Source organism: Solanum verrucosum, unplaced genomic scaffold (assembly GCF_900185275.1).
Source record: "Solanum verrucosum unplaced genomic scaffold, falcon-dt-bn FXZP01000261.1, whole genome shotgun sequence".
NCBI lineage: Eukaryota > Viridiplantae > Streptophyta > Magnoliopsida > Solanales > Solanaceae > Solanum > Solanum verrucosum.
Window position 1 is genome coordinate 779,313 of NW_026019969.1, and position 72,089 is coordinate 851,401.

A 72,089-nucleotide genomic window follows, 5' to 3' on the forward strand; every position below is an offset into this window, starting at 1 on the left:
TTTGTATTTTTTTAAATATTGCAAAGATAATTGACATAACATGTGTACATTCTAAGTGGGGACAATCTCATTATTTTAACTTATCCTATGGAATGAGTTATTCCATTACTATTCGCAATGAATTATTAGTTTTATATCTAAACTATTGATTCTCTTAAAAATATCTCTTTATTTGATAAACTGAATTTAAATACATTTTTAATCTTACAACTTGAAAAAAATACATTTCTAAATTTTTGTCAAATTTTGCATGTTTTCAACAATTCTCTCAGCTTTTTATCAAGAGTCTCATGCTCCTATAAGAGTTTGAGACACTTGCTATGTCATGTGGGATATATCTAAGGGGTCGCTCGGTGTAAAGGATAACACCAAATAATTTTGGGATTAAGTTGTAATGCCACTTAATTTGTTGTTTGCTTGGCACGCCCGTGATAATTTATTCCGGAATTAATAATTAGTATCGGGATAAATTATCTCTTCACTTGGGTGGTATAGTAATTTTGGAATAACTTATTACGGGATAAAATAAGTAAATGATAAAAGCATTCCTTTAAACTCTTTTTATACATCACTTTTCACATTCATAAAGAGTATTTTTGTAAACAAATAAATTGTTCTTAAAATTTATTATTTTGAATACAACAAATCAAACACTCAACAAAAATAATAATAATTCCATTATAACTAATCCCACTCTAACTTGAATTCAAACCAAACTATCCCTAAATTTAATTAGTCAAATAGACAGGTGATTTTAAGGTTGACTCTCTAGTATATATGGAAGGATTAATAATTCTCAAACTAATTAATACGTTTAATTAAATATAAGATAAAATAATCATACATTTTATTGTTCAATTATTATCTCTTATCTCTCGTACTAAACAACTCCCTATAAAAGTTTTACAAATAAAAAATAGTTTCATCCTTTAATAAGCCTTCGACTTGAGATTAATGAGTTTCCAAAGTAGGTATCTAATAATGAGGTGGTTAACGTTGACTACTCCGAATTGCTGTTTGATTGAAGTTTGCTGATGCAGCACGTACTGTTTTTGTCCTTTCAATTACTCCCTCCAGAATTAATTATTTTTATTATTCTATAATTACAACTTTACAAGGCACACAAATAGGCAATAATAAAAAAAAATATGTGAGGTAATACTGGCTCAATGTTTAATAATCTTTTTTAGGGATGTTTATTAATTTTCTCAATATTTAAAGTTGAGAAATAACATCTTTTAAAAAAGGATAAATCATTTTTGGGTATTTCTCTATCTATTACACCCATGTGTCTTTTTATTGATTTGATGATGCATAGAAATATAAATATTTTCGTATCAAAATATTTCTCTAACAAACACGTCAATGCACACGTGGCTAATTAAAACAGGATGGCATGGGTTTAGCCTTTAGGTATATACTTTTGTAACGTGTGATGGTCTACCTGCCATGATTATGTATATTTTGTTAAAAAAATCTATATCTTGCTTCTTTCATCGGTACCATATTAATTGAATTTGTTAGACAATGCATATATATTAAGAAAAATATTTAAATAAATAAATAAATATATAATTTTTAAAAAATATAACTTCAATAAATAAAAAGTTAAATATAAAAAAAATATCAAACATTCATTTCGAACTTTGAATAATTTAATGATTTTAAACAATGAAAAAATCTTTAAAAATTCACTTATTATAGAATATAAGGAGTATAATTCTTCACTATAAAAAAGTAAAAAAATTCTTCACAATCAACAAGGTCGTCAAAACTAATTCCTCATTTTGTTTTTTAAATCACAATTCATTTTTTATTTTTAAGATACTTTTTAAATTCTATATTAAATAAATTAAAATAAACAAACAAATTGAAGCGAACAATATTATTTTCCAATTTTTAGTCTAAACTTGATTTTCTGTTATTCACACACTGCTACAAGAATAATGATGTTTGCTTTTTACTTTTTATTTAATCAAGAGCACACCAAGTTATGTCAACTATATAATAGTAGTAGTAACTATTATAGTATATAAATAGCTTCATGTTTCTAGGTCCCATCGTTCCTCTTTTTTATTCTCAATTGCGTAAATAAGTTTTTTAAAATCAAATTTATGTTGCTCTGTGTAGCTTTTACTTTGCTATATTAAGAAGGAACCAAAATGCCAATGTATTTGGAGAGTATATAAGACATTAAAACGAAATTTCATAGAAGTTATCTTGTTGGAGACTTGGAGTCATGAGACATATAGCTGTATTTAGACAATTTCACTTGAGTATAAAAATAGTATAGAATATAATGTATTAATATTACTGACATTAGTAATCTTAATATTATTTGTGATATAAGATTATTTTTTATTCACTATTTATTTTTATTTATTAAAAATAATATGAATTACATATTATCTAAGAAAAATATTTGTTTGCAAAAATATCCTCTCCACAAATACAGAGAAACTTGAAAAAAGATTTTGAAAGGAAATTATGTCTATGATCATGCTAATGTATACATTAAAATCTGTGAGTCCACATTGGAGCTCCGACTAAATTCGAATCGCGCTCTGCAGGGCCCATTCGGGGGTGGCGCTCCCAACATAATTTTCTCCATATCCAGGGCTCAAACCTGAGACCTCTGATTAAGGGTGAAACACTTCCATCAGTACACCACAATCCATGTTGGTCTGTTGGTATTAGTTAACGAAAAAACATACCAAATAAAACAATAATATATAAAGTTAATGTATGTATTTATTTATTTTTGGATAAAATTGTAAATAGCCAGTAAATTTTAAACGATGAAAATAGATTTATTGTTGAATAAATATTTACCCTTGTTTGTCACTATTCACGGCCCACCTATGTGAACAATCCACCCAAACAAGTGAAATTACCCATTTGTCCGATTTTGTCGCGAATTTTTTGTCCTTTTTTTCAATAAAAAAAGCATTTATAGCCACATAAATCGTTAATTTGTCACTCTTTTCCCCTTCTCTCTCTCACCCTTTTCACCATCCCATTTCCCTCCCATTCTTCTTCTCTTTTTCTCTCTACTCACTACTACTCTCTCCCCGCTTCCGGCCACCGGCAATCTTTTTCCGGCAATGTCGGACCATTCTATATTTGCTCCTCTTTTACCTTCCAATCACCTCCCACACAAATCCAACGGAGACGATCAAGAACACGCGCCTGAGCGGCACGTGATTCTCACCGTCGAAGACGATGGGGTACAACATCTATTATCAAACGGCGATCATCTGGGTACCCATATTTCGGAGGTGGATGATAACCCATATGCGTTTCTTGGAGCGAATAGGTTCGACATGCCCGGATCCACCACAGTTGACCCGTTTAGGAATAATACACCTAGAGTTGAAGGGGTCTATGAATGGTTAAAGATTGTTGTGTGTTTGCCTATTACCTTGGTGAGGTTGGTACTTTTTGGGTTGGCTTTGATGATTGGTTATGTGGCTACACGGACTGCTTTGCTAGGATGGAAAGATAGAAGCAGTCCTATGCCTAAATGGAGGTCTAGATTGATGTGGGTTACCCGGATGAGTGCACGAACTATCCTTTTTTCTTTCGGGTATTTATTCAATCATTTACTTGTAAATTTGGTCAGTCAAAGAATGCTACTTTGTTTAATTTGCTTGATGAAATAAGATTCTCCAAGTAAAGGAGTAGGATTTCATGATTTGTGTTGATAAAAGTCACTCTCTTGAGCAAGACTTAATTGTGGAAAGATCAAAATATTATTTGTCTATTTTCTGGTTACTTGTGAAAAGGTTGAGAGAATAATTTATCCACTTTTTTCTCAAATAGAGCTGCTAAGTTAACTTTGTGTCTCTTTCTGTGTCATTGTGATAGCACCTGTATTGCATTGAATCTTCATTTATTACATCGATCCTTCATATGCATGAGTGCTCGACACATATGGTTGGGGATGGGTGTGATATGAGTTTGAATACTTCCTGTGGATCATCAAAAGAGTTAGATTTACTTGCATTGGATACCTACACACGCCCCTGTTGGATATGTTGCTGAGACAAGCCCAATAAAATGGAACAGTACTATGATTGTTGCAAACCAAAATTTTATCCTACTTTTGAGTCGGACAGGATAGAACTTTAACTTGCAGTAAGTATAAACCTACAAGCTACACTATTCCATTTCTAGAGATTGGGGAGGTTTCTGAAATGGCATTTCTGCTAAGTGCTTGATAATCATTTTGATTTTCCGTTTGTTTAATTTTGTTACAAGTAACATCAAGGTGATGAACCTATATGCATGGATGAATACTAAGACCCACACTCAAACCTCATACATCTGATTTCAGTCATGGAGTTCTTTTCCCTTTCTTAAATCTCAAGGCCCTGAAATCTTTTCACTTCTCATTTAAATAAGTTTTATCCTTGCAAGACATTTTTTGATCATTAAATATACCCTTATTAAACTTATTTGTATTCCTTTTTTCTAAAGATCAAGTAGCTTTTTAGTATTCCTTTCCCAAGTTTGAAGTTCTTCTTCTATTAGTCTTTTTCCCTTTGTTTCTTGTAGCAGTTTTTAGTGTAACATGGATTTATAAGATTAGTGGTTTCATCTTGTATGTAAGTGGGGTAGAATTCCATTGTGGTATTCAATGTGAATAGTAGCTTGTTAGTTGATAAGTCAGGCATTTTGTGCTGTCCAAGTCAAACAGGTAGGTGCATTTTAAAAGAGGTCATGTTAGCTTTTGTCAAAGTTAAAGGAATTTGTTTTATTAGATTCTCTCTCCGTGCATTGTGTCTGACGATAATTATTATTTTTTGTTCCTTTTCCCTTTCCTATTTACTGTTTCAGGTATCAATGGATAAGACGAAAAGGAAAACCCGCACCAAGGGAGATAGCTCCCGTTGTTGTATCTAATCATGTATCGTACATAGACCCTATCTTCTATTTCTATGAATTATTTCCAACAATTGTTGCCTCTGAGTCCCATGATTCCATGCCTTTCGTCGGAACCATTATCAGAGCTATGCAGGTAATGGGCACAACAACACTTTATCAAATTTTCTTTCTACTTGATAGCCTATTGGTGCTATTACATATAGTTTATGTTTTGTCCTTTGTACACAGTACACAGACTTTCTTCATTTGATTCTAGCTTCCAATTCTGCATCCAGTTTATTCTGCCTCAGCTTGCTTGGTATATATTTCTGTAATTAGGATACTGAACTTGTTTGGCAGGTGATATATGTAAATAGATTCTCTCCCACTTCAAGAAAGCACGCTATAAATGAAATAAAGGTAAATAGTATCTGTCTTTGGTCTCTTGCCTTTTTTTTTTGTTTATAAGATGGTCTCTTGTTTTTTTCTATCGATGCTATCGGATGATAAGACTTCTTTTTGGTTATTATGTTAGAGCATTTTTATTCTAAGGTTAGTTAAATCTACTTCTTACACGTAGTAGGCCCATGATCACTTGTTGCATCTGTATTATAGATGTTTTCAGAATGTGTTATTGAGGTTTACCTTGGAGATATGAAATGTTATGTTCCATCCCAGGTAAAGCCTGCTACTTTAGTTCCATGTCTCAGGATCTTAGGTTGAGCTCTATTCTACAAATAGATGCAGATCTATTGAAGTCTGGAGGTAGTTTTTGAGCAATTTTTTTTTGTTCAACCACTTGCCGACATGCTAAGGATTGTAGAAGATGGGCAAATTATAATATCTGATCCATAAACAACTCTTGATCTTTTTTATCAACAAGTATTTTTCCATTTCTAAAGGCTTAAACTTCCAACTGGTGTATCTGACTGCCGTCATGGTAATGTCTTATTTACAGTTATTCACTTGATATTGAGGTAAACCTTTATTTAGAATTAAACTGGTACATGAAAAGTTGCCACTAAGAAGAAATGTCAGCAAAATTTATATGGCAGAAATTTTATGAAGTCCATGTACTCTCTTATTCAGTTTAATAAAAAGGTCTGAAGAAGTAATTTTCCCTTTAGCAACCATCTATTTAGCTCTCTTCATAAGGAATACTTGGCACATATTTATATGCATAACTACAAAGTTTCACTTTGTACTTTAGCTATGAAATAGAATTAGTGAACAGCTCCATCCATAATTTGTAAATAAATAATCTTTCCTGAATGTATAAATATGAAGATGAAGTGTTCTAGGCTTCTAGCAATATATAGCTATTTGATACAGAAATATGCTTTCAAGGATCTGAAAACAGAGAAAGGCTTCTTGCGATCAATTTCCCCGAGTGCTATTATTTCCTGAAGGGACTACAACCAATGGAAGATCGATTATTTCCTTTCAACTTGGTGCATTTATCCCAGGATATCCTATCCAGCCTGTTATTGTGCGGTATCCCCACGTACATTTTGATCAGTCATGGTATACTCTTCCTTCTCATCAAGTACTTTGCTGCTGATTTGTTTTAGTTATATCACCCTCATGTGGGTTTTCATTGTCGTACAGGGGGAATGTATCCCTAGCAATGCTGATGTTTAGAATGTTCACACAGTTCCACAATTTCATGGAGGTATGTATGACTTGCAGTAAGAAAATATGTGACTAACTGTTCATTGACATGTATGCACTGCTCAATGTGGTGACTTCCTATGGTGTCACGCTCCAAATCTATGATGCTTTTCTGCTACGAGTCATATGTCCAGAACTCTGCTCCATTCACATATGAAAATCTGCTTCCTTACACGTATATGCATCTATTAGGGATCAGTTATTAAGCAGAATGACTTTATCAATGTGATGGTGTATGACTGCCAATTTTTACCTGTTCATGACCTTATAATTTTTTTTGAGTTGTTAATGAAAACCATGAATATTCTTCAGTTCCAGTGAAATTTGGGGATTAATCTGCTGACTGTTGCTGGATTTGGTACACTGGCACTTTTAAATGTGTGTTTATCTTTGTATTAATCTATGTCCAGTATAGTCTAGACAAACTTATCTTCATTATGGTTAGTCAAGACACCAGCCGGTCTTTTCCAGTTGTCTTGTAGGCCTATCTGCTCTGGTTCATCAGCTTTAAGTATTTTACAACATGTTTTTGATAGTTTTAGAGTTGTAGACCAATTTGCACTGATTCATTAGTTGTAAAGATTTAACTGGGAAGACGTTATTATGTGCTTTCAGTGTGCTTGTTTCATACTGTCTTTTTTAAACTTTGCTAAATATATTTAAAATGATAAATAAATTTAAAAAATATGACCTACTGTGAAACTTTGGAAGTCTTAACTTCTACATCTTTGGGATTTCATTGAACAATTGTCTCACTTTGTTTAGTAATGTGCAGGTTGAGTACCTTCCTGTTATTACACCTCATGAAAATCGGAAAGAAAGTGCTGTACGACTCGCTCAAAGGGTGAGTCTGGTCTGTAGAAGAATTTATTCTTCTGCTATCTGGACAAGTTTTTATTTTTCATGTGTATTGTATGTTGTTGCGTATCAAAACTTCATGGATGATCTTATATGCAGAATTCATGTTTGTTTCCAGCTTCTTTTAATTAATGTGCTTATGTTTTCCATTATAGAAATCCGACCCAGTAAATTGCTGCAAATTTCTATTCAAGCTGTTCATGTCTCTCTCACTAGTCTGGAGTAGTCTTCTGTTTCTTTTCTTCCACACTGTCTGAACAAAAAATGCAGCGGAATTGTTCTTGCAGAGTTGGGTGTGACATGCGTATGAGTATTATTTCATTTCATATTCTTCAAATGCACTAGAGTTAGTAACTGCACATACCAGTAACAGATATTACATAGTTGTAAACAAATCCATTTAGTATGTGTGAGGTCAGTGGTTATTCACTGATGTGACATTTTAGAGTCTTTTTTGCACCATTTCACCCGATTAAACTTGTCTGTTCATAAAAGTGATGTCCATTAATACTTATCCAAAAGAAAAGGTTGATGTCTGTTTGTTGTCTCACTTATCACCTCTCCTTTAGAGTACTCTTTGGATTTTTTCTTTTTAGTTGGTATAGCTGCAGATGAGGTCACTGTTAAGGGACAAGAGGGTAGAGTTAATAATTGTCGAAGCTGGGGACTTCTTTTACAGTTTTAAGGCCTGATTTATCTAAATTTTCTCCTTGCAGCTTATGTAGTGCGGTTCACATATGACTGATGAATAAGTTATGTTTGTTGTACTTGAAAGACTCTAATATTGACTTGACACACACAATAAAAGAACAGATTCTGTGTTATGCAGTTAAATGTCATTTTGGTTGATAATGTATGTGGTTAAATATTACTAGCTTGTCTAGACATCTTTTATATGTCCTATTTACGAAGGCTTGATCCTTAAATTAAAACGTATGATCAATACAGACTGGACATGCTGTTGCAAGTGCCCTTAATGTGGTACAAACATCTCATTCATATGGCGATGTATTGCTTCTTTCTAAAGCATTGGAGGCCAATCAGGTATAGGGTTCTTTTCAAGATTTTGTTAACTAAATCATATTCATATTGTTTATGTTGATGTATTGATTTTCGTCTCTTCCTTTGGGGTATCTTAGAGAAACTGATGTTGGAATCTGACTTCTTAGCACTTTTCTGGGGATCTTCCTAAAGAGCTCATGTAGCTTATTTGAGACTAATATAAACTTCTTATGCTATTAGACTGTCAGCAAATAGATGTTGATGCATTCAGTGCTGCTTAGAGTACTCCACCTATTGCCAATCTACTACATGTCTAGTCCCAAGAGCTGTATGGTTACCTCCAAGAGTGCCCTCTTGATAGTTGATACTGTAATATCTTTTATATTATCTGGGTTGTTGACAACACTATGGGATTTGTGGCCCAGAAGCATGCCAATTTTACCTCCAAGAGTGCCCTCTTTATTTTTTTTAATTTTTTTTTTGACATAGGTAACTGTTTCTATTTCTGTAACACAGTACATGGGTTGTACTGAAACCATATTTACAAAAGATCTCAAAAGGTTACTTCTTTCGCTTGCTGGTGTTCAATGTTGAATAATTCAGCACAGGTGCAACCCTTTGGAGTTTTTTCTATGTTTTAGTCAGTGAATTGCTTGCTTAGGAAACGAAGAATTCTTTCCACTTGTTTATTAAAGCTAATTTGTAGTTTGCTTGTACAAGGTATTTCAGTTGAATGTATCACTCTGGAGTAATGTCTTTTTATCCATTTCCAGGAAAATCCCTCGCTCTATTTGGTTGAGATGGCAGGGGTTGAAGCGGTGAGTTTACTTTAATTACTTCATCTCCTGAGAGAAGCAAGTTCACTTTTGTTTAGCTATTTTCTTAGAGTATGCTTATTTTGCGACATGGTGTGTTTGTAAGTTAATTGTGAGGCAAAACTGGGCATGGTGTCCATTCTACGGACTAGTACATTGACATTTCTCAAAATGCAAAATGTGTTGCTTCATTGCCTCTTAAATTTGGTGTAGTGCTCAAATGTAGCCTTTACTTTTGCCCCATAAGTTTAGAGTAGATTCAGTTGGTTCTTTTATGTAGTTGCTTTGAATACTACAAGGAAGTTGGGCACACACTAGCTCAAATTATGAATACTCCAGCATTTATTGTTTGATATACTTTTAGGTACATATAATGTTCCGATTAATATAGGTATTGGGTGACTTCTATGTAGAACAATACATATTATAGCTTCATGTTGTTGTGCATGTTATGTATACTGGGCTTTCCCCCTATTTGTTACCAATAGGAACACGTATTTACCATAATATTAGTGCTTTGGGTTTCATTATGGTGTGATATAATGTTGATTTAGGTTGATGTTGGGAGAGGATAGAGCAAGGAATGCGAGTGACATAGAAATGACCTCGTAAATGGAGTTTTAAATTATGTGTGAATAGAGTTACGAAACAGAGGACTTCGTAGTATCCCAGACATTTTCTGTTGGCAAGCTAATCTTTCCTATTGTAATTGATGATAAAAGGATTTGGTTCAAGAAATAATTGGTTATCTTTTCTAGATTCCATGCACCGGTAACTACAAAACAATAAAATTGTGTAATTATGTACTCTATCATTGAATTATATCACAAAGAAAAAGATTATTCCCATGAATGAAATGCCATTTTTCTGAATATGCAGTCCAAAACTTGCACTGAGTAACAAAACTCTTCAGTGGTTTATTAAGATATCTGAAGCAGTATTACTACCTAATTTTATGCAGATTTTTGTTTCGTTGCAAGCAAAGCTAATTTTTCAAAAATGTGGACTGAACATGATGAAGGATATATGATCCTTTTCATTTTTATTTTTTTTAGGAATTTCATTTGAGCTCTTTGGAGGCTGTAGATTTTCTGGATGTTTTCCTTTCAATGAACCCAGACTCCAGGTATGCCATTTTTCTTGTTTTAAGCATTATGTTTGTGCTCTTTAGAGGCTGTAGATTTTCTGTTTGAAATATCCCTGTTTCAATGAACCCAGACATTTGTTGTTGTCAAGCTAATCTTAGCTGGACAAATTTCTGGGGGCAAATGGCCTGGTAGCAAGGGCCTGCTTGTATTTTGTTGACTAATAACTTTAGTGTTCCCTGTTACAAACTTGGTAATATTTATATGGTACGTAATTTATAATTATTTCTGGAAAGCAAAGTACCATCAGTTTTGCTATACTTTTCCTGACCCTTTAAAACAACTACACACCAAGTATAATCACACAAGTGAGGTATGGGGATGGAAGTGTGTACGCAGACTTTACCACTTCCTTGTAAGGTAGAAGGCTGCTTCATGTTAATACTCTAAAAGCTAGATGCTTAGTCAATCTATTTAATTGGAACTTTTTGTCTCATGTAAATAGTGTTGACAATTTGTTTGGATATTGTTAGTTCTTTCATCCTAGCTTAGTACTCATGTAAGGGAACTAACTCTCTGTCTTTGTACACTTTTGCCTTGAGCATCACACTGGTGCTCTTTAATGAAATCTTTTACTTCATTTTAAAAAAGTATTTCGAAAAAGGAAAATAACGGGAGTGATGAAGCCATGACAAAATACTTATGAAAGTATGACTAAACATTTTAAAAAGAAATAGTAGCTACAAAAGAATAAGACCCTTTAAAAGAGAAATTATAACATGTCCTGATTTAGTTGTGCTCCTCATGGTCTTTGTGAGACTACACGTTTTGTTTGTCCGTGAACTGATTTAAATCAGATTAAGTCTGCATCTCTTGCTCCATTTCATTGGTTTTCTCTTGTTAGACTATGCTTAAACCTAATTCTCTCACTCACGATCTCTTTTCATTGTGTGAGTTCCTCCCATTCCTATGGTTTACGTGTGTTTCATGCGATCGTCCTTGCTCCTTCCAAGTTTAACTGGTCTCAAGAAAATTTGAAATTTGTGGTTTTCATGGTATCACAATGTATCACTATCTTTTTTTCTCGTCTGATTAGATTATTGGGATTTGTAGTTCTGCTTTGATGCAATTTTTGTAATTGTAAATTGTACTTGCAGTAATTTCTATTGTGTCTGCAGGGGACAGGTCGAGATTCATCACTTCCTCAAGGTTTTAAGACTGAAACCCTCTACTCTATCTGAAAAGGTAACAAATATTGGTTCTGATTGTCATAGTTTGGGACTTTGAGCATTTGTTTTCTTATTGCTGCTTTCATCATTCATTCTATTGCAGCTGTTTCCCTGAAATTATGGTTTATGTTTTTCACTGCTTATGTAATTCTATAATCTATACGTTTTAGGAGTTGCTTTCTTGGGCTTGTAAATGTCTGTTCTGTCATCATCTTTGGGTTTGCTGTCATTGGTTATCAGCTTTTGAGAAGACTATTCTACTTGGTGTCCTTTTTTCGGTTCAATGCCTTTCCTGATAGACCTTTAATCCTCAAACATAAGATGAGAAGGGTCAATTCTCACCATTGTTAAATTATGTGAACCGCCTCATCAAAAAGCTTAATTGTAAGAAGGGGATCACTCATTTTTTTTATTTTAGGTACGCAGCACACCTTTTCATGTGCAGGTTTAATTCTTTCTTCTTCAAAGCATGAGAACAGCTAATGGGTGGCGTGAGACTCAAGCAAGGACAAGAATCTTTGCGTACTTGAATACCATGTTGAATTGTGTGAACTGCCCATTTAAAAAATTAAGCTGCTGAAATTAAGTAGCTTGAGAGGGGCCACATTAGATTGGAAGACATTGAAAGCAAATAAGGATACCAAGTAGAGTAGTCTTTGGTCGAGTTTGAAAGCCACCCTTCATTAGATTAATGTCCACATCTTGGTCCACATAAAAGAATTAGGCCAAGCACGTGAGGGGCTGTTGTGATGACATAATTAAGTAAATGAAAGTGTAGCCTCGCTAGTAGCTTAAACTTTTAGATCATAAGGCTCACATGCTTCAACAATCATGATCAACTTGACATATCAAGCATTGCAATTCTACAAAATATACTAATATTTTCAGGATTATCCAGCTTTCAACTAAATGCCACATAAGAGTGAAGGTTATTGTTTCTGAAATTCATACCAGTTACTGTCAAATAATAGGAAGCTTAAGATATGTCAGTGAGGTCAATTTTATTAGTGAAGTACAATAATATTCTTAAAAAGAATTCTATTTTGTTGAAAGAGATTGCTGATAAGAAAGTACAATGACTTGCTTCATCTCCCTGAGCTATTCTTCTTGTATTGCAGATATTTGGCTTCATTGACGTGCAGAAAAGCGGTAAAATAACATTCAAGCAGGTGCTCTTCCTCCACGAATTGCGTCTGAAATCTAGCTGTTATCTGCTTAAGTTGTAGCTTTAGGAATTATATTCAAGCAGGTGCTATTATTGCTTCGGCTCCAGTTGTATATAGCATGAAATTAAGCTATTCATTTTCTGATAAATGTACAAAAAGGGGGTTGGATGGGGTTGGGGGATGATTTTGTGTCATGAATGGAGCTCTAGACTTGGAATTCATGATTGATATGTCTGCTGCTTTCAGTTTTTGGTTGGGTCAGCTCATATCTTGAAGCAGCCATTATTTCATCAAGCCTGTGAATCAGCCTTTACTGCATGTGATGGTGATGGGAAGAACTACATTATGGAGAAAGAGGTACTATGACTTCCATTCGGTTTGTTTGATAGCTCTTGACTTGTCTCTATAAATTTCCATATGTTTTTTCAGTTTGGGGATTCTCTTATGCTATCGATTCCTGGCTTGAGTAACAATGAGGTGAGTTGTTTTTTGGTTAGTCTTGGAAAACTCTAAAGCCACTCAAATATTGTTGTTTGGACTGGATATGTAACTGTACTATTTTTGCATGTAAACTAGGTCAATTCAAGATTTACAACTCCAATCGGTGTTATTGCTTTGTAAAATTGAGGGGTTCATTTAACCTGTAAGAAATGTTTAATGAATGAACTGAAGTGGAGATTCAATTGGCCAGACATGCAAAAATGACTTGAGTGGATTACTTTGCTTAAATGCTATAGCCAACTTCTCTAGAAATTAGGTGCTTAGATTGTAAAAAATCTATGGTTTTTCTTATTGCAATACATCTTATTTAAGCTTCTTTTATCTTGACCGTTGCAGATCCGTGGACTCTTCACCTTATTTGATATAGATCGCGATGGGAAGATGAGCAAGGACGATTTCATCGGTTGTTTAAGAAGATATCCATTGTTGATTGCCCTTTTCTCACCATGTGTATTGCAACAAATTTGCCCATAGCTGGAGAAGTGAACTAGGTTGATGGGCATAGGCACCATCAATTGGTGGAGAACCCTTTTAGGCCTTCTACCACAGATATGTCTAAGAAATTTTGTTGCTTAGATAGTGTGTTTTTATCCTTACAAACATGACTTGGGTGTTATTAATGTCCCATTTTGAATAGTAAAGTTGTTTGGCCAATAGATGTAATGTCTTGCTTCTTCTTTTATTTCTTCTATGTTTTCGTTCAATTTCTCAAGGGAGATGAAAGTAAAATCTAGGCTCGTGGCATGGCTTCTATTAAGTTGTAATGTAATGTAATGTATACTGCAAAAGCTAATGAAATTGTGTACTATACTATTTACTTTTGGGACTTTTGATTATTTATTTTTCTTCAAATAAGTGATTATGTTACTATCTGATCCGTAATTATTACTTCAACTTGAAATAAAGAATTTAAAGTTTGCAAAACTGTGATATTGAATGTTGAAGTTATTAGTCTTTGTTGAGTTCACGAGTTAAGAGTAAATTGATGAGTTGTTTTGTGTGATGTTTGGGCAGTTAAAAGGTTACAGGCTAATCTATGTGCCTAATCTGATTTCATAATAGAACATCAGTTTTCACGTTAATTATTACGTAATTACTCCTAATTTGAAATTTGAAATTTTCTTGATAAACTTCAAAGTAAATATAAATAAATAATAGGTTATGATTGCTTGGAAGTAAGTGTAGTCAGTGGGAAAACGTACGTATATTTCATTTTTAGTGATAGGAATATGGAAGCAACTATATATATATATGGGCTTATATAATATGATTATGATTATATGCATTACTTAACAATTTGAAATTTTGAATGTGCAAAATTCTCTAAATTATCTTTCGACCTATTTTTTGTTGTGTGTGTGTTTTACTTAATATCATGAAAATTGTGTAGTTTAAGAACAAATGTCATACATAATTTTGCTAAAAAGAAGGGAAAATCATAATAATAATAATAATAACATCAATAAGGGGTATTAATTTATACTATTAAGATTGACGTATGGAAAGAAAAGCATAATTTAGTCTAAAGAATTTGAATTGAGGGTGAAATTGTTTTTGATAATTTGTCTCTAATCAATTATCTTCGTGATAGATTTTCATATTGATTCTTTCAAGCAAGATTATTTAAATGAAAATCTTCACCGGCATCGATAGCGGTAGTATGATTCTATCCATTCAAGTCTTGGTCTATCAATGAGTCGTCCTATGAGTAACTCTGACAAACAAAAAAGAAAAGAGATGAAATTCAAGCTAAGCAAAGGAATAAAGTAGGGCACAGAAAAGATAAAGAGAAAGGAAAATATAACAATCATGACTTTTTTATACTACATAATTTTCCTTCTCTTTCTCAAATTTGATGCACATACATCAAGCATCTTCAAGTTTTTAATCCACTCATCGTTTTTTGGCTTATGGTCCAAAGTGAATAGAGAATAATATAGGGGGTCAATTTGTGCAGGCAAAAACTGTTGAACATTAACGAATATTTTCTCTGAAAGCAATTATATTACTTAAACACTCACCTAATTAAGTGATTAACTGGTCCCGCAGAGAGAATTTTATTTATTAAAAATACATAATAAAAGCAGTGGCCAGGGAATCATGAAGTAATTGGGCAGATGAATGCACCTCTCGAGAAATTATATAATTTAGGATTAGTGTATATTAATAAAGGATTAATTAAGAAATTAAAAGTACTAATTATTTTACATTACAAGGTCTTAAAGTTATAGTACCGACATCTGTCACCACAAGGCACCCACCATGACTATAAGGGCCTGTTTGGGAGCCCACTTATGTTTTTTTCAGAATTAGTACAGGTGTTTTATTGGTTGTGTGATTTTGGGACCACTTTTTAAAGTTTTAGTTACTTGCCACGTATAACACAAACACTATTTGCATTATTCTTTTCTTTGCTAAAACTAATCAAATTACTCTCACGCGGCTTGTAGTGTGCAATTTGAATTTAGTCGAAACTTTATTGTGGCTTCAGGATAGCGAGTGGGAAATCAAATTACTAAAAATATGTATATAAATTTTTTGGATATTATTAACAAAATTCTTTATTTCGTCTTTGAAAGTGTTCTATCTGATATTTTTATTAATAATTTCTTTTAATAATCAATGGCTGAAAATCCATGAGGTAATAGTAAGATTTATATACATTCTATGCTCTCCAGAATTTATTGAATATGTTATTATTGTTGTCAACAATTGAAAGTAGTCCATTTTCTGAAATTAAAATTTGAATACTAATTATTTCTTTTGTAAAAGATATTACCATTGGTAGTAACTTTTCTTAACACAAAGAGAATAAAAAAAATACTACTCCAATAAAGAGAGCTACAATTTTTCGTCTTTCCCCTCTTTTACGACAAGAATCTAGGGCAATAATACAAGTTGACGTTGATCAAGTTTTTGAGAAGGCTAAAATTTTTTTTTTTTATAAATATGATTATTATTATTATTTTATTATATTTAAAAAGTTAGCCTTTTTTCTTTAATTTAAAAAATACGAAATGTGTTTGGTGTTACAGATTTTTTTCTTTAAGAAAGTGTTTGACAACATATTTGGGATGTAAATTATTTAGGAAAGTCTTTCTTCCTGAAATATAAAAAACCTTTTTGTTACTATTCCTAGGAAAAAATAGATCTTTATTTACTTTTTTATTTTATTTTATTTACTATTCATAATAAAAAGGAATATTCTTGAAAAAAGAGAGTACTATTAATTAATGAGTTGAAGAAATATCTCTGAACATATTGTACGTTCTTTCTCACCTCCACAAACTATACAATAAATAAAAACGAAAATGGCACTGAGTTTTCACATCACTTAAATTAAAACACCATACAAATATTAATTGTTGGTGTGGTGTGATTAATTTGAATTGTGTTACATAAAATAATTAATTTACGTATATTAAAACAAAAATAATTTTTAGCGGCAATAAATAGACACATAAGTCGACATTAATTAGTTAAATACCATTAGATCCAATGACGCTAAAGACTTTAGGGACATATATAAAGAGTGATAATTGCCGCTAAAAATACATATTTAACGGCAATTGAGCTATTACTATTAATTAATTGTCGTTAAAGATCATTTTTGATGTAGTGATAGTTGATAGTATAGTACAATTCATATGAATATGCATGTCTTCACCTCTTTCAATAAGTTAACAAAAAAATTCAGTAAAAATTAATTTATCGTCTGTTTACATTGACCAACTTATATTTATTTATCATGGTTATGCGATATAATGAGACTAAAAAAAGGAATATTAATCATTTTAAGTGAATGAATCGTATGTATAAAAATGTCATGATTTTTTGATTTGGTGTAAATTATCATCCAATGTGGGTGCATTTTTAGCACAAGTCATTCACACAAATCTTCCTATTATTGGGTTATTTTTAATTTTTAACATTCAACATTTTAAGTAAGAAATAAGTGGACGAAAATATTTCAGACACCAAAAGAGCAATATTTTTTTGCTAGGCATAAATTTATATTTTCGTATCATAATATCTTGTAAGTTATGCATTTTTTGACACCAAAATAATTAATAATCTTTTTTCGCGAGGCATAACCATATATTTTCGTATCATAATATATCTCACAAGTTATATCGTATTTACTGGGAGCTAGGGCATAATATTTCTACACATATCAAATAAAACGAAAAACTTTAGAATCTAAGGCCAAACACCTACATACTTGTGGTCTAAATTTAGAAATATGTTTCCGCAGAAAATAGAATTAATTCCCCCAATAAACCTTTCTCTTACTATTTCTGAAATACTTTTTTAAAATAATACTAGTATTCATTACTTTTTTAGTGAGAATTTCGAGAGAAAAAAAAGAAGCAGTATTGCGTAGATGATTGATGAAGTGAAGAAATGTATACCCTAAAAAAGAAAAAAATGAAACTTATGCCATTTATATTCAGAAAAAAAATATTAGGTGTGTTTGTTAGAGATAAAAATGCTTTCCTCAAAACTAAGGAGATTTTTATTAACTTATCGGTATCGGAAAAGTAAGAAAAAAATTACGTATAATTTTGGCAAATATCATGAGGGTAGGAGTGTGGGGAATGGGGGGCTAGAGGGTGGGTAAGAGAGAATTAATACGAAATGTTATTTTATTAAATTTGTCTTCCTTACTTGTATTAGGTAAGTAATTTTTGTCATTTCTAAAGAATATTTTGTTCTTTGACAAAACTAAACATAGAAGATTTGGAAAACATTTTTTCTTAGGACATGTTTGAATATGCGATATCAAATTATGATGGGAAAAAGGATAAATATATCTCCGAATTATCGTAAATGGTATGCATATACACTCCGTTATATTTTTGGGACATTGATGTCCTTGCCGTCCAAAAACTAGAGCATATATGCCCTTCACTCTAACGGAAGACTAAATAGGGACACGTGATATAATCTTATCCGTCAATCCGGTATTTAATAAATGTCGGATGGGTGGATAATATTATGACACGTGTATGTCCGTTAGTATAAAGGATATATATGCTTTAATTTTTGGACGGTAGGGGCACCAATGTCTCAAAAGTATGACGGAGGGTATCTGCATACCATTTACGGTAGTTTGGGGGGTATATTTGTCCTTTTTCCCAAATATGATTAGTAATTATAATATGAAATTGAAGTGTTGTTGGATATACAATTTGAATTTCTTAATTTGTATTTTTTCTCATAAACATAAAAACCACACAAATTGTGAAAACCATCAAAATTTCTCAAATTCTTATACTAACTTATCAAATGAACAAACTATATAAACAAGACATCGAAATATCAGAATCTCTTCATAGTGTCGTTGAGCATGACTCTTTTTTTAGAAAGTATCAAATATGGATCAAATTATATATTTTCATATATTTTTAAAATCACAATTTAAAATTCTAAATCGTATCTTTTTAACATGATTTGAAATCATGATCTAAAATAACATATCAAAACACTAATTTAAAATCATAATTTCATATCACGTATCGAAAATATAACTTTAAAATATTTTCATTCATACGAAACACACCTAGCAGCTTTATCTCACGTCCAAAAGCCACAAATAATGGAAGAATTAAAGAGCGTTGAATTTTGACATCATTAATACAAACAAGTCAGTAGTTTTTTTATTTCTATTTTATCTATTCTATTATATAGAAAAGTGAAGTGGGAGGACGACCAAGGGTAAAAATGTAATTTAGTTCTAACAAAAATCTATTAAGAAAGATAATAAATAATTCTAGAAACATCTTTTTATATATGAAGTGAATAATGATCAAGGGTAAACATGTAATTTCACGCTAATAAAAATCTACCAAGAATGATAACAAGAAAATTAAATAGTTCTAGAAACATCTTAAGTTATTGTGATTACCATTAACTTATTTTGTTATTACTTCACTTTCTTTTCTTTTGTGAGATATTGTGATATCTATTCATTACTCTATTTTACTATTACTTTAATTTAATTCTTAATATTTTTTCTATTCATTATGCTTATCAAAAATGCCTACTTTTAATATAAAAATTATTATGAATTAATTAATTTCACCTTTATTTTGGCTCTAATTAATATACTTGAAAATAAATAAGTGTGATAAAATTAATAATATATATTAGATTGAAATTAAAGAAAAAGATGTTAAAAAGTAACTTTACAAATAAAAATGAATAGGATGATATCTTTGCATTTAAGACGACCAAGAATAAAAATGTAATTTCATTCTAACATCTATTAAGAGAGATAGCAAGAAAAATAAATAATTCTAGAAACATCTTTCTATATATGAAATGAATGATGATCAAAGGCAAAAATGTAACTTCATACAAACAAAAATCTACCAAGAATGATAATAAGAAAACTAAATAGTTCTAGAAACATTTTTTTGTTGTTGACGAGAGGGAGTTGCTCGGATGGTAAGCACCCCTCACTTCCAACCCAAAGGTTGTGAGTTCGAGTCACCAAGGGAACAAAAGAGGTGGGAGCTCCTAGGGAAGGTAAAAAAAAAAACTTATTTTGTTATTTCTTCACTTTTTTTATGAGTTATTGTGATATCTATTCATTACTCTATTTTACTGTTACTTTACTTTAATTCTTAATATATTTTTTATTCATTATACTTATTAAAAATGCCTAATTTAATATAAAAAATCATTATTTTAAAATATAATTAATTATTTTCACTTTTATTTTGGCTCTAATTAATATACCTGAAAAGAAATAAGTGTGATAAATTAATAATATATATTAGATTGAATATTAAAGAATAAATAAAATTAGTATTTGTAACGACCTGTTCCCGTCGTATTAGAAAAGTCAACGGAAAAATTTTTGGGCATGAAAACTTTTTCGTAGTAACTTGGAATTTTCCAACCTAGTCCAGATTTGGACGAAATCGGAGTCAGTAGGTCTAGGGAAATCTGGTAACAATTGGGTGATCAAATTATTCACATGAGTAGATAGCTAAGACGTTAAAGAACCCGTACGACTTTACGAAATTGAATTCGGTTGAGTAGAACTCCCAAAACAGATCTTAGCGTGAACGGATAGTTTCTGAGTGTAGTTGGTTGAAGGTGTGTTGTGAAATGGGAGGTTCGAATTCTTAAATTGTCTCACTGGTTCCGTGCAAGTCGCTAAGACGGGATAATTTTCTCCAAGGTGGGGCAGCTGCAGCGGGGTAAGTACTGTTGTGGCGGGATAGGCGTGACTTAAGTCGAAAATAAACCCAAAAACATTTTATTCTGCACTTTTTGACTTTGAGAGTTAGGAAACGACCCCAAGTGCTTTCTTGATGGTTTTTCACCATTCTTAAGGCTAAAGGTAAGGTTTTAACTCCCCGAATCCATTTTTCGATCTGTAAATCATAATCTAATGGGTACTTATCGATGGGGGAGAGTTTTGATCTGAAATTTATGGTGGAAAAAGCCCTAATCTGGGTATGGGGATCATGGGTTGATAGTGTTGACTTTATTTCGGGTAATTAAGTCTTGTTTATTGATCCTATCATTATATTGATTGTTTGTAGACCAAGAACAAGCGGAAAAGATTCGAAAAGGCAAGAATCAAGTTTCTTAGGGGATTCAAACTTGTTTGAGGTAGGTGATGGTTGCGATTTCATGTTGTGTGATGTATGTTTGTTCTTGCTTCATTATAATACATGTATGTATGCGAATGTTGCATTATTGATCACACTAATTGTAAATGAGAATAAATGAATGTCATGAATCATGACTGTATGATTATGAAAATGTACTTTATGATTGTGATTGTGACTTGTTGAATGGATCGGGTGTTGCGTTCCGACACACTAACTTGGATCGGTTGCTACGTTCCGGCATAAATATGGGATCGGTTGCCATATTTCGATATAAACATTGGATCGGATACCACGTACCGGCATGTTAACAGTTTAGGTTTGGGTTTCATGAGAGGACCATTGACTTGGCATAACTGTGTAATTGAGAATTGCGAACTTGATCGTTGTTCATAAATGATATTAATATTTTATATGTTTGGTGTATGCATGTTATTATTATGTTGTAATGGCTTATGTATGTTGCACTTAGTGGTATAACCGCGTGATTCTACCAGTACACTGTGGTTGTGTATTGATACTGCACTTACTCTTTCTTTCTTGAGTACAGAGCATCTTCAGGCGGCTATTGACAGACCACATTTAGAAGATCAGTGATTGTTCGAATTCAAGGGTGAGTCAGTTTTTCTGGATTGTCATGAGTTCTCTTTCGTTTAAAGTCCATATTTTTGGACTTAGACCTTCTAGTTAGTTATTCCTATGTTAGTTTGGGGTGGTACCCCTTCTTGTTTAGACTTCTGGATCTTGTTAGAGTTTTGGTACATTGACTTTCAGGTTCTAGGTATTACTTTCGCAATGTTAGTTTTGGTTGTTAAACTTTTGTTGGAGTTTATGGGAACTCCCTATCTTTTCCTTAACATTAAACTTGCTTCTGTAACCTTAAATGCTTTAGTATTTTGATTAAGTTGATTAGCTAATTAGTATGAATGGTTTTTCCACCGGAGGGTTAGTGTGGGTGCCATTCACGATGGTCTGGGTCGTGACAGTTTCAATATTTTAAAAAAATATATTTTAAAAGATGTTAAAAAGTAACTTTACAAATAAAATGAATAGGATGGTATATTTGCATTTAAAGTAAACTAAAAATGTTTACTAGATTATAAACGAGTAGTTCTTAATTAAATTATATAATCAAATTTTTACTTTATTTGATTTTAAACATATTATTCTAAATAGTGAACTAATGCAAGCTTGATTTAAATTTAAAGTTGTCCGGCCAAAATTTGATATCTTTTTATTATATAGAAATATGAAGTTGAGGACGATCGAGGATAATATGATCATTTCATATATATTTTATTTTAAAATTCTATAAATTCTATTTTTAAATTTGTCAAAATGTTTTTTCAGGTGACTAAATTTCCTCCGTAAGTTACATGATTATTCTAGAAACTATAAATTATAAGATTTTTCTAGAACTAACTACGACACAAATAAATAGACACTAACTCATTCTTCATTTCACCCACTCCTCAATTCTCTCCCCTCTCATGTCTTGTACCAATAAATTTTTCGTCCTTTATTTCTGATTTGCATCATAAATATTACACACTTCGGTATAGATCTCTTATTAGGAAGACCAATAATGCAGTTTTTTTCAACATTAAGAACTTCATTTTTGATCAATTCCTTACATAATGACCCTACTTTTGTAAAACAATTATAAGACAAAAGTAAAATTCGTTATTTCGAACACATCACTTATGGGACTTGTCCATATAACAAATTTTCAGCAAAATTCAATTGATCCACATTTTTCAAACACTCTAATGAACATGATAATGGTCCAGTTAACATGTTAAATCCAATATCAATCACAATTGCAATTCTCAAAAGGCCTAATTCATAAGGAATGGAACCAGTGAGTAAGCTCTTCAAGAACAAAATTTTCAACAATTTTGGAGCATGTTATGTCTTTTCCTTTGGTTCTCTTTAGACTTTTCAATTTCATGGCGTTTCTTTTCTTTTTGGATTGTAATGATAATTTTTGAAGTATCTAATTTACTTGATTTCTCTTTTTATGTATAATCCCAAAGCTTCACGTAACATATATACCATTATATAATTTATTGAGAAACATATATTTATTTATTGCTATTATTTTAACAGAATTATTTTAACATCAGTTAAAATCATTTTAAGCAAGTTATATAAATTATTATTTTAACTACCTCATGTTAAATTACTGCAATATATATTATATTAACTTTTCTTAATATTTTTAAATTCTCATTATTTGAGGTAAAACATTCATTCATCAGGTATATAAATTAATTTAGAAAAAAAAAACCTTACTATACTATGCTGTTCTCCTAATTTTAGTGAATTTAAAGACAAGATATAAAGTCATAACTTTTTTCATCCTTTTATCACTTTGTAAAGAATGTGATGATTCATTCTAATTTTCATCAAGTAGATCACTATTTTTGTTTGTTAAACACCTATAAAACAAATTTTAAGTGTATTCAAAATTAATAGGATCAACAGACTTGATTGCTTCATATAGTTTATGAAAATTGTTAATATATTGAGACTCGTAATTTTAATCTACTCTCTTGAATAATTTTCAAATAAAATAGAAAAAAATATCATTAAATTAATTATTTAATTCGAATATACATGTTTGACATGATGTTAAAACAATCATTGGAGCATGTGATATTTTTTATCTTATTATTATTTCTTATCATGTTTATTTGAAAATATCATAATAATTTTTCTTTTCAAAAACTAATTAAATTTCTATTACAAATATATATAATATTGTAATATTGAACCCCGTTAACCCGTGAACAGGCCTTTAAATTATCTAGTATTTAATAGAAGCAATGCGCTTTCGATATCTGATTGGTTCGTACTTACTCATTTTTTGGTTTTGATGTCTTCCAAACATGTGTACCACCTTTAATTTCTATTTTTATGGACTATACCTTCTTTACTCAATTTTTTACAAAAATAAAAAATAAATATTTGATACTCTTTTTTCTGTTTTTAGTTAGCTTTTTAGGATTACCAAAACTAGCTAAGGATGAGGGTTTTGTTACTACGTACCATTCCAATTATATTATTCGTTGAGGTCTTTTTTTTTTCTTCTTTTTCATAGTGGGGTTATGAAAAAGACTTCAAGAAAATGAAAGAAAAAAAAAGAAAGAAATAGAAGTGTGTGGCCTTTGGCCCTTTGTTCCTTTTGATAATATATATTTCCTCTGTTTTAATTTATATGAATTAGTTTGATTTGACATAAAAATTTTAAAATAAACTTTTGAAATTCGTGATTTAAATAAGTGATAGATGTTTATATAAATAGATATTTTAAAATTAAAATTATTAATATAAAAATATGTTATTTCTTTTGAGACTAGCTAAAACAGAAAGTAAGTCATATAAACTGGAGAGGAGTATAATAAATTGGGGTTGAAAATCAAACAACAAACTTTGTACATTACCCTTCCTTACTTACCCCTTTCATTTTTTTTTCTCTTTGCTTCTCTCTCTCTCTCTCACTCACATTTGTAAGTGTGTTGTGTCTTTCCATTTTAGCTCCAATAGTCCTTTTGCAACCAAAATCTTTTCTGAGATTTTTCTATATTTGTAAGTCCTCATTGCTACACATGTACTATCTTATTATCTACTCCATAACTTATTACCTTTTCTTGCCTCATTTCTTCTATTTGATGCTTTTCTCTTTTCCTTAAACTTGCAAAAAACATCCTTATAATCTCTTCTTGTGTGAAGTTGGTACTTAGAATTACAATAATATTACCTTCATCAGGACTTGAATTAATTAATTTCTAGGTTATTCAATCTTTCGTTGATTTGTGTTTTTTTTTTTTTAAAATAAAGGGATTGATCTAAAGAGATGGTGAGAGGGAAAACACAGATGAGGCGTATAGAGAACACGACAAGTAGACAAGTTACTTTCTCAAAGCGAAGAAATGGTTTGCTCAAAAAAGCTTTTGAGCTTTCTGTTCTATGTGATGCTGAAGTTGGATTGATTATTTTTTCTCCAAGAGGAAAACTATATGAATTTGCTAGCTCCAGGTAATTAAATACTAACATATATATATTTCTTACTTTTAATTTTATTGGTAAATTTTCTATCATTTTACATAAATCTAGCTTCATCTTAAAGATTATATTGCATTTTATGTTAAACATTATTGCATCGTTACAAATTTTCTTGCAGATCGCATCAGATCTCATATTTGTACCTGGAAAATCAAAAACTATAAAAGATCGATGTAAATATAAGTCTATATATAGATGTAGATGTAGATCCAAGCCCTTTTAATTAATTAATTAATTAATTACCCAATGGTTAAACAAATTCTAATTCTTGCTTAAAAAAGTTTCTCCAAGCTAAGTTAAGTACCTTCATGAAGAGGTTGGTACTGTAGTCTATTTAGAAACTCAACCCTAGTTAGTTAAAAGATTCCTCTTAAATTACTACATTTTACTAACAACATAGTAAGTAATCATATTGTAATTTGGTTCCTCTAACCTAAAAAAAGAATAATAGTGTTAAATCTCATAGGACCAAATTAAGTTTTCCTTGAGTAATTATATTAGACAATAGAAAGTGTACAATGATCTTGTTTGTAGTTTTAGTAGTACTAGTTATCCTCATCTCATGTTTGGTTTAAGGGTGTGTTCGGTACAAAAAAAAATATTAACTTTTTTATAATGTTCAATTGTGAAAGTTGTTTGAAAATATTTTCTCTGAAAAAAAAATGAATAAAAATAAGTTTCAGTACTAATGTCATATATATTATTGATTGTGTCTTCACTATCCTCTAATGCTCGCTCTCACCACGGCGCCGCCCATAATCTTCATTTCTAGGTAAGAAATTCACTTATTTTTCAGATTTGCTTAGAATAAATGGTCAAGAGGTATACTGTGTGAACTTAAATTAAGTGTTTTTTTTTTTTTCGTAGTATAAATGGGAGCCAGTTGTCAAGTTATAGTAGTACTAGTTGATTTCATGCTCTATATATGTTCTTGGGCTGTTCCCATTATAACGCCACCTTAAGAATCTTTTGAGCTGACAACTACCTATTTCTGTACGGACATCAATCACTATGCCTTTTGTGCTTCTATGTATGATATATCATACTATATTATATATTTCTGTCAGTAAAATCTTTATTTTCTTTCTTAATATATGGAATATCCATGTTATTACCCATAACTTTTGACTTCCTAGTAAAAGGCATGCTTCCATAACTACAAACAAAGAGATTATTAGGAGAATAATTGGTAGTTGTGCGTGTCTCCTCCCTTTTTTTTAAGTGTTGGTGTCAGTTTGCGTGCATCATGATTATTCTACCACCAAATCATTTATATTGTTTCTGATGAAATTTGAACCCTAATGCAATTACTCGTTATCGAATGCTAGTTTATATATGTTGATATTAATATGTAAGTGTTGTTCAAAATTGGCAGCGTACCGGAGGTAATTGAACGCTATAAGAGGCATACTAAAGATAAAGTTCAACCTGATGTAAATCAATCTGTGGATATTCAGGTAAATATGCAATTAGTGCATTTGCAAAAAAGTAAATAATTAAAGGCTTACATTATATATGCATATAATGCAGAATACTAAGCAAGAGACAGCAAGTTTGATGAAGAAGATAGAGCTACTTGAATCATCTAAAAGGTTCAATTATATATAGCTGTTATTTCATTTTTACTACTCCTTCCGTCCCAATTCATGTGACATTATTTAACTGGATATGGAGTTAAAAGAATAAAGGAAAGACTTTGTTATGTTTATCGAATTGCCCTTATTAAAGTGACTTTTCTTCACAATAAAGTGTTAAGTGAGACACAATACGCGTGAAATGGAGAAAGTGTCATTAAATAGTTGCTAAATGAGGAAATATGACATTTCTTTTGGCGATGGATTAAAAAAGAAAGATCGGGTGTCACATAAATTGAGACAGAGCGAATATTTTTTTCTAAGTCTCAACATTGAGAGTAAGTTTTGAAAGACCTTTTCAATCTTCTAAATGGCAATTTGCATGCAAAACACAGGAAACTCTTGGGAGAAGGTTTAGGATCATGCAGCCTTGAAGAAGTACAACAAATAGAGAAGCAATTGGAGCAGAGTGTCACTACTATCAGGGCTCGAAAGGTATAATTTTTTCACACAATTACAAGCATGCTTAATAACTTTCTATAATCTATTTTGAAATTTATGGAATTAGTAACTACTTGTAACGCATTTTTCGTTCTCTTCTTGTTTTCAGATGCAAGTCTTTAGGGAACAAATGGAAAGATTGAAAGAAAGGGTAAGACTAGTTGCATTGTCACAATTCATACATGCATAATGTCAATTATTCTATATGCTAGGTTGCTCAGACTCTTAAACATGCCAACGCGTGCATAAATGGTCAGTTAGAAAACTATACTAAGGTTGACCTTTTTTAATATATATGTGTCGTTGGTGAAAAATCCTGACTCTCACATTGCATGCGTGGGTGGGTCTATATTAATTTTAGAGGATCAATCATGAGTGTGGAAATATGTTTAGAGAATCCGAACACCATAGCCTATAAGTGGTTATGATTTTGTTGCTTGTTATGCTTGTCTCCCTAGAATTTGTTAGTAACTTAACGTTAATTATTTATTTCTTACTTTCTTGTGTAATATATTATCCAGGAGAGAGCCCTTACAGCTGAAAATATGATGCTGAGGGAACTAAAGGTACAAATATCTTTTCCTTTTTTTGAGTCATACACATAGTCTAGACTCCCAAACCAAACTTCAGATCTATACAGTTAATATTTATTTTTTTGAAATTTATGAACTTCAATTATATATGACTTAAATAAATGCGTCTAATTTGAGTATTGTTCATTGTTGTATTAGTTTGGAGGGGATGGAGAGAGAGGAAAATCAAGTGGAGAGAAAGAAAGAGAAGTAGTAATTTGTATAGAAGGTGGTAGCGATAAATCAGATGTGGAGACTGAATTGTTTATCGGACAACCTCATCATCATGACTCCAGAATAAGGCGTCCTGAGTGGTCTTGAGTGGTCCGATAAAGGACCACTCAAGACCGCAGAATTGCTCTCATGTGCCCTTATTTTGTACTTCAATTTAAAATGTGTAAATTTTGACTAATTATCAAGTATAAACTAACTAGTATTCTCATCTGCTTAATTATTTTGGAGATGTATGAGTGGGCTTAATCTCTCTCTTAATTAAGATGGAGTTTAACTTTAATCCCCTCTTCTGAGATGCAATTTGTACTTATTGAAATGATGTAGTATTACATTTACTTTCACTTTAATAAAGCTCCTTTCTTTTATGATGTTCATCAGTAAACTTTCATATTATATTTTCTTTCTCTACTTCAATAATATATAATATAATATACATTATCGAACAACTAGAAAGAAATTACATTTAACTCTAAAAGTAATAAACTAACCAACTGCACGTCTACTTTAGGCAATCAACATAATTGTTGCTATTGGTCCTGGAGAGAGAAATAAAACCTATAATCAAAATGTTATGTATGGATGTATATAACTTTTAAGGTATAGTTTTTGGTATTTGATAGTCATTGGTTTAATTCAATTCACTTCAAAGGTTCATTAAAAGAAAAATTGTTCTCAATATAAAGTTTATAACTTTTTAAACTTGGAGTTAGAATTTTTTATCATGGGCGAAGAGATTTTATCCGTCCCATAACAACCTCGAAACAATTGGCTAGATGAATTAGAGGGGATTAGACCCTTAGTTTAATCGTACTGTTGACATCTGTCTCGTAAGTAACGGACTGTTTGGGTATCCACTTATTTTTAGCATCTTTTGCTTCTTCTTCATATTCATATAAAATTTCGTACAGAGGTTTTATTTTTATTTCTGTTACATTAGAAAGCCTTTTTTTTTCTTCTTGATTTTGTACAAAGGTTTGGCGATTTAGGGACCACTTTTGAACATGGCCTTTACTTTCAAATTTTAGTTGACCACATGATAACAGTATTTTCATCAAATTTTCTTTGATTTATTATAGCATATCATAGTATTCTCAAAAATGTTTTCTGCTATAACTAGGTCTTTTTTCAATTGGAGTAATATAGAGTTAATCAATTAATTATTTAAAGCAAATCGAGTCTCAAATAAATTTATTCCAATAATATAAGATACGTCTCCACGCACAGTTATAAGAATCTAGTGAGGTTGACGCTCTGGAATAAATTTTATAAGAGGTATATAATTTGTTTTCGATTTCTCATTGGCAATGACACGTATATACTAGTACTTGACATATATTGATGTTTTCCCAACACTAAATATAAAAACTCCCATGGTCTTGTCATAAACTTAATCATTACATGTATTACATTTTTATATGAGAACGTTCAAAGTAGCTAGGAGAGTCAAATCACCTCATTATTATTAGAGTGAATGCAAACATATAGTACTAAAATTCCTATAATTTTCACTAGTAGGTCTCACACTATTTAGTATATCCCTACAATTTAAATTTAATAATTAGTTTGCTTTTCTTTGGAGTTATCGATTTAAAATTTTGTTCGCATACCTAACACGTTCTCTCTTATCTATCAGGCAGCAACATTAATTTCCTCCTTTTATACTATAATTTCTAAGAAATTGAGTTTTGTTCACATGTAACATACATAGTTCATATGTCATCCCCATTTCGATTCTTGTACTACACGAAGTTTAGTTTTATCAAAACATTTCTATTTAAATTATTCCAATTCTGATTTTGAAACACTTCTATTTAAATTAAAATAAAACTTTTAAACCCCTCTTACTATGCGAACTTTCTTTACTTAACTTTAACTTTTCTCTAATCACATTCAAATATTCCATTTCAATTTCAACCAAATACTTTTATCCAACACACAACTTAAATATTTCTCGTTTAGAGTTAACAAGATTCTGTCATAAATGTCATTGTTTCCCATGAACTTGGATATAGTAAAAGCACAATCAACCGAAAAAATTACTCTTTGTTTACTTTTACTTGTCTACTTTGAACTTTACATGTTCCTTAAGAAACAATGATTAATATGCGCATTTTCTCTTATAATCATATTAATTATTTTATTTTTAAGTCTTGACAAATGCTTTTTGAAATAAGTAACTAATCATGTTGGGGATAAACTAGAAATAATAATAATTTTGTTTTAATATATTAAAAATGACAAGTAAAAATAAAAATATATTTTAAAAACAATGAATAAGTAAAACTGAACAGACTAATGAGATATGTGATCTATCTAGAGTCAATTGGGAACCAATTCAATACTAATGAGAAACAATTTTTAATTACAAATTGGAAAAAAAATGCGCATTTAAATGTTTGTAAAGATTAACCCTAGCTACTTTCTGGATACCAAATTATAAAACTACTTAATACTTTGTTAATAGTGTTAATTAATTTGGACGGCAGGCCAAGAAATGTATTAATGAGTAATAGAAAGATGATTTTATTTTTAAATAGTAAATATAATTAGCAATTTAATATTTTTACGGTTGTAATTTAATCATCCTGTATATAGGGTCATATCTATGACGTTGAACTTAATTATCTTTTGAAAATTGTCAATTTTTGCATATGAAAATTAAAGAATTGATGGATGGAACAGTAATAAACAATTTTTATATTTTTAGGTTAAAACTTCTGTCTTATCATCAAAGTTGCAAGATAGGTAATATTTTTCTATGTTTCAATTAAATTTATCTCGTGAAATGTCAATATAGCACTCTTACATGATATTAGCATTAGTATGTCTATAAAATTATCTCGTGAAAGTTAGAGGTACACCTTTAGATCCCAAACATTTTCGGAGATTACTTTTGGGATTTTATTATAAACTTTTTCTTGGACAATGAATATCATAGGTAGTTTTTCTTTTTCTGCCTGTACTATTAATGCTTCATTAATCTGACGTATGAGATGTATGACTTCTATAGTCGAATGTCATAACATGAATCCAAATTGATTCTCAGTGGACACACCTCTCCTTGTCCTCATCCCATCTCCACCATCTTCTTTCAAATTTTGACAGTGCAACTTAACAACTTGATACCCCTATAGTTGTTGCAATTCTGAATATCACCCTTATTCTTAATTATATAACAAAATCATTGTACTTCTCATTTATTATTCGACATTTTTTATTTCCTAAAAATAACGTCGTCAAACAATCTAGTTAGTCATTTCATACCTAAAATATCCAAAAATCTATATGACTCTCCAAGTGCTCGAAATTATCCAATATATTATTCTTGTTCCTTTCTTCATTAAGAGTTTATTTTCAAGAATAATTTTAAAAGATAAAAGAAAACTCATTTGATTTCAAACTGATTAGTAGACTTAACTCCTTGATCATTTCAATTTAATTTGACAAAGGAAGAAAAATAGGAATTGAAGAAATAAAGGGTAAAATAGTCTTTCAAATTTATTAAGACGAATAGAATATAGAGGTCAATTTGTGGGTAAAAAAATATTAAACATGATAAGTTGCCAAAAAAGGTACGCATCAGGTGATGTTAGCAATCCTCCTTAAAAGGAATTAAATTAGTCAAACACTCACCTAATCTCTAATATTTGAAGATTAACATAAGTATATATATAAATTATAATTAACTGGTCCCGGAGAGAGATTTTTTTATAAAAAAATTTGAAATTATTAAAAAAATAAATGCACTGGGTAGTAGCAAACATGGTGGCTTCTCGAGATTATTTTTTAAAATTTTAATTTATGTAAAATTAAAGTTTTTTCGATTAATGTACTAATAAAGGGATATAATAGTACAGTAAATTATTAATTAATTTATAGTTTATTTAAAATAAAGTTGGTTGGCGTGCCGACACCTGTCACCACCATCCACTACGTCCTGTTTGGGTGCCCACTTACTTTTGGCATTTTTCCTAATTTTGGTACTAAGGTTTTGTTATTTTTTGGGACCACTTTTGAGCATCATTTAATTTACTCATTAATTTTAGATATCTAATCAAATACTTTTGTATTTTCCTATTTTTGTTTAATCTAATAGATAAACAATATTAAAAGCATATTTAGAGTCCGCTTAAATTGACTTATTTTTAGATGTTTTTTACTTTTAAACATCTATTTAATTTTGAAGATGTTTAAAAAGTTTTAAAATAAAACAAAAGTTAAAAGTAGGATATTTTCTATTAATACTTTTAACTCTTTATTTATAAGATCATACAAACCGTCCCTTAGTAGATTATGAGCCCAGGGGGTTATTAGTCTTTCTGGGGTTAAAACAGAAAATATATTTTTAACCGTTCTTTCGAATAATCAAGAGTATTTTCAATATTTCTCAAAGATTTTTTTCGCAAATAATATTATCCCATTAATTAAAAAAATATAGGCGCCAACAGTACATGGCAAACATGAGGACAATTATAATTAACATGTTTTGTGCTCAATTGGTTACGTCGTCTTCTTTCGCTGTTATATACCCTACTGACGTATACAAAATATACATGTGCAATTTTGTTGGTGTATTAATAATTTTTTCCAATACAAGTAGTTGCATTAATCCATAACATTTATTACTAGCGGAAGTCAGAAATATTGTTAAAGGTATTCAAAATTTAATATCAAGTATGAAAAATAATTTTTGAGCTATATATTTTGTACAATTTTTTTTATATATATAATATATAATTTTTCGACTAATAATATCTAACTGATCAACCTAAATAAAATGTGACTATGCCACTATGTACTATCACTGGCCCAACATATGCTATTTCTTATCTCGATTTACGTGACACAAGCAAAAATTGAAGAGTCAGTTAATTTATTTAATTTTTAAAGTTGTAATTACGATAATCTATAGTTTTTTTTTTTATGTAACTTTTAATAATATATGTAGTCTCTTTGTCTCAATTTATGTGGTACTGTTAGCTTTTTTATTTATTTTTTAAAATTTAAGTTGTTAATTATTATGACTCACAGTACATTGTATTTCATAAAAGGGTAAAAAATGTCCTTAAACTATGCGAAAGGAACAAAAATGCCCTCCGTTTGTAGTTTGGTCCAAAAATGTCCTTCCGTCAATATTTTGGTCCAAAAATGCTCTTATTGTTATTTAATGGGTAAAAAATGCGCATTTTTTTCAAATAAATATATATTATTATTATTACACATTCTTTTTTTAATAATATTTTGTTAAATTAGCGAATGTTTAGCTTACTTCAATTCAGAAAAAATGAAAATATTTCTTATTTTATTTTTATAAATATAAATTAATTTTTGAATATACTATGTTCTTATATATATGACATATATTAATTTTTGTTTCCTACATTTTTATTTGTTAAAGTGATTTTAAAAGAAAGAAAACAAGAACACGGTTCCTTAATAATATTTTAATTAAGAAGATGTGTTTAAAAAGAATAATAATAATATACTTATTCGAAAACAGGCATGTTAATTTGACCCATTTAGTAATTATAGAGGTATTTTTGGACCAAAATATTAATGGAAAGACATTTTGAGTCAAGCGATAAACGGATGACATTTTTGACCAGTTTCCCCTTTTTAAATAATATATGTTAGTTACTTTGTTCCAATTTATGTTGTACATATAAAAAAATTTGATTCAATCAAAATTTTATGTCTTTTAAATATTTCAAACTGTAAATTATTGTGCTTATAATACCTTTTATATAAAATTTAAATAATAAATGTTACTTTCTTTGTTCTAATTTATGTGGCATTGTTAAATTTTCAAAAATCATTTAAATTTTTGTATATCTTTTAAAAATTTAAATACATAATTATTGTGACTTATATATATATATATATATATATATATATATATATATATATATATATATATATATATAGTATCTCTATTAGAGAATACGCGTTAATTGTTATGGTTTGTGAAATATGTTATAAAACTCTTTAGAGCATACATGTTAATTGTTATGGCTTATGAAATCTGTACTTTCAAAATAATAGTTCTCTTCATCCGTTTTATTTGTGGATAAAAATTAGTTATTTCTAATTAAAAGTAGTAGTACGATTATTTATTATTATTATTATTATTTTATTTTTGTGTGTGTGTGTGGGGGGGGGGAGGGCGGGGGGGGGGGGGGTTGATAATTAAGTAGGGGTTTGGACATGAACTAAAAACTATATTTGAAATTATTGATATAATTGGATTAAAATTGATTTCAAGTGAAATTCTTTTTGGACATGCAATTTGAATTTTGAATTTTGAATTTTTCTCATAAACCTAAAAACTGCATAATTATTTCTGAAAACTATCAAATATAACTTTCTCATCTCTTATACAATCAATTTACCAAATGAACAAATCATACACGAAGTATCAAAATATTTTTAAACGCTACATTAATAATTAACACTCTATAATATTATTTGTTATAAATAAGTGATTGTTATTAATTACATGTTATTATAAACTTTCAAATGCACATAATTCTTCAAAGATACACTTGTCTAATGAATCAATAATTAGTTACTCTTTAATATAATCCTATTAGAAGGTACGGACAATCTATTCATAAGAAGCATAAGTCTTTTGTACAAAATTCAAAATTATGAATCTTTTTTTTTGCATAATTTAAAACTATGTGCCAATTTTTAAAATTAAAATTTTATATTTTAAATAAACTTGAGATTTAAAGTCAAATTTCAAGTTCGAAATTGATGTTTTGCAACATCTCGCAAATAATCCTTGTAAAGATTCCATGGAAATCACAGGAGACAATTGAGAAAATTATATTATAGAAAAAATATTGATATCATGTTTGCTTGGAACAAAATTATGAAATAATTTATTTTGCAATTAGTTTATATTTTGGTATTGTAACATTACTTCCGTTCAATATTAAAAGTGAAAAATTAATCACGAAATAACTTGTTTTTCAACGGAATTTTTTTTTTTTTTTTTTTTACCGTGGTTTCCGGGCGTCGCTTTGCGAACCCGACTAGCTGTACCCACCGGGTCCCGCTGTTTCAAGGCGGGTCCACCACGGTTAGTTCCACGGGGCCCTGGAGACGCGGCCGGTTTGTAATGCCTCCAGTGGCCCTGCTGGGGCTCGAACCGGCGACCTGAAGGACTTTGTCCCAGGCCTTAAATCCTAAGGAACATGTTTTTGAATAACATATGTAGTGGAAAAATTAACTTATAAAAATAAATTACCAACTCACTCCAATTTCAGTTATTTAACTGCCTAACTCCAGACATTTAAAAGTTGGCCTAATATGTATTATAAATTGATCAATGAAAAATCTCTAAATAATTTATGTGTCTCCTTATAGTCTTATACTAGTCTCTCGCCCCCCCCCCCCCCCCCTCCTATTTTAATAGTACCATGCTTATATTATTAAAAAAAAAAGGGGGGTGGGGGTGGGGTTGAGGTGAGATTACATATAAGTTAATTTAATTATGACTAGGTGATAATAATAAGTATATATATATATATATATATATATATATAGAGAGAGAGAGAGAGAGAGAGAGAGAGAGAGACGTTATAAATACATTTGTTACTTGTTAGGTTTGTGATTTTCACGGTACAGACGTGTATAATTGATTTATGGAACACCATGAAGTCAATCTCTGCAATATAGCGTCCTTGGGCCAACAATTAAAAAAATTGAATACTTAGATGTCGATATCAATCTATGTAGGATCCAAGACAATTAGGTAATTTTTTAAATAAAGGTTTAATAAATAGACAATTCTTTTAATTTGCTAATAAATTTGATTGAAACACTTGAACTATAACTTGTTTGAATTGAATATTTTAGCACATGTGAAAAATGTTCATACTATATTAAAACTAATTTGTATAATTAAAATAGGCGACATATAAATTTTAAATGGTTACTTATCTATCCGTAACAAACATTTAAAAATACATACAATTTTATTTTTTTAATGAAATTTCAACCAAAACTTTTTAATAAGAACACTTTATTATGTGTTCATTAAGATGCTCAAATAAAACAAGTTATAATTTGAGTATCTAAATGAAATTTCTACCTCCCTTATCACAAAAAGAATATTCAATCTATTCGAAATTATGTGACACACTTTCCTAATTCATAATGGAAAATTATTTAACTTAAAAATTTAAATTTCTATTTCACTTTTCATTAAATTATTTATAACTATATATAAATTAAAACGAATGAAGTAATAAAATACTCCCTCTCCTCCCCTCATCCAAAAAAATACAAACAGAAATAAATAAGAACAGATTCTCAAGGGTTACTGTTTTTAGAAAACAAAAACAGTGTATTCCTTAATATTCGTGGAAAAAGAAAGTTGAGAGGATGAAGAAATGTGAGCCATTTATTACATGCTTTTATCACCTCCACAACCTATAAAGAAGAAAAATAATAATAGTAGTAATTAAATAAACATATATCACATCATGAATAAAAGAGCCATGATGATAATAATATAGGATGGTACTAAAAACTCCAATGTGTTTTCGATTTCTAATTGGAACGTACACATCCCTATGGGACATTCACATCTTGACGTTATTTAACCTTGTACTAACTTTCCTATTCTTATATTGCCTTTTCCTTCTAATACTGTACAACTTCCATAATTTCTTCGTTTCAATTTATATGATGATATTTGATCAAATAAAAAATCTAAATTTTTTGATACTTGTGATCTGAAGTAAGTTACAGTCTTTTTATTTTAATTCATGTGACATTTTCTTTTTAGTTTGTGATCATGTCATCTTTTCCTAAATGGAAATAACTTAATTTTAAGATTTTTATTTTCATTTTAATAAAATAATTTATAATTGCACAAATAATTTCAAAAGTCTTTTTTTATATTTAAAACTTTATGTCAAGTCAAATGTTGTCAAATAAGTTAAAGACAAAGAAAATAAGTAATTGTGCGATTAGAAATATTTTATTAAAACTAAAATAGATATTTTAAAATTATATTATTACTAAATAAGAAATATAAAAAAATATTTAAAATAATAATAATAATAATTAAGAAAAAGAGGGTTACGAAGAAAATATTATTTTTCTTTTACAAACTTATATTTGCTTGGGGAGTTCAAGCATGGTTTAATTAACAACATTTGCAGTCATTTATAATATCCTTTCACATCTCATTTTTCTGTTTTGGTTATATTTTTAGGTTTACCAAAACTAGCAAAAGCTGATGTTTTCGTCTTCCATTTAATTAATATTATTATATTCACTATTTGTTTCCTTCCCATTGTGGGGTAAGGTGAAGGAGACCTCAAGAAAAGGAAAGAGAGTAGACTTAGAAATTTTAAAAATTTATGATCTTATATATATCAAAATATTTGTATAAGATAAAAGGCGTGTTATATAAGCCTTTTGATATGAAAATATATAATTATGTCTTTTCTATTTTAGCATAATCTAATAAAAAAATAGTGTCAAATATAATTGAAGGAAGGAAACAATTAAAAAATAAGCCAGAAACAACCTAGTATAAGTTTTAAAACTATACAATAAGGAAAAAAAGTGTAAAACTTTGATCGAAATTGTTGTAAGCGTGTAACAATTCCAAATTTTGGGCAGAACTTATTACCCTGCACTATTTAATAGTGTATTTTAAAGATATATAGGTGTCCACGTGGACATCATAAATATAACATCATTATAATTACTAACTTGTCCAGCTGGATACTTATATGTCTTTAAAATACACTATTAAATAATGCATGCAAGGGTAATAGGTCCTACCCAAAATTTAGGATTGTTACAACAATTTCGATCAAAGTTGATATATTTCGAACTTTTTTCCCATACAATAATTGTATTCTCTCAAATAGTTTAAACTTTTAAATGAGATAGTCACACACTTCAACATGGTATCAGAGCAGGCAAATGTTATGTGATTGAATTTCACCTCCACCTATATCAAAAAGAATTGTCATGTGTTTGGCATATGAAAAAGAATCAGGCCCGCACCCTAGGAGTGTGTTGAAAGACTATAAAAAGTTTTTTATATATATATATATATATATGTAGATCAAATCATAAATTTAAAAAGTAAAGTAAAAGTATAGTCCTATTTGTGTTTGTCCCTTCATTTCTTTTAGTGGATGATATGCCATTATTTTTTGGGTAGGAATTGCACCTTTTTACCCTTTCAGTTTGCTCTTCCACACACATCAGATTTGGGACTTCCCCTTTTTAGCTTCACTTCTATTCTATACTTTGCCTCATTGATATAACTTGCAAACATAAAACTTGTCAGTTTTTACCAATTTTGTAAGTTTCTATTTCTAACCCTTTCCATCAATTCTCAACACACACTCTCTTTATATTATCTTCAATCTTTTTGATTTTTGATTTTTTATTTTTAGGAGATATGGTGAGAGGGAAAACACAGATGAGGCGTATAGAGAACGCCACAAGTAGACAAGTTACTTTCTCAAAGCGAAGAAATGGTTTGCTCAAAAAAGCTTTTGAGCTTTCTGTTCTATGTGATGCTGAAGTTGGATTGATTATTTTTTCTCCAAGAGGAAAACTATATGAATTTGCTAGCTCCAGGTAATTAATTTTTATCTCATTTTAAAGATTACATTTTTATGTTAACTTAACATAATAACCCCACATCTAGCTTCTTGATTAATGAGTTTTTATGTTGGAGTTGAAAATACAACCAATTATACAATGTTGAAATGTCATTTTCTTGTATATTTGTATCAGATCTCATCTTTTGTACCTTCAAAAAAATAAATAGCACAATTGATTTTATGAGTGATCTAGGTTTACTCATCTCAAAATCTAACATTTTATATATTTTTGCTTTTTTTTATGGTTAAATGCTTAAAATGACAACTTCTCTTGTCATTTTGTAATTTATTAAGAGATCCAATTGTATCAACACCCTTTGGTGCCCTAGTTAATAAAATCTTGTTCAATGGCATAATTTTATGATCATCACATAAGATAAAAAAAAAAAGTATACTGTATTCAATTTAAGTGTAACTTTTGTTGACGTCATGTGATAACTGAAAAAGGAAATTTTAGATATGAAAACTTTCCTATTAAGTAAAATCTTGTCATAATAATAACAAGAAACCAACAAAAATAACACAAACAGTATAATCTCACAAGTAAAGTTTAAAGAAACAGGAAATAAGAAGAAACCCCAAAGAGTATAATTACCTTAGTTTGGGTTTGTAATTTCAGTAAATTTATATAAGTTTAAAATATTTGATTTAAAAGTAGGTATACTACTGTTATGATAAGTGGTGTCATTGTTTCCCATAAACTTGATTTAATAAGCATAAATCAGCTGACAAAGTTAGTACTAAGTACTAAGAGATACTTAACTGACAAAGTTAGTAAAAAGAAAGTGAGTTTGTAGATTAGTTTAGAGTTAATTTAAAGAGGTTTATGTGAACTTCAAAGCTTTGGAGCCAGTTGTCAAGCTACTATATAGTACTACTTGATTTCATGCTCACTGTTGAGAATCTTTTGTCAATAACAATTAATATTTGTACCAATTTCATTCCAAATATATATCAATGTGAATATTTATTACTCCTAGTACGTATATTTTGGGTCAAGAAATCAACTTTATCTTTATATTGTATAGTCAAGCTAAGTCCTTTCCCGTTTGGATTTCTGATCCACGTTTTATTGGACCTAGATATGAAGTGGCCGTGTTAGAGTCTCATATTAGTTGAGGTATGAATCAATGGTTTGTTTATATTGACTTAAACAATCATCACCTCATATATAATCTAGCTTTTAGAGTTACGTCCATGCGCCGCTTCTTTCTTTCTTTTTTTTCTTTTTTTTAGTTTTCCACCCGGTGTTTAAAGCCCACATTAGAGTTCCGACTAAATCCGGACCGCGCACTGCAGGGCCCATTCGGGAGTGGCGCTCCTAACATGATTTTCTCCATACCCTGGGCTCGAACCTAAGACCTCTGGTTAAAGGTGACAAATTTCCACCAGTGCACCACAACCCATGTTGATTCCATTTATGTTTACTAAGTAGTATACATTATTTTCTTCCTTCAGAAATTGTCTCATTAACTTAAAACATGGGATCAGAATGGACCATTGCCGCAACTCAATTTTTGTTCAATGCTAGCTGCTCCATGTACTTTTGAACTAATATTACTTGTTCGGTTTCAATTTGTTTGTCATACTTTCTTTTAGAAAAGAATGTGTCTTTTCTTTTTGATGACTCTTTAATTCTAATTTTTCACATGAGATGTTTAAGACTCGAGATTCAAAAGTTTTCTTTACCTTCTTAAACTTCGTACATGCCAAGTCAAAACAAGACTATCAAATTGAAACCGAGGGATCGGGTTTGTTGTGTAGAGTCTTACATAACCTCATGATATGTGAAAACATTAGTACATCAGTCCATTGTACATCACTACAAAGAAATGTGACAATCCCCTTTACATTTGAAGATGCAAATAAGTTATGAGGAAGATGTCGACCACATAATACATTTAATTAAATAGGAAATTTCATTGAGATAAAAGGAAGACATTGGAAGATTTTAGACAAAGAAACACTTAAGAAGATGAATTGCCAGAATAGTTTAGTTTGTGCCAATGTTATATTGATGCTTATTTTGTTTACCTATATTTCTATTTCTGTTATATAGAAGAGTGAAGTGGTAGGACGATCAAGGGTAAAAATGTAATTTCATTCTAACAAAAATCTATTAAGAAAGATAGTAAATAATTCTAGAAACATCTTTTTATATATTAAGTGAATTATGATCAAGGGTAAAAATGTAATTTCACGCTAACAAAAATCTACCAAGAAAATTAAATAGTTCTAAATATTACACACTTCAGTATAGATCTCTTATTAGGAAGACCAATAACACAGTTTTCTCAACATTAAGAACTTCATTTTTCATCTATTCCCTAATGACCCTACTTTTGTAAAACAATTATAGGACAAAAGTAAAATTCACTATTTGTTAGTGAACACATCACTTCTGGAACTTGTCCATATAACAAATTTTCAACAAAATTCAATTGATCCACATTTTTCAAACATTCTAATGAATATGATAATGAACCAGTTAATATGTTAAATCCAATATCAATCACAATTGCAATTCTCAAAAAGGCGTAATTCATAAGGAATGCAATCACTGAGCAAGCTCTTCAAGAACAAAATTTTCAAAAATTTCGGAGCATGTTATGTCCTTTTGTTTGGTTCTCTTTAGACTTTTCAATTTCATGGCGTTGATTTTCTTTCTGGATTGTAAAGATACATTTTGAAGTATCTAATTTACTTGATTTCTCTTTTTATGTATAATCTCAAAATTCCACGTAACATATATGTCATTATATAATTTATTGAGAAACATATATTATTTATTACTATTATTTTATCATTAGTTAACATCATTTTTAGCAAATTATATAAATTATTATTTTAACTACCTTATGTTAAATTACTGCAATATATATATTATATTAACTTTTGTTAATATTTTTAACATCTCATTATTTGAGGTAAAACATTCATTCATCAGGTATATAAATTACTTTAGAAAAAAATTCTTTCGTTACTATGCTAGATTTTTCTCCTAATTTTAATGAATATAAAGACAAGATATAAAGTCATAACTTTGTTTTATCCTTTATCACTTTGTAAATAATGAGATGATTCATTCTAATTTTCATCAAGTAGGTCGTTATTTTTGTTTGTTAAACACTTTTAAAATAAATTTATAAGTGTATTCAAAATTAATCTATAGATGAATCAGTAGACTTTATTGCTTCATATATTTTATGAAAATTGTTAATATATTGAGAATAATTTTAATCTATTCTCTTGAATAATTTTTCAAATAAAATAGAAAAAGAATATCATTAAATTAATTATTTAATTCGAATATATATGTTTGACATGATGTTATAATGATCACTGGAGCATCTGATATTTTATTATTATTTTTATCATGTTTATTTGAAAATGTCATAATAATTTTTTTTTTTTTGAAAACTAATTAAATTTCTATTATAAATATATATAATATTGTAATATTGGGCTCGTAAGTGGGCCTTTCATTATATTGGGCCCGTATCATGGGCCTAAAATTATCTAGTATATACATATATACTGCTCTTCATCGTTGAGCTATATAGTTGTTCCCTGGGTTGCTCAAGACTCTTGAGAAAATATTTTAGGGCGCGCGCGTGTTGGATCCTCCAAAAAAGTACATTGATTTTTGAAGGATCCAATACAGGTTCGACAATATTTTGAAGAGTCCGAGCAATATAAGATTATTTTGATCTATTCCTCCCCTTGCCTTAAAACGGGATATATGTGTTTTCCATCCAAATAAAAAGTTGGGAAAAGGAAAATAAAGAGGAGCCAGATTCAATTATTTACCTGACATTTGAATCAACCTTAATTTCTTAATATCATTAGGCATACCCTCACATTAAGTTTTTCTTATTTCTTTTAACCCTTCCGTAGGAGCTTTCAGAATTGGAGTTGAAAGGTGCTTACTATTTGAATAACCCCTTTCGTCACCCTCACATTAAGTAGTTCAACAATTTCATTGTTCTTTTCCTCCTTTTTTTCTTCTTCTAATATTTGGTTGGCTATTATTGGTTGTGCTTAATTAGACTTGGTAGTCTACTTGCCATGTTTTGTGCTCCAAGTTGAGTTTCATTAATTTCGGATTGTTCTAGTTATATTATCTTTTTGATAGAAAAAAGGGGTTACATCAATCCTAATAAAATGATCTGACATATTTTTCATTTAAGATCATAAATATAAGACAAATAATTTGAAATAGTGAAAATATTTTCTTATATGAATTGACTATAATATCTTTTTCTTGCTATAAATGAATTTAAACGATAATAGATTAATTAGCATTTTTACCAAATCAATCAATACTTTATCAAAAGATCGACCTAATTATATAAATATTGGGGCGGATGAAACTTAAATTTTTCTTTTTTCTAAGGTTGAGTTTTGTTCACCTCTTTTATTTTTATATTTTGCATGCTGAAGTGCTTGATTCCCATACTCCCACAACTATATATCTAGAAAGTACCTACAATTTTTAATCAAGTTTACATTACAAGGCCATCCGTGTAAATATTCTATTATATTTTTAGATAATAAAGAGATATGTACAAATAAACCTCTTTTTAAGGTGACATTTTATTATACAATAAAGATATGTACTAATAAACCTCTATATAAGAGTGACATTTTATTATATATTATCAGATAAAAAGAGATATCAACAAATAAATCTCTTTAAGAGTGACGTTTAGTATGAAGGATAAATATAATTAATTAATAGAAAATATTTTCATGAAAAGAAAATTATTTTCCTATGGTACCTAGCTATTTTCTAGTATTTTATTTAAACTAAAGAAACTAATAGAGTTGTATATTAGAAAATGCTTACACAACACTGTGTAGAGTTGTATATATATTAAAATGCTTGCACAACACTATATATAACTAAATATAACTAAAACTCTTTCTAATAATATGCAATTGTTTATCACTTCTTGATTTTCATACTCCCAATCCTAGACATCAATTTTCTTTTAGAACCAACATTAGAATACAATTAAAAATACTAATCACCTAGTGATCTTCATCATAGAAAGATTCAAAGTTATGGTCCTACTCCTATGATGATCAATTAAAGAATCTAGTCGAGAGAATTATGAAGTTTCAAGTTCTAATAAAGATAAAAATATTAAGTGATTTTCCCTCCTTTATTCAAGCTTTTATTGACAAAATATGATCAATTACCTAAAATATGTGCTGATAAGTGATACAATAACTGCCCAAACATCACTATCATAAATAAAAAATCATCTTCATTAGTGGATCGGAAGTAGTCAATGCTGCTTCACTAGTTCCCTCTTCTATGCCATAACAAACTACTTTGCCTTCAATATTTGAAACACATTTTGCACTGCACTTTTGCTACATATATTTGAGGAGAGATGTCACCTTGTCTTTCACAAATAAAAATATATCTCAATATGCTTTTAGTAAAATTAAATAAGTTCATCCACCACATATATATTATTAAGGAAGATTACAAATAGGGGGAGTTAATTAAAGCTAAAATCTACAGTAATTTGCAATACAACAATACATGATAGAATCCTTAAATGTTTAAAAACCTTAAACAGACTATCCTTTTTCATTAGTTAATTGCCTTTCACAGAATGAGGAAACTCCCTAGGATTAGTAAAAGACATAGAGATGTCTTCATTAACTCCATGCTTGGTAAGAGAAAAAACAGGTAAACAGCTTCATTTCATAAAATTAAAAGACCAAAGTTGGCCGTATATATGAAGTATATCAAAAAGTATAGAACCTACCAAAAAAAGAAGTAAAGAACCACATTAAATCTTTGTGTCTTTTCTTCTTACTCGTGGTCTTTCGAGGTTTGCTTTGCTAGCTTCCGAATGACACCTAATTAATTATTTCGGTCCTAACAGTGATATCATTAGTTCTTCAACCGCATATCTTAATTATATCAACTACTGGTTTGGAGACCGATTTCAAGATGATTGAGTCAATTATGTTTTCTTTGCACATCCATTTTGAACTTCACACTTGTTGAGACTAAATAATCAGGTATCATGCGGAATATAATAAAGCAAATCTTGAAAAATGATAAATCAGACAACAAAAGAAATACATCAAGAAAGACATGATAATTTATCGTGGTTGTGTTAATCAAACTACATCAATAGTAAAAGATAAACACATGCACTCTACTATATAAAAAAAAGTAAATATTCACAAATTCAATCTAAATAAAAAGAGGTTCACACCAGTGGTAGTGCAACACTTGTGTCTTACAAATTCTCTTCATAAACAAGAGTACTCCCAAAGCCCTTATAGCTACATTGTGGATGTTACCAAGTGAGTAGAAAGATGACTCAATTTATAGAGTCCAAAACCTTTTTTTATAGAAAAAATAAAATTGAATTTTCATTTTAGAAAAAAGAAAAATTCAATTATGATAAGTATATCAGGATAAACACCTAATAGAGGATTTATGCGGAGGAGAAAGAGATTATATAGATGAGGAAAAAGAAACATATTAGCTTATGATACCTTATCTTTTTTTAAAAATAAATAAATATTAGAGGTAGGGGAAATGGGGAGGGGACTATAATATAGGAATTGGTGAAATGGGGAGGGGACTATAGAACCAAATTATCTAGAAATATATACCTTTTTCCCCAAATATATGTGAAAGTTGCCTCTGTGCTGATTTACCAGAACAATAATTAGTCTTTGTTAAAATTCAAATTTAGTTAGATAAAATAAGTTAGAGATATTCTAGATTTTTGCTTTTCAAATATGCAGATTTTTATTTTTTTAAGTTGGCTAATTAAAAATCCTCTATGCTTAATATAAAAAGTCCAGAGACAATTTCGATCAATAATTTCAACTTTTGTGTTGCACTATCTTTTAAAAAACTAACAATATGCAATTAATATTATCACGAAGCTAAGACCATGCGGTTGTCAAAGGATGGGGCTAAGTGAAAGAGTACGAAGTCAAAAGGATCACATTTTACAGCTAAAATTCCAAAAGGGATAATGAATTTTGAGATTGACCAAAAGGAACAAAGCGCGCTACTCCCGGTGACAAACAAAATTGCATAGACGGTTCATCCAAACGGCCGTTTAAAATTTTCTTTAGGGACTGGGTCTTTGGCTTTATAAGGAAGCATTGCAATTTGCAAATGCAGAAAAAGTTAGATTAGCAAGCAAAAGTGGACATGGATCATATATATATATGGTAGTTTTGAGATTTGGATGAAAAACATCAAGGGTATTTTTGTGGTACGGAAATGATTTCCAAATTGTTGGTCAAATATTTTGAAAAGTAAGTTTCTTAAAAATGAGGAAAATGACTTCTCTTGTGGAAATAGGGAATATAAGTTTCACAAGTGGCATTCTACTTTCATTGTGTTTTCCCAACACACTTTATCTTCACCACACAACCCCGTAACCAAACCAGTGACAGAGCTAAGATTTTCACGAATTGGCTTAGCTCTCAAAACTACTGGCGAAGGAGAAAGTTGTCCGCAATGGGTTGAAAATACGAATAGGTAAATTTGTGAAAACTATGTTATACATTTGCTTGCTAGTTAGCTTTCTCTTGCATTTGCAAATTGCAGTGCTTCCTTATAGAGCCATAGACTTAGGCCCCTAAAGAAAATTTTAAATTGTTACTATCTTGTCAACTATAAAATACAAAATAAAATAAAATAAAGTTGTGTGCCATCGCACGACTAGGAAGCAAACTAAACAGAGAAATTTGAAAGAGTCTTGGAAGTGTAGCACTTTGTTCCATTTGGTTGATCTAAAATGTAATGTAATGAGCCATCCATGCAATTTGTTAGACGCTGGAAGTGTAGCGCTTTGTTCCTTTTGGTTAATCTAGAGATTCATTGTCCCTTTTGGAATCTTAGCTTCAAGATGTGGCCCTTTTGGCCCAGAAGTGAAAGGAGGTGACTGAGGAACGCGTTAAAACTTTCTTTGAAACATATACCGCGTGAAACATATATCGGAGATAACAATCAAGTTTAAGGATTTCAAATTAGAAGGAGAAAGTTTTAACTTCAACTTTGATTTTTATGAGATATTTAAAGTGATTTGCTGATGAAATTTGAAGTCATTTCATTGAAGATTTAGCTTAGTTAATTATGAACTACAAGCAACTGAAAATCGTACAAATGTTGTCCTTTATATTTTCTATTTGAAATCTCTAGAAGCGTTTGTCTTTTATATTTTCTATCATGTTCCTTATATGTGCTATCAAGTTTTTACTATAAATTATTTAAAGAGTATATATGCATGGTTCATGTTTACTATAAATTATTTAAAGAGTATATTGTTTTTTTTTACCTTGATATGAAGTATAATTTTTCTCATGTTTTCAACATATTCATCAATAGGGCATTTCTACCAAAATAAAGTATGACTAAAGAAGGCTAAGTTTTATCATTCTGCAAGTGAATAAACCAAATTCTAATTTTGCATAAAAAAAGTTGCAGAAAAAAATATATCAACTAAGTAGTAAATAAGGTCTAAACTATTGGATTTAGTTCGTTTGAAAAGCCACAAAGTAATGGCTAGCAATAAGGTATAAACTATCTTTACGCATCATATCAACAACTATGCATTATTATTATTATTATTAACAGACTTTTAACAAACAAGAAAATAAAACGAGAATATTTTAAAAAAAAGAAAAAACCCTGCAAGGCTCATTGGAATTTGAGCCTTGTAAGGTTCATTGAAATTTGAGCCTCGTTTTAGAAAACCTAATTTAAACGGTGTTAAAAATTGTTACCCTTTTGGTTTCATAATTAATTGAGTTGCCCTTTTGGAATTTTCGAAAAAAATTGTTGCCCTTTTGGTTTCGGATTCACATAAACATAGCATGCTTGCTGGCTGTTGGCACTTGCGAGAGTCAAGCCATACTTTGGAAAACCTGGCGTTTATCAAGGGGATCGGATACTCTTGCTAGGTGCTGCAGGTGATGATATAACGAGTCTAGTCCAATGACACCATATTTCTGTCAACATGATGGTTTGGCCAAAGTAAAGGAAGAAAATGAAAGTGCATAGCTTAAGAAATGATTAGATTGTATGAAGGGTATTGTTGATTCATTCTTGTGTCTAATATTGTCACTTCTTATATATATATATATGTGATATTTGTTCCAATTTTAACCAAACCTCAACTACTTGAGGAGTTCAAGAGTTGCTTGTTATGCTCTTATCAGAATAGTTGTCATTCAAAATTCCATTTTGCTATAAATGCCTTTGGTTTTACTGTTAACAAATAAGGGAAAAAAGAGTAAACAGGGAGAATTTTGCAGCACGCAGGAGATAATAGAGCGATATAAGAGGCATACTAAAGACAGAGTTCAACCTGAAAACCAAGCTGGGGGACAACATCTACAGGTAGATTCTAGTTTTATGTCTCCTCCTCCGTAGGATGTATTAGAAAGCAACTAGTAGTTTCTTGCAAAAAAAGTTAATAAAAGGCTTACACAACTATGCATGCAGCATATGCAGCATGAAGCAGCAAATTTAATGAAGAAGATAGAGTTCCTTGAAACATCGAAAAGGTTCAATTAAACCTTAGCTTACTCCAAAAGTTGTTGCATTGTCATGATTTCTCTCCTTTTTTTTAGTAAGTTTTAAAGATAACAAATGAAATTTTCTTCAGGAAATTCTTGGGAGAAGGTCTTCAGTCATGTACCCTTCAAGAAGTACAACAGATAGAAAAACAGTTGGAGAGGAGTGTCAGCACCATCCGGGCACGAAAGGTTTCTTGATCAAATTAGTCTTAGAAATGATCTGTTCTTCTGATGAAGTCTCAGGAACTCCACATTTATCTTATCTTGTTCTTTTCAGCTTCAAGTTTTTAAGGAACAAGTTGAGCGACTAAAAGAAAAGGTAAGGCTACATTGAGTGATATATATGTGTTGAGCTTTAATTTACACAAAGGTAAAAAACAACAATCTACCTATGCGCCTAATTACTTTGTTGAATGTGAATGTCTCTATCGAAGAATTTCCACTTGTTTTCTTAAAGCTTCCCTTTCTTACAAATCCAGGAGAAAATCCTTACTGCTGAAAATGCAAAACTGAGGGAGAAGGTATATTTTTCATTTCCTTAATTAGTATAGTCTTCTTTTTTCCAACTCATAGTCGGATATAAAATTAACTTATCTAGGTTTTTTTAGTTTGGTGGTCTTCAACAGAGAGAAACACCAAGTGTAGAGAAGGAAGGAGAAGCTCTTTGTACAGATGGTAGCGAAAAATCAGATGTTGAGACTGAATTGTTTATAGGACCACCGGAGTGCAGAGTAAGGCGTCTCTAAAAGAATTGATTAATGGTGAAATATCTGCAGTTAAAAGGGGTATATAATCAATTGTCATATAGTGCTAATGCTAAATAATTGTGCATTTGAGCAAGCAAACTAATTAGGCTTATGTCTCTTAGGCGCAGCTGATTCATGAACTTTTGATCACTTCTGAGATGGTTTGCACTAAGGATCTATTTCGTTTGATTGACAACTCTTAGTAATAAACTCTTCTGCTTGCTGCTTTCATATTTTCGGGACAACTAGTCTATATTACTCTAAACAATATTCTTGATTGCCTCTTAAGAAATTCATCACCACATTATCACAATTAGAATGTGATTTCATCCTTGCCCTGGACATATATAGTGTTTGTAGGCTACATTTACCTCAGCTTATTGGTCGCGGATGCTCATGATGCCTTAACACGAGTAGCCTCGATCTGTTCATGGTTCATAAGGGCAATCTATGTAAGACATTAGACATGTTTCAAACAATTTTAATTGTTGGGACACTGGAAATGATGAGAATAATGTCAAACACTAGGGAGTTGTTAGCTTTTCATCTTTTCTGGGCTTTCATATCCAACTTTGGATAAGGTTCATTTCATTATCAAAACCTGGTTTTATTTATTTTCGGCAAAATTAAGACGTCTGAATTATAAAATGTATACCAACTTATGATACAACAAATTAAATATTCAACAAGAAATATTTTTTGCACTGTAGTAATTCTAACATATTACTCATGAGTTTATAAGTAGCGAGCCCAATTATATGAAAAGGTAACAAAGACTAGAAAGTCATGTATGATTATAAATTATTTCACTAAATATACAAAAGATAAGATTTTTTTTAAAATTATTATTAGAGTTATTATTTTGGTTTTTAATTTAAGTATTAAATGTAATTCTTTCCTTAATTTACTTCGACTCTTTGTTTTGATTGTTGTACTTTTTTTTGTCCCAATTTATGTGATACATTTCATTTTTTCGAGAGATAAACAATATAAGTTTACCAGGAATTTGTGCATGAAATCTTCAATTTTTTGAAATTAAATTTATATATTTGTAATTTACGTAAAAAATACTACAAGTTACAAAAATTAACAATCCAAAATACTTAAAAGATATATGAAAAATTTACGGTCAAAGATAGACTTGTTTGGATCTCGATCAGAATTCGAAATGTGTCACATAAATTGAGACAAAAAAGATATTATTTATTATTACTACGATTCTTTACTTCATTAGTTCCTATTCCGCTACTTTACTACTGATATTTCCTTTTCATATGGTATGTTTTAATTGAGCTGAAGAGCTATGATAAATAACTTCTTTTAATCTCACAATATTCCTTATAATCTGTGATATTAAGCTTATTTTCCTATTTGAGTTTTGTTAAAACAAGTGTCAATTTATGATTTACAATTCTTAAAATTATAATATATTTAGGATATTCCAAAAAAAAAATTGGCAATCTAGTCTTCATTAGACCAAACCAGCTGAAAGAGTCTCTGAAATATTACCTTTGTTAATTCAAATCGGTTAGAAAATGAGATATTTCTAGATGGTTTTTGTTTAATGGTTCTTTTTAAATATTATGTTTAGTATGTAAAGGAAAGGTAGTCCTTGTTTTATAGATTATGTTTTGTAAGAAAGTCAATAGTTGTTGGCTATGTATGGTCCTCTACTTACTTTGGAATTGAAAAGTTTATGTAGATATGTGTGTATGCTTTTTGAAATCTGAAATATGAAAGAAAAGAACTGTTGTTGAACTAAGCCCTTTCTTCCTGCTAGTTTCTAATACTAACAGTGGTATCAAGAGCCCTTCTTCTTGAGGGATCTGTGAAGGCAAGAAGGCTAAGGTTTTTTCTCCTTTTAAGGTGAGAGCTGAGCAGCAGTAACATGGCATCAACGGCTTCTTGGGTGCAGGACCTCCTATGTTTACAGGAGAAAATTATCACATATGGGTGATAAAGATGAAGGCTTATCTCATAGCTTTTGGTCTATGGGAAACAATTGAAAGTGAAGATGATCCTCTTCCACTTGGACCAAATCCAACAATTGAACAAATGAAGATTTATGAGATGCGAAGTCAAGGAAACCAAAGGCTCCGCATGCCTTCATTCAACACTTTCAGATATGATTTTCACAAGAATAATGGCTTGTGAAACACCTAAAGAAGCATGAGAGAAGCTAAAAGAGGAGTTTGATAAAAGTGACAGAGTTCAGTGTCAAACTCTTAACTCTCAAAAGAGAATTTGAGATGTTAAGGATGAAAGAAGGAGATACTGTGAAAGAGTATTCTGCCAAACTTGTCGAGATTGTTAACAAAATAAGGTTGTTTGGTGAAACTTTTCCAGATTCAAAAGTGGTGGAGAAGATGATGATAAGCTTACCAGCAAGGTTCGAGTCCAAGATTTTAGCAATAGAAGAATCTTGTCATTTGAAGACTTTATCTGTGGCAAAACTGATCAGCAAGTTGCAAGCCTAAGAACAAAGATCAAGTATAAGAGATGAAGAAGTAGCAGAAGTGGTATTTCAGGCACAACATAAAGGCAAACAACCTATGAAGGACAATAGAAGGATGGAAGGAGATAAAACAACAAAGGAAAAACCATGGAAGGAATCTTCAAAGAAAGGGAAGTTTCCACCTTGCAGCCACTGTAAAAGAGCCAATCATCAAGAAAAAGATTATTGGTTCAAAGGAAAGCCATCGATTCAGTGTAGATTCTGTAGAAAGATGGGTCATATTGAGAAAAATTGCAGGGCCATGCAGAATCAACCACAACAAAACCATGTGCAGCAGGCAAATTTTGTTGAAAAGTTCAAAAATGAAGAAGAAAACTTGTTTATGGCTTCTTATGTAGAAAACACAGCTAACAAATCCTCATGATTCATAGATAGTGGATGTACGAGTTATATGTCACACAATGAGCTCTTGTTTCACACACTTGACAGGTCATTCAAAGCTAAAGTTAGGATGAGAAATAGTGAAATGGTTGATACACATGGAAAGGGTTCAGTTTCCTTTCAGACTACACAAGGTACAAAGTTAATACATGATGTGTTGTATGTTTCTTGTTTAGCATGTAACTTGTTAAGTGTGGCTCAAATGACGTCTAAAGGTTATTTCTTATATTTTAAGGGCAAACATTGTTTGATCCTTGACTCTGAAGATAGTTTGATTATTAAAGTAGAAATGGTGGATAAAACTTTTCCTTTAGATAAAAGGTTTGATAGTGCAAATTTTGCACGTAAAGATGAGTCATGGTTGTGGCACAAAAGATATGGTCATTTTAACTATGCTACTTTAAAGTCTATGTATGAAAAGGGCTTGACTAAGGATTCACCTGAGATTTCACTGTCTAAAGATGTTTGTGAGTCATGTCAAATGGGTAAGGTACACATGAAATCATTTCTTAAAAATGCTACCCAGAGGGCAACTGAAAAACTTGAACTAGTTTACACTGAAGTGTGTGGACCTATGCGGACATCATCTTTGGGACACAATAAATATTTTGTGCTCTTTATTGATGACTTAACAAAGATGACTTAGGTGTACTTTCTGAGTAACAAGTCAGAAGTATTTTCAGTTTTCAAGAAATTTAGAGCTTTTGCGCAAAGACATAGTGGTAGTAAGCTAAAGGTTTTGAGGTCAGACAATGGTGGTGAATACACTTCAAATGAGTTCAATAAGTATTGTGAAGATATGTGGATTGATCACAAGTTGATAGTAAGTTATTTACCCGAACAAAATGGAGTCTCGGAGAGAAAAAACAGAACAGTAGTTGAAATGGCTAGATGTTTGTTGCTAGAAAAGGAACTGCCACAAAGCTTTTGGGCAGAAGCTATTCATACTTCAGTGTAGTTGTTAAATAGGTTGCCAACAAAAGTTGTGGATGAAAAGATTCCTATTGAGGCATGGAGTGGAATACAGCCATCTGCCAAGCATCTAAAAGTTTTTGATTCGATATGCTTTTCCCATGTTTCTTCTGTCAAAAGAAGCAAACTTGAATCAAAAGGTGAATTGGGGATCATTATTGGTTATTCATCACAAGCCAAGGGTTATAGAGTTTTCAACTTGCAAACAAAAAGTATTTCAATCCGAAGAGATGTAGTTGTGGATGAGCATGCTTATTGAAACTGGGATAAGGAGCAAATTTAGAAAGATAATGCAGTTTTTCAAAACTTGAGTCCGCTGCCTGAAATACAATCATTTGGGTCTGAAACTCTGGAAGAAAAAAAAAGAATCAGACGGGGAATCCTCACTTGATTCGCCAATTTTGAAGACAAGGTCTATTTTCGAGATATATGAAAGATGCAATGTTGTAATCTCGAAACCAAATAGCTATCAAGAAGCATCAAGACATGAAGTTTGGATTGAAGTTATGAAGGAGGAGATTGGTATGATAGAAAAGAATGATACTTGGAAGTTGGTTGATAAACCCAAAAACAAAAATGTGATCGGAGTGAAGTAGGTTTATAGAACCAAATTTAATCCAGATAGCTCAGTTTATAAATACAAAGCAAGGCTTGTTGTGAAAAGTTACACGTAAGTTGCAGGTCTGGATTATGGAGATACGTTTGCACCTGTTGCACGACATGATACAATAAGGCTGCTATTTGCTTTGGTAGCTCAGTCAAATTGGAAGTTGTATCATTTGAATGTGAAATCGGCATTCTTAAATGGACTATTGCGGGAGGAGATCTATGTCGATCAACCAGAAGGCTTTCAAGTTGCATGAATGGAAGATAAGTCTATCGACTTCATAAGGCGTTGTATGGATTAAAACAGGCTCCTCGAGCATGGTACAATAAGGTTGATGATCATCCCAATCATTGTGGCTTCAAGAGAAGTGAAAATGAAGCCACTTTATATGTGAAGAAGGCTAGAGGAGGAGATGTGTTTGTGGTGTCACTCTATGTTGATGATCTTCTGGTAACAGAAAGCAATGAAGCTATAGTGAATCAGTTCATGCAAGAAATGGAGACCAAGTTTGAAATGTCAGATTTGAGGGAAATGAGTTACTTTCTGGGAATGGAGATTCATCAAGCTACTGATGGAATTTTCATTTCTCAGAGAAGGATTTTCTTAAAAAGTTCATGATGGATAGGTGGAAGCCTATACCGACCCCACTGGTTTACAATGAAAAGATTTCGAAGTTTGAAGGAGGTGACAGGGTTGATCCAACAATTTATAAAAGTCTGATTGGTAGTTTGCTGTATTTGACAGCAACAAGACCCAATCTCATGTTCGCGGCAAGTCTACTATCGAGGTTTATGCAAGCTCCAAATCAAGTTCATCTTGGTATTGCTAAATAAACGTTGAGATTTATCAAAGGAACTGCTGAGTATGGTATTTGGTTTAAAAAGGAAGAGCAAGGGCAACTGATGGGTTACTCAGATAGTGATTAGGCAGGAAGCGTTGATGATATGAATAGCACTTCTCGATATGCTTTTACACTTGGTTCAGGCATGTTCTCATGGAATTCAAAGAAGCAAGAGGTGATAGCTCAATCTTCTGCAGAAGTTGAATACATCGCCGTTGTTGGTGCAACTAATCAGGCTCTATGGTTAAGAAAGATTCTACGTGATCTGGAACAAAATGACATTATTGAAGTTACTGTCATTAAGGTTGAAACAAGTCAACAATATCTATGGCCAAAAATCCAGTGCAACGTGGTCGTAGCAAGCATATAAATGTGAAGTTTCACGCTATCAGGTGGCGAAGTTAAACTTGTTCATTGCAGCTCAGATCAGCAGATTGCAGACATCATGACCAAGGCTCTTCCTAAGGGGAAATTTGAAGTTCTTAGGGCTAAGTTGGGAGTGTCCAAGAAAAATCTCAAGAAGGAGCGTTAGAAAATGAGATATTTCTAGATGGTTTTTGTTTAATGGTTCTTTTTAAATATTATGTTTAGTATGTAAAGGAAAGGTAGTCCTTGTTTTATGGATTATGTTTTGTAAGAAAGTCAATAGTGGTTGGATATATATAATCCTCTACTTACTTTGGAAAAGCTTATGTAGATGTGTGTATGCTTTTTGAAATCTGAAATATGAATGAAAAGATATGTATACTTTTTGAAATCTGAAATATGAATGGAAAGAACTGTTGTTGAACTAAGTCCTTTCTTGCTGCTAGTTTCTAATACTAACAAAACCATGCATCACCAATTAATTTTGTGAGAAAATGGAAAAAACTTATAAAGTTAAAAAGAGTAGTGTACATAACACTTACTAAAATTATACATTACTATATAACAAGCATTTCAAATCATAATTATATATATGTCACTTAGTTTTTAATCTGAAAAACTTAAAGCAAAAAACTTGAACTAGTATATCCATAATTAGAATTAGAAATTAAAGACCCCAGCCATGAATGATGTTACTCTCAACAGCCATGCTCCTTGACCCTGAGGCTCCATCTGCAGCCATATACTGATGATACCTGCAGTTTACATTAATGTTAAAGCTAATTAGGTAAAGTAAAATGACTTTTGAAAAACAAAACAAGATAGACGATTTTTAATGTGAATTATCAAAAGTTGAGTGAGCGCGATCAATTAATAGATGAAAGTAATATAGGTATATATATATACCCTATTTGAAGAACTGGATCAGGTAAATCATAGTCCATTTGATTTGATTGAGAATGGTGGACATGAAAGGTGCTGCTTCCAGCTTCATCTAATGATGCATTACAAGTACTCCATGGAAAAGGAACACCTCTCACTCCACCTTGTCCTTCACCCTCAAACTGTCAACATACAAAAATAAGATGATTCAACATGCACTCACTCACTCTGATATTTTTAAAGAATTTGAGCAATATAGAGTAGTACCGTTGATAGTTCAAGAGAAACCTTAATCTTCAGCTGCTTGTTCACATCACCAAGATGACGCTCCTGATAACATAAATAAATTCAATTACCAACAGAGACGAATTTAGAATTTTTTAAACATTTATTCAAAATACTTATTTTGAGAAGGAATTATGAGTTCACGTGCATCACATGATGCACGGTGAATATAGGCCCTTGATAATTAACCATGATGTATGATATACATCATTGAACCAACCTCAGACTCTTTCAACCCAACTTAATTGACTCAATGACTATAGTTATTTAGGTGGTATTTCGAATAGCTAGTTTCGAAAGGAAGAAATTAGGCATTCAGCATTTTATATATCTTACCTTTCTACGAAGCTCCTCCATCTGTTCCATCATTATTTGTGTCTAAAAAAATGCAGAAACCAATCCTTAATTAGTACGAAAAGTAAAAAAAAAAAATTAGATACCATATGGAAAAAATTTACTAATATTTAACTCATAGAACTGGACTCACAGAAAAGGTAGATTCAAAGTTGGTGGATTTGGATTCACTTTTTCGTGAGACAAAGAGAAGCCTCATGGTTCACACAACTAATATCAATTGTGTGAAGCACAATATAAAGTTTTTGATATAATCATATGTAACAATAATCGTAAAAAGATGGCAATTAAGTATATACCTTTCTTTGCCTAGCTTGTGCAAGTGCACCTTCAAGTTGTTTTTCAAGATTTTGCAACTCCTTCACACTCAATGCTCCAAGATCTTCACCAAGCAAGTGCCTTCATATGTATTATACCAATAAAAAACATTTCAGAAAACTTAAAACACTTAATTTCAAGGATATATATGTCAAAATTATAATATAATGTCAAATGAATAAGCAAATGACATAAATAACCTTTGAGTTCGTTGAAGGGCTTCAAACTTGGCCTTTAATTTAGAGACCTCTTGGTACCAACTCTAAATTTACAACAACCAAAAAAGAAAAACAAATCATGCATGCTTAGGAAGAACCATATAACAACTTAAAATACTACATAGAATATGACAGCTACAAACCTGTGTTTCTCTTTCACCACAATTGTCTTGAGGATTAAGGCAACAACGTTGGTACCTCTCAAGGGTTTTAGTGATGCTGCAAACAAAACAAAATATTACTTTTCTTTCCTAATCTTATTCTTATTGTTTCAATTAATTAAGCGAGACGTTTAAGGAGAGATAAAAGATACTTAATTAGACAAATACTCTACTAATTAAGGCTATTAAGTTAAATTACATAAAAAGGAAAAGACATCAACACACAATCATGTGTGCAACATGATTTTGCACAGAGGTCACAGGAGGCAGATTTTGACTCAACACAAATTTTAAGAAAATAAAAAAAACTTTTAAAATTTATGATTTTAAATAACTATAAACTGTGGAATGTACCTGTCATTTAATTTTGTGATCTTAAGGTCATAGGGAAAATTACATTAAAGAGTTATAAAAAAATACATTCTCTTCATAAGTGGAATAAAAAGAAGGTAAAACAATCAAATTGAAACAAATTAAACTGAGTACTACTAAATAAGGTGGATGAAAATGAAGCTCATATAAATTGAAACATATTATTGCACTATATATAGTTATAGTTTTTCGATAAGAGGAATTTACACATTAATATAGTATCAAAGCAGAGAAAATTCCGAATTCAAATCCTACTGCCACCAATTTAAAAATAAAAATAAAATTCACATACATAGCCATGAAAAAGACTCATCAGGCTCAACTAACCATACATTCTACCCCAAAAACCAAAAAGAAAAATAAACACAAGAACAAACAAACAAACTCTAAAAGAAAAGAAAACTATTGAATATATAATGGACAAAAAGGAGGCATACAGTAGAAATTAAAAAAAGACAAAAGCTGGAAGAGTACATTACACAAGGATTAAAATAACAAAAGTCTTCTCATTTCTATTCATTTGCTCCATTTTATTTAATTGGCCATTAGTATAACAAGAGGTTGTCTTTTTCCTTCTTCTAAGTTCCAACCTTCCATATTTGGAAAGTGGAAAAAGACTTGGCAAAAATAAGTGGAAACATAAATTCATTTTCGCAATTCCTTAAGGATAATTAGATAGAAATATAAACAGTACTATTTAGACATTGAATTAAGGGCTCTATAGCTTTTTGTACTACTCCATACGTCCCATATTAGTAAGGGGAAAGTGGAATTAAGGGTTCTCTATAGCTTTTCCTTCTTCCAACCTTCCATTAAGTAACGTGTAAACAGGAAAGTGGACAACTAATATAAACATATAGAGTACAATTCAAGGAATTAAAACCGCCAATCAGGTTTTTCATTTTGTATTTAATAACAAAGATCACATTTTCTCCATACAAAACCCTAATTCTAAACAAAAGAGTTACATGGTAGAACAAATGTGATTATGAACACAAGAAATTTGTAGTTGGACACTACATTTTTTCTTGTAATTTTCTTGAAAGATTACAAGCAAAAAAGAAGTCATCTTTAACAGTACTGTGCTATTACCCCAAGACATTGATGTGTATGAATTAAAAAAAGTCAGAGATATTACCAAAAACAAAGAAGCATTTTTTTCTTTAATACAATCATTCTTCAACAAAAAAATGATATCAAGAAAATTGAAGACTATGAAAAAAAAAAGTGTAAGGCTTTGGATGGGAGGGAATAAAAGTACTCAATTTCATTGCTTAAAGAACATGAGCTGGAAGCAAAGTTTCTAATATATATTGAAAAACTCAAGAATCTAATAAGACTCATCAGTAATAAATTTCACCAAAATGGAAAGAAAAAAGAGATCTTGATCAGTTCTTGGGGTATGGGAACTGATAAAGAAAACTCCTTTTTTCATATGCTTAGAAAGTAGCAATCAGATCATATACTTACCTGCAAAACTGATAAATGCAAGAAATCTCAAAATATGAACAAATTCCCTTTTAACAGGCATATGCCACTACTTTTTGATGTGCAGTTTAGTACAACACTCTCTTTTACACAAAGGATTTTGTCACAACAGAAGAAAATGTATGAGTTTGGTATATGAAGTAGAAATCATTGAAAGGACTTCAAGATCTAAGGATGAAAAGGTATAAAGAAGACAAAGTTTGAAACTTTTTGATGTTTTATAACCATTGGACTAACAAGTGTTCCAAGAAACAGCAAAAGCATTAAAGAAAAAGATGAAAGGAAATAGTAGGAACAAAATGGAGAGAAACCCTAGATCTTACACATTTGTCCAAAAGGGTTGGAAGAAGAAGTTTCTAGACCTGGTCAGACCTTACTCTGATCTTTTGTTTTTGTGGATTAACCATTGAAACGTGTCGATTTCCAATTGGTAGAGCCAAACCCCTCCTTCTCATATTCATCACATTTTGATCAAACATTAAAATGAAAGAAGAAAGAAAACTCAAAGAGAGATCCAAATCTGAAAACTCCACATAACAGACAACAGATAAAGATAAAAAGTTGGTGCTTATGTAAAGTGCTGCAAAAGCCCATACCAATTTAGCAAGTCTATTTATCCAACAATTTTATTTTTAAACATAAAACCCACTCTCCCACAAAAACAAAAAACAACTTATCTCACTCTGCCTTTCACTCTGTGTGTGTGTTTATCTTTCTTTATATATATATGATAAACCCATATGAAAAAACCCATAAAATTGTAATCTTTTTATGATTTATAGGAACCCCATATCAAAAATTAGCTATTAAGATCCCCACAAAGTAAACTTGACACACTTCTCATGTGTTAAAAAAGCTTAGTATATATTTATATGATGAACTTCATATGAAAACAAACATAAAGTTGTAATCTTTGTATGATTTAGAAGCCCCATTTTCAAGAATTAGCTATTAAGAGCCCCCACAAAGTAAACTTGACAGACTTATCATGTATAAAAAAGCTTAGCATATATTTATATGATGAACCCCATATGAAAACATACATAAAGTTGTAATCTTTTTATGATTTAGAAGAACCCCATATGAAAAAGTAACTTAAAGTTGTAATCTTTTTATGATTTAGAAGAACCCCATATGAAAAAGTAACTTAAAGTTGTAATCTTTTATGTTTTAGAAGAACCCCATATGAAAAAAAAAACATAAAGTTGTAATCTTTTTATGATTTAGAACAACCCCATATCATCAAAAATTAGTTATTACTAGTAATTAAGAGCCCACACAAAGTAAACATGACACATTTTTCATGTATATATATAAAAAAAAAACAAAAAAAAACTTAGTATATATATGTGTATATACCCTGCACTACCAAACTCATAGAGCTTTCCACGACTAGAGAAGATGATGAGAGCAACTTCAGCCTCACAAAGCACTGATAATTCATAAGCTTTCTTCAACAAACCATTCCTCCTCTTAGAAAATGTCACTTGACGGTTGATTTTGTTCTCAATTCTCTTTAGTTCCACTCTCCCTCTCCCCATTTTTTTCTTCTATTCCAAGAGCTAGCTAATTCTATAAAAGAAAATTATTTATGTTATGATCAGTAATAAATAGGAGAAACAAGGTAAGGTGGGGTTAGCAATAAGTGTAAAAGTGTACTACATAATTCCCCTTCTTCCTTATAAATGTGGAAGCTAACAAAAAGGTTCAATCTTGGATCTCTTCTTGCAACAAAATGGTAACCTAATAATTCTTCTTTTGCTTCATTCTTTTATATAAAAAAAAAAATCTTCTAAGAAAAAAAAAATTGCTCTATTTTTTCCTAAAAAAAATCATTTCTTGTAATTGTAAGAAACTTTGTTACCTTCTCTTTTAGGGTAAAAGAAACCTGGTCACAGACCAATAATAATTTATTTTCATAAAAAAATATTGAATTCAATTTCAAAATGATGATGAAAAAGTTAATAAGTGGTCCAAGTAATTAGGTTCAATGAATTCAAAAGGTCCAAGTTTCAGATAGTTTCTGATCATTTGTGTGAAGACATAACAAAGTTTGATAGTAGCATCCAACTAATATTTTGGACCATCTTATTAATTGTTGAGAGACAAAGGCGCACATCAAATATTAATTTTTTGTCAAGAATAATTTTCAATTTAAAAAAAAAAAAAGCATATGGGTTAATTTAGCAACCATAATTTCTTTTAGGGGCTAATTAATAAGGTATATTTGTTTAGAATTTCATGCTAATTGCCAAAAGGATACTAATTATCTAAAAATATAAGAAACCTATAGCTTGTCCTATTTATTGCCTAGTGATAGCAAAGGGTTTTTAAGGAAGAACTTGTCTTGTAGTAGGATGTATTTAGGTATTCCTAGGCTTATGGTGGTTAGGATAATAATTACCAAGAATTTAGCAATCAATTAAGGAATCATAAATTATAATTAAATGGACATGTGCTATATCCTTTAACAGAAATATTTACCATATTGCACTTAATTCATTTTTTAAGTGAATTTAACTAGCATCGTCTATAAAATTATTGAGTTTAATTTTTATCCATAGATAATAATAAATATTTTTTATACTATCAAATTAAGATATAGTTCACATTGGTACACACTGATTGTAAATGGTAACAAATGTGGTTTCATCAAATCATCTAACACAATGTTACCCTTCTACGTTTAAGAGTTTATGAAAGTATAACTATATATATAGTCTCCATCTTATATGTCCCTCTTCTATCAATAAGTTGTCCTCCTTGTCTTTGATGCACTTCATTTGACAAAGGTCCAAGGGTTCTTTTATTTCACCTTGTATATAGATTATACATAAATCAATTGAAGAAAGGAGAAAAATTAATCCAAAATAGAGTTGTTGTCCGCGGCCAAAATGTGACTTTACAAGCCTCCAAATTTAATCTCAACCGTTCATATCCAAGACGCTGAAAACTCTCAACTCAAAAATCAGATTGATGCGGCAATAAATGAAGCTATAAGTATTGAATATAAATATCCATATTATATTATTATCGCAAAGTTCTTTATTTGTTGCTCTTATATGTGTTAAAGTCTTTCAAGGACTAATATCAATGAGCATGAAAATAAATCTTCAACTAAAAAAATGTCAAAAACATTAATTAATTTGTAGAAAGAGAAATGAAAAACTAAAAAGAAAAAGAAGTAGAAAGAGATGTTGAGAATATGTTCAAGGTGGGGATCACTAGCAACCATCCATTAGTAACAAGGTACAAACTTTACTCATTGTTTTAAGTTCCTATATATATATATATATATATATATATATATATATATATATATATATATATTTTGCTGACTATTCCCATGACCCACCCATCACATGTCTTAATTAGAGCCAAGCAATAGTGATGAGAAGAACATGTACCATTTGGACATGCGATTTAATATCAATGTTTGAATATCTGATTCATAATCATGATTTGAAATTATAATTTTAAATCCCACATCTCCCCCCCCCAAAAAAAAAAAAAAGATTTGGGATTTCTAATCATGATTTCAACTTTTTAAGATGTCAAATTTAATCCGTGGGTTTATATTTTTTGTAAAAAAAAAAAAAAGGAAAAAAAGATTCATGTTTAGCATGAAGAGATTGTTCATACCAAATGAAAGGATTATATTAAAGATAAAGAATACATTACTACTAGTCTACTATTGTTGACTTATAGATCTTTATAAAATTATGTGTATTTGAAAGTTTGTAATTACAAACATTTATTTATAAAAGAACATGAAAATATGTGGTTTATTGTCTTAGAATGTTTCGATATCTTATTTAGGAAAGAAAAGTGATTTATTCATTTGATAAGATCATTGTGTAAGACTGATTTTTTTAAAATAGTTTTCATAACTTGTGATTTTTTCATGTTTAGGGAAAAAAATAAACTTATAAATTCAAATTGCACATTCAAACATAACTTTATCTTCATATTAATTTGATATATCATAATTTCATATCGCATGTATGTCTGAATAGCTCCTATAAAAATTGATAGATTTTTTATTAATAAGAATTTAATTTTACAAAAGTTTTAACATTCTAGATCGCTCCACCTATTGCCTTACAAAATTTGTTAATTCCTCATATTCTTTCATATGATATCAGAATCAATCATAGTAACATAAATTAATTTCTATGACCTATATATTTCAAGCTAAGTTTATTTCAAAGTAGACTAATTAAAATAAAAGAAAGAAAAAGTAGGTAACATATTAATATTAGGCTTAGGGCAAGTCTATATTTCAAATGTACTACTGAGTTGTTGTTTCGTCCCACGAGCAGACAAAAGGGCAAGTCTATTCCCTTCCTACTAGGCTTTGGTCATGTTTTTTTGTTTTTGAATTTTTGAACTAGCGAATCTTTATATAATTATGTGTATTTAAAAATTTGTACTAGCATATTAGCACATATATTTATTTATAAAAGAAATATGAAAATATGTGATTTGTTAATTAATGCAGCATTTCAGGAGCTTCTAATTAATACAAGATTCAAAATTATATATACATTTAAACAAAATTTCAACTTGAAATTAATCTAATTTAAAATCATGTCTAAACGGGCGCTTACACTACTTAATCAATTGCAATATAAAAAAGACTACAAATAGAGGAAGACAGGATGCATAGGTTTGGCATGAATCTTGGGACAAACATAATAGAGGGAAGACTAAGATATACATTATATTGGAATAATATTTTTATTTTTTATTTCAATGGGAGCTGTATATAGTGGGGTGGCAGTAGCAGTGCATGTAAATAAAGTCATGTGATCACACTGTAAATATTTCTGATTTTGGTTGTTTCCAGCACCACCCAATTTTTAGACGATTCTTCCTATTTTGGAAACTTTATTTTAATGGAGTATTGTATAATTAATTAAAAGTTTTTGTATTCGGGCTTTGAGAACATCAGTTCCTTAACGGACGTTAATGTAACGTTATGTAAATCTAAATTAGTTGAAACATCAAAACAGATACTGAGCATTTGATAATATAAAAAAAAGGCAAATTAAAGGTGAACAAAAAGATTTTAGTTTAGTGATTCCATAGTAATACGTAGGGTTGGTTATGTTATTTCATTTCAATATAAGTATTAATTAAAAAGTTATGTCATTTATAATTATAACAAATTAAGGTTTCCCTTCAGATTATGATAAGTAATTCTATTATAATCTCAAATTTATTAGTACTACAACAAACATTAAGCGTGTAACCAAGTTGAAATAGCTCTTGACAAACATTGAATCAAATGTGATTATTAAGCATCTAATTAAGCCATAAAACATAATCCTAACTAGTTTGTTAGAGTACTTGAGAAAAAACATTGGATATTCCATTAATTAACTATATGGATCTTTTTCTATCTTTCTGTTCTATTATTCTTAGCTTAGAGTACTTAAATAAAAATATATCATACTAGCTATATCTTAGTATATTATTATATAATGTCACGTTTGAAATTAAACACTTGACGTACATAGAACTTTTAATGAATATGCAGGGATCCTAAATCCTATGGCCCCCGAACTTATTTTTTCCCATATTATTTATTGTTTCACTAATTATTTATCAACAAGTTAAAACGCAATGCAGTTATTCGTATTTAATATAGAGATGTCCTTGGATTGTCTTAGAGCACATCACATTTTCTATCCCTTTCATTGATATGACTTTACACCTTCACTATTTTCTAACACTAGTACGTACGTACGTACTCTCTTATTTCTCTATTTATTAGAGTATTAGAGTAGTCTATATTTATTCATAATCACATGATATTACAACATTTTCTAATTGAAATTTGTCCCCTTTACAAACTTGTTATACGTAATATTATTACAAACAAAACGTCTTCTTCATCATCGTACTTAATTAATTTAGGGCTAATTCCGTATGATGTGTGAGTTATGAATAGTTAGTCATAATCTTTTTCCATAACATATATATGCCTTTGAATTTGTGGTATGTAACATATATCTTTGAGTGGCAGGGGGAAAACCAACTTTTTAGTACGAATAAATATCACATGCTCCTTATGTTTTTAAAGTTTGAAACATCTCCTTTTTTTGTAAGAGGCGCTCTCAATAGAAATGTTGTTTGGAATTGTATCATATATTATACAAGTTTCTCACTATATGAATGAACCTTAATATATAAATAAAATCCTCCAGTTCCAAGTAAAATAAATGAATAAATCACATGCTCCTTTCAGAAATCTTTTCATCAAATTAAAAGTCCATAAACAAACACAACCCAAACCATATAATTGAATTATCTTTGTATACATGGTGAGGTAAAAAAAAATATATATAAGTTTTAATTAGAATAAAGATTTTGGATTTGAGTTCTCTCGGAACGAAAATAGTCTACTTTAGTAAGATTTATGCATTTAAATGAATTAATTATAAAAAGGAAGTAGATAGTGGAAACAATTTAGTAGGCTGTGGTGGTGGTTAGATTTTTCCATTTTTAGAAGGTTTTAATGGATTGGAGTGGGTAGCATTTCAATGTACTATATATTTCCATTTATAAACAAGCTGAGCTTTCAAGGCATCATTTCGTATACTTCCTTTGAATCTTCTTCATCTACTCATGACTAATGGGGACCAAATTCAATTGTTCCACCACTCATCAAATACAGGTGAATTTAATGAAATTCACTTTTGCATATTTCATTTTTATTTGTTCACTTTTGATTTGTACACTAATTTCACGTAATATATATCTACGACAAGAATTATTCAATGTCTGAATTTTGAATCTGTGACTTCAAAGATCTCAACCACTATGTCACACTCTTGAGTGCACTATTTTACCACAATAGTTACTAAAAATGAGAAATAAAAATAAAAATATATTTTAAAATACTGAAGAAGTAAAAGTGAATGAAGGGAGTAACTTTATTATTATTAAATCCAATTGATGAGAGCCCATTATAATAATCCTAGATTATGAGAAGATATTAGAATTCAAAAAAAAAATCTCTATTTTTTTCTTTGTTGTATATTTTTTTAAAATAATTATCCATTATAATATTTTTTTCTTTTTTGTATATATTCAAAAAAAATATCTCCATTATAATAATCCAAGTGATGAGAGCCCATTATAATAATCCAAATTGATCATTCGATACTTAATAGTCTTAGGAAAGAACTGAAGAAAGTTAATGTTGAACCTTATTATTTCTAGTATTTCTTTTCTTTATTGAACTAATAAACCGGTTTAACATTGAAAGTTATAATAACTATCTATAAAAATAATAATTATGAATTCATCAAGGTTCGTTAAGGGTCTGTTTGGACATGATTTGAAAAATATTTAAGTTCTTTTGAAGTTGAAATTTCTTTTGGATATGCAATTTAGACTTCTTATATTGTATTTTTTTTCATGAACGTAAAAACCTCAAAATTTATGCAAAACATCAAAACTTTCCTTAACTCTTATACAATCTTAACAAATGAGCAAATAATAGCTTATAAAACAAGGTACCAAAATATCACGAGGAGACGCATTAATAAATCACATATCTTGATTTTCTTTTTTTATAAATATTTTTTTGCAATTACATGTTATTACAAACTTTGAAATAAACATAATTTTATAAAGATTCACTAGTCCAAAAAATTAACAACAGTAGTAACTAGCTTTTCTTTAATATAAATCTTCTACATGGTATGGTGTGAATAATTTCTTCATGTCAAGCATGAGTCTTTTTTTGCAAAATTTTAAAATAATGAGTCTCTTTTTGTTTTTACAAAATATAAATGTATGAGTCAAGTTTTACATTTAAATATTTTTGGAATTTCAAAATCCTACATTTTGAAAATTTTAAAATTATGACTTGACTTGAAAGTGAAGCTGAAATCTATGCATATTTGATAACCAAATATTGCTTTGAAATCCGACTCCTAAATCTTATGACCAAATGCCTGCTAATCAGCAAATAGTACCTTTATGGCATGAAGTTTTCATGGGCAATGGCCCAATCCTTAAGAATTTTACATGTTTTTTATAGATAATAACAAGTGATTTTGATAAAACAGCCCTTAATTAAATATTACCTTTAATTTGATTTCTTGATTATGTAAAAATACACCCTTATTTAGATAAATAAACATGCTATATACATTTTTTTTTATACAGAACTAGTGTATATTTTGGCATATATATCACTAAAAATTATAATTATTTTTGACAAGCGGCTAAATATGTAACTTTTCCTTAATTTTAAGTACTCTAATTAAGTGATATATTGTCTAGATTTCCGACCGTCCATTTGATTTGATGCAAATATTGAAGATGGTTGGATGTGCACACAACTGATTTTACAATTGGGCCCAATTACGACAAGTATTTGTCTTGGGATGATTTTTATCAAACTTTAGTCGGATTAATGGTATAATTTATAGAAATTTCATAGTGTTAAGAGTTAATTGCATTATTTTCCTACTCTTTTTCAAATTACAAAAATTCCTTCAAAATTTATGAATTCCATAGACATCACTTGGACTTCCGGATACATCATTGGACTTCTGGATACATCACTAGACATCCAGATACATAGAGAAGGGATGTATCTGAGAGGGGAGGGATGCATCATAGAGGGATATGAGTTATGACATCCAGATACATAGGGGAGGGATGCATCATAAAGGGATATGAGTTATGACATCCAAATACATAGGGGAGGGATGTATCAGAGAGGGATAGGACATCTGAATACATAGGGGAGAGATGTATCTGAAAGGGGAGGCATGTATCAGAGAGGAGAGAGATGTATTCGAGAGGGGATATGGATGTATCAGCGAGAAGAGAGTGATGTATTCGAGAGGGGATTTTTGAAAATTTGGTAGGAGATTATGGTAAAATAAGATGTGTATTTAAGTAATTTTTCCTTAATTAAAAACACAATTTACAATAAGGCTAGTTTTAAAAATATACAATAAAGTAATTAGTTTACAATAAACATAATCATACTTTTACTTACACAAAAAATAGTTAAAAGTCATAGAAAGTATGCAATAACTATACATTATGATACACTCAAAAAATTGAATATAACTTAACTATACACTGACTATATACATGGTGTATACATTGATTATTTAATCCCGACCAACTCAAAAATACCTCTAAACAGTTCCAAATTTTAGATATAAAATTCGCTCAATATTTCAAATTTTTCGATATAGAATTCACTCAAAACGACTTATACATCAAATTTTAATGAACAAGAGAAAGCAACAATGATGATACAGTCTTCATTGTTTCCCAATTTTTGTAATGTGTGGATACAGTTTTCCCAATTTTTGTCATTCGTCTGATTTTGTATAATTTGTCTTATTTGTATAAATACAGAATTTGTATAATTCGGTTCCTGATTATATATCCAAAATTTTGTATATGCTTACCTTAGTTATTTGTATACAATTTATGAAAAAATCATAATAAATTACCTTGTTTGTATATTGGCAAGTGAAATATACAAACAGAGTTCTGAAAAATCCTAAATGTATAAATACAAAATTTGTATATACTTACCCTATTTATATATTCGTAAGTAAAATATACAAATGGACAGAAATATACAACCCGCAGCCTGCATAACAAACAAAACTATAGTTATAAAGTCTTATTATATCTATTATATGTTTGCTATTTCTACAATTTTCTCTCATTATTAATATATCAAATCAAATAATTAAAATACTAATTTTAACATAACTAGGTTACATCATAGGTCCATGACTTTCCTAATCCTAACCATAAATAATTACAAGTTGTAAAGTGTGGTCCGTGTCGGCGTAAAAACGACGCCGTAGCCTCTACTTTCCACTTTCTTAAAAAAAAAAACCAGCAAAAAGAAAATAATAATAATCAGAAATTGAAAGAGAGAGAAAACAGAAGAGAAAGAAAAAAGCAAAAAAGAATCCTTCAATATTTTTTCTTCTCAAACTCCAATTTTCTCAGATCTCTTTCTTCTTCTTCTTCTTCATATATTCTCTCTTTCAGATACCCATTTTTCCCTTTCATTTATCAGAGACCATGATTCTTTAATCACATTGTGATTTCAAGAATCATTCATAGACCTAAAAATCCAATCTTTTTCAATTCTTGAAAGTCCCTATGTAATCTCTCTTCCTCTTTCTACTTCTACTTCTTCTTTTATGGGTGCAATCTTTGATGGGTCATTCTTGTTTCCTTTGGGGGTTCTTTTATGGGTGCAATTTCTGTTGATTTGTACTTGTGTTGGTTTATTGACTCTTGTTTTTGGAAACAGGACATGGCATTGAAGAGGGGTTCATCAGGTTTAGGCACCCAAAGGAACAAAAGTGCTGGATCTAGCTTCCCAATTGTGATTCTTATCTTCTGTTCATTCCTTGCTCCTTTGATTTTCTTTGTTGGACGTGGCCTTTACGCCTCTACTTCAGTTGGTTAGTTTATATACTCTCATTAAGACATAGTATTTGTATTTCTGGGGTTTGATTATCTCCCTTTTTCGCGTTTATCTGACTAGTGAAAATTGTGTGTGTTTCAACTTAGTTAGTACAAATTGAGAGTGATGTATTACAACAAACAATTCCTTGATTAGTTCTTTTATGTTTTCAACCATGTCTCAGTCCTAAGTTTAATTGCATACTTTTGCTTTCTTTTTGGTGGAAATAGGAACTAGTAAATGAAGCAGAATCAATACTTTAGCCTCTAGGATTGGAAAGACACTCTTCTGTTTTTTTTTTTGCTCATTTGTAAATACCACAGTACTTCCTTAGTTCTTGCTTTATATTACAATCCCTTTCTCTTTAAAAATGTGTTCTTTGTTAAATGCATGAAGCTACATTTTGTTTTAGGCTAAAAAGTTTGCTGAACTCTTCTCATTGAGTCCATCTATTTTGATGTTGGTAGGATTAACTAAGTTTTGTTGCTTCTAGTTGGAGACTATTTAACGTAAATGGGACACAAGGTTATTTCCTCATAGTGACAAACTCACTCTTTGATTTGTGCACTTCCGGTCAAAAAGTATAATTGTGGTATACGGCAAAAGAATCATATACCTGTGCTAAAGTGCCTTGGTGCTCCATTTTTATCAACCATTCCTGGATATCAGCCAATTATGAAGCATGTTGATTTGGGAAATCTGAAGGGTTTGCAATTCTTGAAGTGTTCAAGTGTGATAAATTTTTGGTTAGTTAAGCCCATTTTTATTGAGAGTTGATAGATTCAGTAGTGGAATTTGATTTGCCTAATTCTGATGCTCCTGTGATCTATGGACTTCTTAAATGGAGTTAGGGAGTACTAGTACCACTCTCTTCTGTTGAGGGGTGGTGGGATTTGGCTTTTATTCTCTCCGTGTTAATGGATATAGGATTTTTCTGTTGATATGTATTTGTTGTATTAATACCAATGTGTTCCTGTTGAGGTTAAGAAAAGGAACAGTACATTTGTTTATTTTAGTTGAAATCTTTTCACTTGCTCTGCATTAGGCAGAGAATTATGATGATGTCTTGTGATCATGAATTTGGATTCTGATTTCAGGTTTCCAATTTTGTTTTAGATCCACCTGCAGAAACTGCACGCTGCATGCTTTTGTGTAATCAATTTGATTTTAGATTCATAGGAGTTGACCTTTTAGTGTATTGGTATTAGTCTGAGACTCTGAGGGACTTATTAAACTCTTGTGATGTGTTGCCTTTTATTAGCTTTTTAGTACTCTCCTTCCATCCACTAGCAGTAGCACTCTAAACAACTTCCACACCTTCCAAAATATTTAAATTCATTAAACTATTCAGATTATAAACTTCGATGTGATTTCTTTTCTATCAAAATAACCTTTTAACTACAAAAACTTCAATAAGTGATAATGAGCTGGGTGGACTCAATACTCCTCAAAAATAATTTTCGTTGATTGCTTGAGGTATCATACATGTTCTAAATCAAAACCTCTTTATCCTATTGCAGTGAATTAGAACTTAGACGTACACCCATAGCAAAACAACAACAGAACAGAGTAAAATGAATGGAAAAGATATGCCTCTATTAGGTTATATCTTTTCTTTAAGAAAGTACTGTTCTATAATTCTCTCCTCTGTGTATTTTACTTTTGGATATTAATATACTAGTAGAGGTTTGCGAGAGCATCCTGAGTTCATACAGGGTGCTTGGCTAGATAGATTTGGTCAATAAAACAAAAAGGTTCTTAGTAATTCTGCTCTGCTAGGACCGGTGATTCATTAAGGTGAGACTGATACCACATTTTTGGAATTTGGAGACTCATCTCAGAGTCTTGTATTCCTTGTATATCCTCCCTTATCAAGATGTGCATCCATCTTGCTCCATCACGAATTTCCTTGTTGATGAAGAACATTGTGAAGTCCTTTTGAAAACCCACTTTATTCTTTCTTCTGCTTCTCATCATAGTCATTTTATGCTTTCTCCATTCACTGGCATTCTAAGGTGTTGTGAGGTCAGATATTCTTATTCTTAGCTCTATGCCATATAATACTGGAATAGAAGTTTGAAAGTGATAAAAAATTGGAATGGTTGGCCCTTTAGCTCTACAGCTCATACTATTGTAGTTTAACTGGAAAGCTCTATAGCTCTATACTATTGTAGTTTAACTGGTCAACTTTCTTGTCTATCTATTTCACAAGATCTGCTAAGTCAGTTAGATGGTTGACTCTTAACATACTCTAAAATCATGTCTGAATATTTTTTACTCCCTCCGTTTCATATTACTTGGCCCATATTGACCTGACACACCCCTTGAGAAAACTTTTATTGGAGGTGTATTTTACTAAAATAGCCTTATTAATGATGCTTTGGGACTCTATATTTGACTACTACTACTTTATGTAGTTATTCAATACCAGGGTAGTAAGGAAAAAAACTAATAGAATTCTCTTGATTTGCTAAATGGACTAGCAAAATGGAACATCTATTTTTGGTATACATGCCAAGTAAAATGAAACGGAGGGAGTATATTTTAAAGTAACGTTATGAGATTGAGAAACTGAATCTCAGATATTGCTAACTACAAACGATATCTCAGAGTAGTAAAGATTTAAAAACTACTTCATTGTACTCCTTAAAGAGAAAGTAGGTCACTTACAATATTATGCTGGAAGGGCAGAGGGTTATTCTTGTTGGTGGAGGGCTTGGGGTAACCAACACTAGTTTGATTGTCGTTGATTGGCATCTTATGAGTGAGAAATGTAAGGTAACAACTGCATGAGTGGCCCTTCTCACTTCTAAATGGGTGTTTATTATTGTACTTGTGGGATGAAATACTCATGATGTAATTGTTACAACTACTACAGTTGCCTCACATATTATTCTAAGTTGTTATAACTCAACTTGTTGTTCTTCTGCAGATCATAATGATTTTTCAACCACTTCAAGTAAACAGGTAGGCTTTGCTATATATTGCATCGATTAGAATTCCAGGATGCTGAATGTAGTTGAATAAGGAAAATTTTCATTCTGCTGCAGGATATAGATTGGAGAGAGAGGCTTGCTCTTCAACAAATCAAACCTTTGTTGACAAAAGAGG

At 30.5% G+C, this 72,089-nt stretch overlaps 5 protein-coding genes across 5 annotated transcripts in view; 4 read left to right on the top strand and 1 right to left on the bottom strand.

Moving 5' to 3' along the window:
• The first annotated feature begins 2,985 nt into the window (after positions 1-2,985).
• Positions 2,986-14,006, top strand: LOC125815454 (lysophospholipid acyltransferase LPEAT2). The gene is made up of 14 exons (XM_049494926.1): positions 2,986-3,586; positions 4,840-5,020; positions 5,227-5,286; positions 6,227-6,390; positions 6,475-6,538; positions 7,313-7,381; positions 8,344-8,439; positions 9,171-9,215; positions 10,268-10,338; positions 11,476-11,542; positions 12,645-12,695; positions 12,939-13,049; positions 13,122-13,169; positions 13,530-14,006. The coding sequence occupies exons 1-14, from the start codon at positions 3,105-3,107 to the stop codon at positions 13,665-13,667; spliced, it is 1,647 nt and encodes a 548-aa protein (XP_049350883.1). The 5' UTR covers positions 2,986-3,104; the 3' UTR covers positions 13,668-14,006.
• A 10,638-nt stretch (positions 14,007-24,644) lies between these two features.
• Positions 24,645-28,117, top strand: LOC125815975 (MADS-box protein SOC1-like). The gene is made up of 7 exons (XM_049495552.1): positions 24,645-24,862; positions 26,265-26,346; positions 26,420-26,481; positions 26,859-26,958; positions 27,074-27,115; positions 27,486-27,530; positions 27,696-28,117. Exons 1-7 carry the CDS (start codon positions 24,681-24,683, stop codon positions 27,855-27,857), a joined length of 675 nt encoding a protein of 224 aa, XP_049351509.1. The 5' UTR covers positions 24,645-24,680; the 3' UTR covers positions 27,858-28,117.
• A 10,078-nt stretch (positions 28,118-38,195) lies between these two features.
• On the top strand, positions 38,196-48,917 carry LOC125815976 (MADS-box protein SOC1-like). The gene is made up of 7 exons (XM_049495553.1): positions 38,196-38,390; positions 47,732-47,816; positions 47,922-47,983; positions 48,085-48,184; positions 48,273-48,314; positions 48,475-48,516; positions 48,604-48,917. The coding sequence occupies exons 1-7, from the start codon at positions 38,209-38,211 to the stop codon at positions 48,739-48,741; spliced, it is 651 nt and encodes a 216-aa protein (XP_049351510.1). The 5' UTR covers positions 38,196-38,208; the 3' UTR covers positions 48,742-48,917.
• A 5,988-nt stretch (positions 48,918-54,905) lies between these two features.
• On the bottom strand, positions 54,906-60,241 carry LOC125815974 (agamous-like MADS-box protein MADS3). The gene is made up of 8 exons (XM_049495551.1): positions 59,861-60,241; positions 56,624-56,699; positions 56,463-56,524; positions 56,244-56,343; positions 55,927-55,968; positions 55,573-55,635; positions 55,330-55,487; positions 54,906-55,178 (listed from the first exon to the last, which is right to left on the bottom strand). Exons 1-8 carry the CDS (start codon positions 60,040-60,042, stop codon positions 55,091-55,093), a joined length of 771 nt encoding a protein of 256 aa, XP_049351508.1. The 5' UTR covers positions 60,043-60,241; the 3' UTR covers positions 54,906-55,090.
• Positions 60,242-68,449: 8,208 nt separating this feature from the next.
• The window catches only part of LOC125815963 (polygalacturonate 4-alpha-galacturonosyltransferase), a 6,740-nt gene continuing 3,100 nt past the window's right edge, over positions 68,450-72,089 (top strand). Inside the window, exons 1-4 of the mRNA XM_049495542.1 lie at positions 68,450-68,670; positions 68,823-68,976; positions 71,911-71,945; positions 72,029-72,088. Coding sequence (XP_049351499.1) covers positions 68,826-68,976; positions 71,911-71,945; positions 72,029-72,088 — 246 coding nt within the window. The 5' untranslated portion in view covers positions 68,450-68,670; positions 68,823-68,825. The remainder of the gene's footprint in view (positions 68,671-68,822; positions 68,977-71,910; positions 71,946-72,028; position 72,089) is intronic.

Excerpts from the sequence above, each read along its gene's own strand:
- LOC125815454 (XM_049494926.1), top strand. The coding sequence starts at position 3,105 with ATGTCGGACCATTCTATATTTGCTCCTCTTTTACCTTCCAATCACCTC. Across the intron at positions 8,440-9,170 it reads AAGCATTGGAGGCCAATCAG|GAAAATCCCTCGCTCTATTT; the intron begins GTATAGGGTTCT and ends ATCCATTTCCAG. Across the intron at positions 10,339-11,475 it reads TCAATGAACCCAGACTCCAG|GGGACAGGTCGAGATTCATC; the intron begins GTATGCCATTTT and ends TTGTGTCTGCAG.
- LOC125815975 (XM_049495552.1), top strand. The coding sequence starts at position 24,681 with ATGGTGAGAGGGAAAACACAGATGAGGCGTATAGAGAACACGACAAGT. Across the intron at positions 27,116-27,485 it reads TGGAAAGATTGAAAGAAAGG|GAGAGAGCCCTTACAGCTGA; the intron begins GTAAGACTAGTT and ends TATATTATCCAG. Across the intron at positions 27,531-27,695 it reads TGATGCTGAGGGAACTAAAG|TTTGGAGGGGATGGAGAGAG; the intron begins GTACAAATATCT and ends TTGTTGTATTAG.
- LOC125815976 (XM_049495553.1), top strand. The coding sequence starts at position 38,209 with ATGGTGAGAGGGAAAACACAGATGAGGCGTATAGAGAACGCCACAAGT. Across the intron at positions 48,185-48,272 it reads GCACCATCCGGGCACGAAAG|CTTCAAGTTTTTAAGGAACA; the intron begins GTTTCTTGATCA and ends TGTTCTTTTCAG. Across the intron at positions 48,517-48,603 it reads ATGCAAAACTGAGGGAGAAG|TTTGGTGGTCTTCAACAGAG; the intron begins GTATATTTTTCA and ends AGGTTTTTTTAG.
- LOC125815974 (XM_049495551.1), bottom strand. The coding sequence starts at position 60,042 with ATGGGGAGAGGGAGAGTGGAACTAAAGAGAATTGAGAACAAAATCAAC. Across the intron at positions 55,969-56,243 it reads CACAAGCTAGGCAAAGAAAG|ACACAAATAATGATGGAACA; the intron begins GTATATACTTAA and ends GCATTTTTTTAG. Across the intron at positions 55,636-55,926 it reads TGGAGGAGCTTCGTAGAAAG|GAGCGTCATCTTGGTGATGT; the intron begins GTAAGATATATA and ends TTATGTTATCAG.